Source organism: Cucumis melo, chromosome 12 (assembly GCF_025177605.1).
Source record: "Cucumis melo cultivar AY chromosome 12, USDA_Cmelo_AY_1.0, whole genome shotgun sequence".
Lineage (NCBI taxonomy): Eukaryota > Viridiplantae > Streptophyta > Magnoliopsida > Cucurbitales > Cucurbitaceae > Cucumis > Cucumis melo.
Genome location: NC_066868.1, coordinates 11,842,488 through 11,914,576, shown reverse-complemented (window position 1 = coordinate 11,914,576; position 72,089 = coordinate 11,842,488). Strand labels below are relative to the sequence as shown.

The 72,089-nt window shown below is 34.5% G+C and overlaps 2 protein-coding genes across 2 annotated transcripts; one reads left to right on the top strand and one right to left on the bottom strand.

Annotated features, from left to right (window-relative positions):
• Positions 1–25,049: 25,049 nt before the first annotated feature.
• Positions 25,050–39,143, bottom strand: LOC127144150 (uncharacterized). Its single transcript, XM_051079712.1, has 3 exons — positions 39,068–39,143; positions 35,188–37,917; positions 25,050–25,243 (listed from the first exon to the last, which is right to left on the bottom strand). Exons 2-3 carry the CDS (start codon positions 37,910–37,912, stop codon positions 25,050–25,052), a joined length of 2,919 nt encoding a protein of 972 aa, XP_050935669.1. The 5' UTR covers positions 37,913–37,917; positions 39,068–39,143.
• A 3,250-nt stretch (positions 39,144–42,393) lies between these two features.
• LOC103500193 (cytochrome P450 94C1) lies at positions 42,394–44,878 on the top strand. Its single transcript, XM_008463420.3, has 2 exons — positions 42,394–43,307; positions 44,201–44,878. The coding sequence occupies exons 1-2, from the start codon at positions 42,427–42,429 to the stop codon at positions 44,832–44,834; spliced, it is 1,515 nt and encodes a 504-aa protein (XP_008461642.1). The 5' UTR covers positions 42,394–42,426; the 3' UTR covers positions 44,835–44,878.
• The last annotated feature ends 27,211 nt before the right edge of the window (positions 44,879–72,089 follow it).

Here is a 72,089-nt window from a genome sequence, read left to right as displayed (position 1 = left end):
ACAACAATCTACTAGTCATTAACATAACATCAGTCATCAACATCAATCATCCATACAATGACAGTCATTATCAATAGCATCAAGTTATGCATTTTAGATACTATCAATGCATAATCATAAATACATGCAGTCTCTTAACTTCAGTTCGAAGGTATAGTAGGAGAATCTCTTACCTGGAGATTTTAGCCAAACAAGGTACTCCCTAGCTGAGAGTAAAAATTCTCCAATTAACTTGATCCTAATCATAAAAGAAAAACTCAGTATCTTAATTAATGAAATTAGCAATTGGCTAATTCTCCCAAATTAATTAACTTCTCAAACAAAAGGGATTGAAACCAATTCAACCTTGATTGGGAAAAAATCAAGATTTAAATCTTCAAAAATTAGCCAATTGAACCTTTAAAGAAACTTCAAAAAGGTATAAAATTAAATTAATAAATTATTAATTTAATTACCTTAGCTTACCAAGGTTACTCAGATGGAGGTTGAAAAATCCTCTTATCCTTAATGGAAAAATTCATCACTTTAAATCCTCAAACTTTCAAAGAGACCAATCTTAAATACAACTTCGTGAGGCGGCGATAAAGAATCTTTTTCCTTTTCCTTTACTTTCTAACTTAAGCATTCCAATGCTATTTATAGACCCAAATAATAACAATAATATTTATTATTATTATTATTTCCTTTTCCTTTTCCTTTTAGGATATACATATATAATAACAAAAAAATATACATATATCTTTATTCCCATTATCTTTCCTAAATAAATGCCTTAAATGCACAAAATCTTAGACATTTATAACCATTAATAATAATAATAATACTTTTTTTTATTATTATTATTTTTCTCTCACAAAAATCTACAATATACACATATTTATTTAAACCATTATAAATATATATTTTTTCTTGTCCAATCAAATCAACCATCTCTCTTCTCATGGATTATCTTCTTTTCCAAAAAATATAATTATATTCCATGATATAATTAACTTCACTTTTCCATATTATTAATTAAATATATATATCCACATATATATACTTAATTAAATCCAATTCCACCAAAACCAACTTTTCCCTCCAAAAACTCAAATTAACTTAAATCCTCAATTAATTTAATCAATCAAATCTTTTCCAATAAATCACTTATAACTTCCAACATGAATTATCTTAACTCAACCATAACAACTCCACTCCATAATAAAGATTTATCTTCCTGCAGAATAATTAATTATTTTCCATAATAATTAATTATTATTTATTTTTCTCCAAAATAATTAATTATCTTCCACAATAATTAATTATTATTTATCTTTATCTAAAATAATTAATTATCTTCCACAATAATTAATTATTTTTTATCTTTCTCCAAAATAATAATTAATTATCTTCCACAATAATTAATTATTTTTTTATCTTCATCTAAAATAATTAATTATCTTCCACAATAATTAATTATTTTTTCATCTTTCTCCAAAATAATTATCCTTTTACAAATAATTATATTTTCCCAAAATATAATTATTTTACTTTTTCTCCCTTACTAAATATCTTTTCTCCAAAATACAATTATCTTTTCCTTAAATAATTACATTTCAACAAATATAATTATCTTTTCCTTTAACATAATAATTTTATATATATATATATTCACATATACATATAATTATTAAATCTCCAACAAACTTTTAACCCACAAATTAATTAAATAACATCCATAATTATTTAATTAATTCAATCTCAATAACACTAAAAACCACAACTTTACTTAATCCTTTTAACCTACCATTTAATCAAAAACTCAACACCACATGACAAAACCTCTAATTAATTAAATATTCATCCAACAAATATTTAATTAATTTCAATTCCCACATAAATCAAATAATTCTCATTAAATGGATTCAAAATAACGCCCAATAAATTAAATCTAACTAAACAAAATTAAGATAATTAACTCCAAAATTATCTTAATTTTTGGGGCGTTACAACAACTCGAAATGGCAAGCAAGTGCCTAAAAGTAATAACCGTAGTGCCAAACATATCTAAGTAATGTTCAAAAGGTGCCTAAGGTAATATGATGCTTAAGTTTGAGTTGTTTCGAGTCATAACCTACCAAAAAGTGAGAAGAAAGAACTTAAGGACCCGATTTGCAAACCAAGTCCTTGAGTGCAACAAATCTATTGCTAAACCAAGTAAAGTCCAAGAGGTACCTAAGCTATAAAGACAACAATAAGAAGCTTAATTGTGACCTTTTCCAACTCATAAGCTACCAAAAAGTGATAAAAAAGAACTTAAAGACCTGAAATGGCAAGGAAAAGGTTTACAAATTACAAATACAAATTACACTTTACTTTGTACAAACTAAACCCTCTGGTCTTCTCGCATCCTTCTTTTTCCAGCAAGGTGCATCCTTTCGTGTCGTAATGGAAAAGACTTGGTGGAACTCTCTTGACACTAATACTTGATCTCCTCTTTAGTTACGACCCCTTCCTCTTCTTTGCCACTTTAATTATCTCTTCGAGGCATGTGCTTAGAGGTGTAAAGGTTCTCTTTCTCTTCTTTACCTTGTTTTCCTCACAACCTCGACCTAGATGACAATCGCCAGGGCTTTCTTACCCTCCTTAGCTATTTAAGATTCTCACGCCTCTCTTCCCTGAATAGTTGAGGTTTGGTTGATAAGAAGCGACACCCTTCCCAATCGACTCCTTGAGCACATGACGAGATGCCATGTCTAACATGCCAAGTAAGACTACGGAAAAACTCTGCCTTGCCTCCTTAGCTTGGCTACGCGACCTCAAAACTAACATTCGCATGACCTCAATGCCTAAAAATCTTAGGAAGGGAAACACTTAAAATGTAAGTTAAAAGTATTTAGTGAGCAATAAGCTTTAAGAAAACCTTTTTGGGGAAATCACAAGGAATCTAGAATAAATTAAGCAGTAAGTCATAACACATGAAGTTTGTCACAGCGAACAATTAATATATATCGCATAACCACCACAATTCAATAACCACACAACAAGTTATCAACTTTACAACGATCACAATCGCAAGGTCATTTTGAAACCTAAAAATCTCCCCTCGCTGACCTAGGATTCGCTCTTGCTAGTATCACGCGAGTTCCCTGTGATATCCAGTTGTGTCTCGCCACATTCACATTCTTAAACCTGGGAGTTACACTCCATCAGCGTCTAATGAGCATATTTCTCACAGCGAGTGCTACAATGCCATATGCAGTAATCATTTCACAACAAGCCCATCCTGAGACCTAGGAATCTCCCCTCAAGTTGGCCACTACCACTGAGTTCAGGCATGACAACTCATAAGCTACCAAAAAATGAGAAAAATGAACTTAACGAACCAAATGACAAGCAAGTGCTAAGTGCAACAATCGTACTGTCAAACCAACCTAAGTAGTATTGAAAAGGTGCCTAAGGTTCAAGGCAACAATAGGATGCTTAAGTATGAGTTATTCCAAGTCATGACCTACCAAAAAGTGAGTAGAAAGTACTTAACAATCTGAAATGGCAACCAAGTGCCTAAGTGCAAGTGCAACAACTCAAGTGTCAAACCAACGTAAGTAATGTCCAAGAGGTGCCTAAGCTGTAAAGACAATAATATAATGCTTAAGTGTTTGTTTTTCCAACTCATGACCTACCAAAAAGTGATTAGAAAGGACTTAACGACCCAAAATTGGCAACCAAGTGTCTAAGTAACCCTAGTAGCAAGCCAACCTAAGTAGTGTTCAAAATGTGCCAAAGGTGTCAAGACAACAATAGGATGTTATGTGTGAGCTTTTCCAACTCATAACCTACCAAAAAGTAAGTAAAAAGAACTTAACGACCCGAAATGGAAATCAAGTGCCTAAGTGCAACAACTCTAGTCCCAAACCAACTTATGTAGTGTCCAAGAGGTGCTTAAGCTGTAAAGAAAACAATAGGATGTTTAAGCGTGAGCTTTTCCAACTAATAACCTACAAAAAAAGTGAGTAAAAAGGATTTAACAACCCGTAATGGCAACTAAGTTCCTATGTACAATAACTCTAGTACCAAACCAATCTAAGTAGTGTTCAAGAGATGCCTAAGTTATAAAGACAACAATCGGATTCTTAAATGTGAGCTTTTCCAACTCATAGCCTACCAAAAGGTGAGTAAAAAGAACTTGACGACCTAAAATGGCAACCAAGTGTGTAAGTGCAACAATCCTAGCGCCAAACCAACATATATGCACTAAGTATCAATATATGCATGATTGACTGTGATTGCTGCAGGATAGCCACAGCATAGTGTAAGTGTGTAATATATGCATGATTTCAAAATGAGAAATGATATATACATACATCAACCATATTATATATTTTTTTCATTCCACTCAGTCGGCACAAGCTTCCAATATGCATGTGTAATTGGGATATTCAAAATTATGTAGCTCATACAACTTATAAATATTGTAGGAAACTGATATTTCTATAGAACTTAACAACTTTGACTAACGAAAATATCACCCATTCAACATATTGAACGATATTGGAATTTCTATAAAACTTAGTGCATTTGACCTAAATTTTTCTCAAAAGTATGTAAAAGTTGGTAATATTCGTCCAATATATTGCTGTCTAATTCCAATTCAAGATAAGAATAATCATCATGTCATTAAAGGAAAAGACAAAAATAAAATTGAAAGATAGGGCTTAACATGATTAATTAATTGGACATTTGAGCTTAGATTTCTAATTAAGACCTACCAAGTGAAATCTCCCAACGTTCTAAAATTTCTAATTAAGAGACCTCATGTGAAATCCCAAGTGAAATCTAACAACTTAACAAAATTTCTAATTAAGATTACCCAAGTAAAATCTCAAAATGTTTTTGAGAAGTAACTAAAAAGATAGAGAATGGGTAAGATTCCTATCTCCAAAATTGTTAGGGTTTGGCACCTAAAAGTTAAATAGATGTTCTTTGTAGTGAAATCAACTTTCGAGTCAGCAAAATCAAGCAGTAGAGGGACAAATGGAGTGGTCGGCATTGGAGATCTTCGTCAATATCAAATTTATGGACAACGTAACAAAGGAGATGCTGACGACCAGGGACCCAAACCCAAACGTAAACACAAACACAGATGACAAAAATTAACAAACGACAATGCAAAAGCCAATGGGGACGATTCAAATGTAGCTGTAAACATTGATGGGGGATGACTTAAAGGTCAATGGAGGACGACGCAGATGATTTAAAGATTCGAACGCAATGAAGGACGACGTAAACATGAATGCAAAGGTAGCCGTCAATCAGCAAAAAATAAACGAAGGTAAAGAGAGATTTCTAAAATAGAGGGTCTTTACGCAAATGTAAAGGTGAAGAGGGAAATTTTTTTAATATTTTTTTAAGTTTCCTTTGATGCTAAAAATAAAAATTATATATATAAAAAGTATATATTTTTATACTTGACATTTTAAAAGCGTCAAATAAAAATGTTAGCTATATTTGACTTTTTTTTCCATGTCAAGTAAATGTTAACTATACATGACGGAAAAAAAATGTCAAGTAAAAGCTAACGTAAAATAGTTCAATAAATTTTATGAATACTCCGCTTTTTTAAAACTATACTTGACATTTTTTTCTTTAAAATGGTAAATACTTGACATTTTTTAACAAAAACGTCAAGTATGTAAAAGTTGTAAGTATTAAGTAAAGCAGATTTTGCAGTAGTGTATACACATGCATATTGGAAAAATAGTTTATAAACATGTATAACATAAACTCATTTGTCAAACACATGCTTTGCAAATATCTTTCTAAATTGATTAGAACTATTACTTTGGGAATTTCAAAGCATGCTTATAAATCATTTCCATCTTACTCAAATATGTTCATTGTAATCTTAATTGAAAACATGTTTGTAAATGACTTTAATTAAATATTGGAAATCATTCAAATGCATTTAGTCACTCACAACTTGTGGCTCAATCCCTTGGTTTAGAAAATCCTTCAAACATCTCTTTAACCTGAAACAATCATATTTATCATTCAATAAGTTTGTTTAATTCAGATAACATCCAAACTCCAAACAAAAATGTCAAAATACTAGAAAAGACCAATAAATGGTATGTGGGGCTGGGTTGGTAGGCAGGCATGGGTGGAAAACTTAGTGTGCGCACAGTGCCCTAGGGCGTATGCTAACCTCGCAAGCGTGCCTTGCGCACGAATGGCTTGTAAACCTTGAACCCTAAGAAAACTTGGGTTTTCCAAAAGAGTTTGAAAGGTTAGTTTTTAGTGAAGATATGGTGAATGAGTAAGCTTAAGAAGTGTTATTGTAAGTGTGTCATGGTAGGTGAGAAGAAGGAAAGTTAAGAAAAAATGGTTAAAATTTAAGGAGGTGAAATGAAAAAGTGGAAAAATTGACTAAGTCCTTTGGCTACGCATTTTAGGCTTGGTCCACAACCAAAAGAGAAGAAAATAACCTCCCAAGAGGTTATCTAGGCGTCTAGACAAGGGTAGGCGTCTAAACAAGGTTTGCTAGGCGAGATGGGTGTGAATTTTGGGTTCAAAAAGGTTAGGATGGTGCAAATGGGCTTATGCTGGATGCGCAAGGCAAACCCTACACGTGAGGAAGGCAAGGCAAGCCACACACGAGGAAGGGCTATGCAAGACGTAAGGCATGCGGCCAAATGAGGCTCGTGCAACGTGCCCTTGTGAGGTTAGCACGCAGCAAGGATTGCCTAAGCCCTGCATGCGCATAGCAGCCTCTATTGCCCACCCCCTGCATGTCAGCCTATACCAACATGTGATTTTTGGCTGTTTTTGATGAATTTTGGAAATTTAAGTGAAGTTTTGATATTTTATGATAAAAGAGAATTAAATAGAATTATTTATCGTTATTTCTGATCAAGAAGACATAGGGCAAGTTTACAAGTCAAGGGTTTAATCACCCATCTGTGAGAGACAAAATTATTTCTAAGTAAAGTTTCTAAATAAGTTTTACATGCTATTATTTAAGAATGTTTTAGAATGATTATTGAACTATGCAAATTATTATATCTCAATTTACAAGCATGTTTCTGAAAAGTATCTAAGTACTAATCTTGAAAATGTTTTCAAAGAATGAGTTACAAATGTTTTAACAAAGCATTGATTTATTGACAAGTTTATTGATGAGATTTGCAAAGCAATGATTATTGTATGCTTTGAGTTTATAGAAATGTTACTGTTTTAGAAAGATACTTGAAATGCATGAATTTAATGGGAAAGGTTTTAAGTAAGAAAACCATGTTTTTTCTATATACCGAGTTTTTTACGGTCAATGTGCATAGAATTTTCAGGGCTATAGGTTATGGTGACCACTTAGCTGCTACCATCGAGTTCAGGCAGGATAATATGAACAACGCTCTGCTATCTTGATCGAGTACAGACATGACATTGTCATGATCAAGTTCAGGCATGATATCGTCATGATCAAGTTCAGGCATGACATCGTCATGACCGAGTTCAGTCATGATATAATCATGATCGAGTTCAAGCATGACATTGTCATGATCGAGTTTAGCCATGATATAATCATGATCGAGTTTTAGGCACGGTAGGTCGAGCTAGCTACTATCATGATCGAGTTTCCAGGGTAGATAACTAACAGAGACAAAATGTAAATATTTGATTTTAGAAAGCAAAGGAGTTTATAAATGATAGAAAGAGTTTAGCATAAAGAGTCTTAAGATTTTATGCTTATGTTTATGTTTTATAAAATCGTCACTCACTGGGCTATTTAGCTCACTCTTTCCAAATGTTTTGCCACTTTCCAGGAAGAGATCATGATTCGAGAACCTGATCGTAGTCTCCAGTCTGCTATAGTTGTTGATAGTTTTTGATGCTGTTGGTTAGTACTTATAACCACTCTTGTGTTGTACATGGCGTTTAGCCTTAACAGTTTTGAACTTTACGTAATAAAGTTTGTTTAATTGGTGTTTATCATGTTAAGTCACTGCAAAAGTTAATTTACACAAAGTCGTTTAGCATTCCAAAATATTTAGTAGTCAAGGTCAATTGGCGTTGTTCAGAAGAGGAGCGACATTGGTTGACATCACGTTGTCTCTCGAGTCGAGAGAAAGTAACTTGGAAGGGGTGTGACATGGCTGACCGTGCACCGGGGGTGTAGCACGCCTTGTGGTTGCACACTTTAAACGTGCAACGCTATGCACATATGGCATGTTAACTGTGTTTCTTGTCGAGCACATGACATTCCCCTTGAGCCCCCAACCTTGAAACAGCCTCCTCCTTAACCTTCTTGCAGCACCACTCCTGTGCTCGACCAACCTTGTTCAATGCCCAAAAACTAGGTTTCGTCCAAAATCTTACTTCCCACTTTGGAAGTTAATAACTAAACACCTAACTCAAATGAAAAAACCTACAAAGTTCTTCAGAATTGTCTGAAATATTTTACCTTCAAATTTCAACTTTAAATTCCATATGATATATTATTTAGCTCTTAAGAACCCAACACTGCTCAAATTTTCTTGAGAAATGACCTTTAGTGCTTTTTTTTAGAGGTTTAACTTCTTCCTTAATGTTTTTTAATTCAACAGCCCTATACTAGAAACTAGATTCATTTTAAGAGATCTTGTAATTGAAATTACCCAAATATAGCAAGAGTGGTTTGGAAGAACTTCTCCTCCAAACTTTCTTTTATATAGAGATCCTTGCATTGCTTCCAGTTGACACATCCTCCTTTCATGGCTGACCTCTTGACATCTCCTCCTTGCATGGCTAATCTATTGACACCTCCTACTTGCATTCTATTCATGTGTTTGCATGCTACAACATTTGGTTCCACTCCACTTCTTGGCATGACACTTAAGTTCCCTTCCCGCATGCTAAAAATATCTTGACTTTTGACTTCTCTTTTGCTACTAACATTAATACCTAGTCACCCTTCTTCCCATTTCTTTGCTCAAGACTACCATGACATCTTAATTATGATAACAAAACAATGACGCACCAACTATGTCGTTTTAAACCATGGAATTACCTAAAATGTCATTTATAACTAACACTCCTAATAAAATTTCTTTTTAACTAAGATAACTATGAGTACTTTTAAGAGACTTTTAGAGATCCTATGGTTTTGAGTTTACAGATAGTCTGATAGATCTATTAGTGGGAGATTCTTTTTGGTTTGACTAATTTTGTTTTATTATATTCTAAGGAGAAAATTTTATTTTGAACTTCGTCAGCTTTTGTGAAATTTTATGTTTTAACCAAGGTTTAAAATATCGATGTTGATGGATATATATTAATTTTAGGGGTCTTTTAAAAAATATAACAAAGCGGCAAAATATTTACACTGTATAGAACAATTCCAAAAATAGAAAAAGCCCACAGGCCCACCGTGAAAAATTATAAAAATGCCCCATCAACAACACGCATAATATATTTGGTACACGATCATTTAGATTTAACTATTATTTGGTACACGATCGTTTAGATTTGATCATTTAGATTTAGATATAATTTAGTTTTTAAATTCTATCGTTTAATTTTTTTACACGATCATTTAATTTGGTTACATTTAAATTTGGTACATGATCGTTTAGATTTGGCTAAACGATTTTTTTTAATTCTTTTGGTACATGATCTTTTAGATTTGTCTACACGATGATTTATTTTTTTTACACGAACGTTTACTTTTTTTACACGATCGTTTACATTTGGCTATTCCAATCTAAATTATTTTTTTCAAGGTTCTTTATACATGATCTTTTAAATTTTGTTATTTTTTTACATGGTCGTTTAGATTTCGTTACTCAAATTTAAACGACGTAAAAAATAAAAGAAAAGAAGATTCTTTATACACGATCTTTTAGATTTTGCAATTTTTTGTACACAGTCGTTTGGATTTGGTTACCCAAATTTAAACAACGTAAAAAAAAGAGGAAAAGAAGAAAGATATGGAAAGAATTCGCAGGGAAAAAAAAAAAGAACGACGATGAAAGAAATCGCAGCGAGGACGAGAAGAAAGATAAAAGAGAAAATCTGAAATATTTAAAAAATTGCTAACTTCATGGGCTTTGTTACACGGGCTGTAAATAGTTTTGATGTTTTGTTACATTTTGTAAAAATTATTCTTAATTTTACAAAAACTTCTATTTTGACGATTATTTATGAATTTTTTTAAATAAATTCAAAAAAATAAATTTAAATTATTAAACAAATTTGTTATTAAGGACATTTGCAAAAGTAGCAAAAAAATTATGATAATAGGGCACATGTCACTACATTTTCTAAATTGCATAAGTAGCAAATTTAAAAGTGGATAGCACTCTAATAGCCTTTTGATAGTTCTCTGATAGTCATTTGATAGCCTTATGATATATCTAATTACTTGTCATATTTGTCATATTTGCAATATGCAAAAAATATGTGTTATGCGGTGCTTTTTTCTAAATTTTTTTTTTTTTTTTTTTGTCATCTGATGCAATTTCCCTTGTTATTATTTTCAAATAAGCAAACATGTCTATTCTTTATATTATATTTATATTACTGTCATTTTGATGTTTATTTTTTTGTGATTCGTGGATTTTTTAAGATGTAGTGCAAATATTGATTAACCCTTTTTATTGACATCGAACCCATGAAAATGCAAAAAGTATTGATAGAAATATCGATATATCGATGAAAATTTAAAGCTTTAGTTTTAACTTGAAATTTTACTTTTTATTTTAGGTGTTAAGAAACTTGCGTAAAAATTGGATTAATGAGAGTTCTTTTTAAAAAAAATAATGGTTTTTTTTTTTTTTTTTTGAAGCTTTACCATAGTTAATAACTTTCACAGTTTTCCTAAAATACATGTAAACAATTTCTCTCAAATATGGGCAAAACAATGAGAAGCCCGAGACCCTGCGAAAAGAAAAAAGAAGCAGAGGTGGAGGGTAATAACAAGGGAGTGATGATGTCGGCAGACAAGGAAAGTGCTACAAGGCAAGACGACTGAAGTCACAATGGAACGCTGAAGAGCTATACACACATGCATGGTTTTAGGCTCAGCTTTCTAAGCTTTGAAAAGCAGCTTTTGTTTCTTTTATGTCAATTTGCCGCCGCAATATCTTTTTGGGTGAAGCAAATTGTTGTCTTTTTTTTCTTTCTTTTTTTTCAATATGGATCATTATTGATTTGAGGACCCGAATTTTGTTGTTGTTTCTTGTTTTTGTTCATCGAATCTGTTCCCGATTGCAACACAAACACTTCCCACAAAATTCCAAATTAATGTCTGCCCCAACTGTATATACATCATGGTGTGTCAAGGTTTCTCTCTCCTACTTGACCTTCATGATTAACTACATCCACTACTAACATTTTTGCCATGTTTTCGAATATCTCTATATAAATTAAAATATTTTTAAATACAACAAAATATTACTATTTATTTCTCATAAATGACCTTAGACTACTATTTGCATGTATTATCACATAGCTAAACATAGTTAGTAAGTGGTCTATCTCTGTCATTCACGTTCTCACAGATAAACTTTGATATTTTACTCTATTTATAAATATTATTTTTAGCAATTTTGTTATACCAAAATATAGCACATTGTTTTAGAATTTTGCAAATAAACTTTTAAAAATACTCTTCATTTTGAATTTGTTATTATTCCCAAACTACTTTTCAATAACTTATTTCTTCTTCCCTTTTTAATGTTCTAATCATCCCTTATTTCTTCTCTCACTTTTTAATGTCATAATCATTATTTCTTTTACCAAAAAAACAACATTTTGTTTCTCCAATAACATACGTATTTTTTCTTCCTCTTTTTAAAGCCTTAACCATTCTTTCCATATTGGAAAAACAATTTTTTTTGTCTTAATCTTTATTTTATGATATCAATGGTATATTAATTGCAATATGAAATATAATGGTTTTGATTAGGGTAATTTAACTTCCTTTGTGATTTTTATTACTTTTTTATGTGTATTTTGAGTTGAATCTGATTTCAAATAATTCTGTTTTATTTTTTTATGATGGTTTTGTTTTGATATTACTTTGAATCAATTTTGTATATGAGTGTTGTAATGTACTTATATTATATATATTAGTTGATTCATATACTTACTAAATGATTGATATTATTAAGTATATAAATGATATAACTCATTGTATCATTATCAAGTATATCAACAATATGTTATTAAAGTATATCAGCATATTAGTAAAGTGAATCATTATCAAGTATATCAATCAAGTTTACAAGCGTATATCAATAGTATATCAAGTGTATAAGTAGGACTTCAAGCATATATCAAGTGTATTTAATCAATTGAGTATATCACGTGTATCAATTTTATCAAATTTGTTGAGTTGTACTAGTGAAGCATAACAAGTTTATTAGCAGTGCATCAAAAGTATCAAACTCATTAGTGAAGCATTTAAGAATATCAAGGGTTAAAGGGTATCAAAGGTTGTATCAAGAAGAACCAAGTTTAACAAAGAGTATTATGTGTATTAATGTATATTAAGGTGTTTTAGGTGCAACAAAGTGTATCGAGTGTACCAAAAAGTATCGTGGTGCATCAAGTGTCTCAATGTCCAAAGGTTATCAAGTCGTATCAAATATATATCAAGTGTATCAAAGGATATTAGGTGTATTATGTGTGTATTAGGTATATCAAATGTGTAACAATAACAAGAGCATTTGTGAGATTTTACATCTTTTATACGTGGGTTGGGACTTTTTTATTTAATCACTTTGCAAACCATAAATATGTGTTATAGACTTAATTATTATAACTTGTTTTTCCCATTTTACAAGTGCTTCTTAAAGTAATTGATTGAAACTGGACTTTCTTCAACTTTTAATTAAGACAACTTAATAAATTATTGAATGTATGATTTTAAGTAAAACAACCAAAGAAATATCTATTAAGGGTAGGGGCACATGCCTCTTATATGGTGATACATGTTTTACGTATTTATATCTTCTTTTTAATTTAATGTAAAAGAAGCTTTTGATCGCGTAGTGCTCATTAACTATTTGAACTTGCGAGCATATAGAACTCGTAATGCTAAGCAAAAGTCCTAATGGTCTAGTTAGCCAACATGATTACATGAATTGATGCTAACTATTTGAACTAACCATATTAAGATTTAGAGATTATGCAAAGATTAATATCTAAATATTAATTTATGTTGAATTAGATATTAATTTTCTCTAAGGTTGATTAGTCAGTATTCATCGGTGGTCGACTCACAATTTACAGGTTATTCTAACATTTGCTTACTATTCAAAAACCTTTATTAATTTGTCAGACTATATCCTAAGGTAGTATGATCAGTAACATTCATTCAAGAAAAAAAGTCCAAAAACAATTATATGAATTTTCTTTGATGAAGCTAAAGTCTCATAAGTTCAACGTAAAACGGAAAAAATTCCTAAACCAAAGCTTGAATATTTACCTTAGTTTATGCTCTTCAAATTCATGAATACAATTTCTAATTGAATAAGAACTAAAAGAAACAGAAGACAAATAAAAATTATAAAGGACCAATTGGGAAAGTGGTGAGGCCCTAATCCGAAAAAAGGGAGCCATATTAAAAGAAAGTCTTGCTAAGAAGACATTTCAGATAAGTATAAGGTATGGGACATCCCGGGAGGAAGGATGTGAGAGGAGAAAAGGCGAAGCGAAGAGAAATGTTGGTTTTAAGTTCTATCACATAAGGTAAGCGTGCGACACGATAAGAATAGCTGGTAAGGAAGAGCATGCGTTGGATGCTAAGGACTAGGCGCTTAGTGAAGTAATACGCGAAGAAGTACTTACGTAATACGAGAAGAAGTACCTACGCCTAAGAATGTAGCGAAAAAGTAGGTGTCTTGTTGAAATGACTAGAATACATTTTTTTTAAACACTTTCTTTAAAAATGAATTTAAAATTTAAACACTTATATGTTTGGTTAGATATTTTTATAAGTGTTTACATACCTAAATTTGTTTGGTTTGTCATATAGCAGAAATGTTTATACTTAATTCAAATTATCCTAAAAAACTATTAAACTCTATGAATTAATTTCGTAAAAAAACACATCTATTTTGATTTTTTTAGAAAGAAATAGATTTTAAAATTCACCACACGTTATCTTGAAACTATTAATTTTTTTTCTTTTTGAAATTTGATATTATTAAAGTTAAAACATATATTATTTTTTTTGAAAAATAGGACAAAACGCGAAAGTTTTTACACTCTTGAAAAAGAAAAAAGTCCACAAGCCTACAACGTAAAATAATAAAATTACCCTTGTGATTAATTAGTCACACACTCATGAAAAAACAATTTGTACGTACCAAGTCAAAACGATCTTGTATCCTGTATATTTAGTCTAAACGATTTTGTATCCTTATACACTTAACCTAAACGATTTTGTACCCTTGTACCTAGTCAAAACGATCTTGTACCCAGTCTAAACGATTTTGTACCAAATCTAAGCAATCTATTACCAAAGCTAAATGATCTATTAGTGATAGTGGTATATCTCTGTCTATCTAAGATAGACAACTGATCATTTAGATGTTGGTACATAATCGTTTAGATCTTGTACCAAAATATCATTTAGATCTTAGGCCAAGATGAAATAAAGAAAATGAGAGATGAAGAAGAAAGAAGAAATTTTGGAAGAGGAAGTGAAGAAATTGCATACAAGAAGTGAAAATATGAAAACATAATCTAAATTTTTGTTGCTAATAGAGTGTGAAAACATAATCCAAATTTCACCTATATCTATGAATTCTTTCAAATTGTAATAAATCTTTTCATATATTTTGATTGTCATATTTACATCCGTCACATTTTATTTTTGTTTTGTATCTGTCATTATTTTGAGTCTAATTAATTTTTCTAATTCTCTCTCACTACAAGAAGTAGGAGTTTTACCAACGGATACATGTATTGTTAAAAATAAAAAATGCATCAGAAAAAGCTACGCCAACGTAGAAACGGACGTCGGGAAGCGTGTCATGAGTGTTGCGTCAGGAAAGTAAACGTCGATGAAGAAACAAGACGACGTCGGCAAAGAGGTAATGTTGACGCATGATTCTCCTACATGGCCAACACGTCGACAATGGGGTAATGCCAACGTCTGGTTAGAGTGTCGCAAGTAGAGTACTGCTGATGTCCGATCAACGCGTCGACATTATGGTAATTCAGATGTCATCATGTACATCGGCTCAATTGAACTACCAACGCTGCGTCGGCATACCTTGTGATGATGCTGCGTTGACAGAGTCACCCATTCTTGACGTATTTGTTTCGTCGGGAAAACCTTTTTATAATATTTTAAAAAAAATTAAATTAATTTTTTTTTATCGGAATCGAATTCAATTTAAATTCATTCAAATTCTAAAAACAATTAACGTAAATTAATAAACTACCAACTGAAATTTATATTAAAATTAATTCAAATATACCAAAAATACACGTTTTGTAGTTCATAAAGTACATGAATAATAAAAACTAAAAACATAATTTAAGCGGTACGAATGCAATTTTCCATGTCTTCAATGATACGAAATTAAGTTTAAATATATATCACCAATAAGAAATTAAAAAACATAAAAGTTGAAAATTATGTATCTCAATGAAATCAAGGTTCTCTCGATGCCCAAGTATGAGTTCTTCATCATTTTCTTCATTTCTTCCATCTGTCGAGCATTTTATTTGTGCTTCCGGTTAGTCTCTTCTTCTACTTTCTCTAAGATTATGATAGACTATGATAGACTAGTATCTTTGTCTATCTGTGTTATAATAACAAAAATAGCATTTCATTGTGATTAATTTATCGTAGGTAGATGGTGATATTTTAAAATATTTTAAAATATTTTAAATAATTTTGTCATTTAAAATAATTTGTTTTAAATAAATTAGTAAATTATTGTAAAACCTTTTTTAATAAAAAAAAGTTGAAAGGTTGGTTATTTATATATTATACTTACGTTAAGATGTTTTTGTTTATTTTTCTTAAAAGGATAAAATAAAAATATTTTTATTCATCGTTTATATCAATATCGAATTCATGAAAACGCATAAACATTGATACATGAAAATATAATATACCACGTTTGCTCCCATGCAATTCTCTGTCTGTTTCAACTTTACCTTTTTCTCTTTAACAATCCAACACCTTTTGTCATAATAATTTTGTAAGGATAGTGTTTTCTATTGTTTTTACTTTATTGGGGTAGAAGAATGGGTATTTACTTTTATTTTTTCTGAGTCACACTTGCACCACTTAATTAACCTTTTAGAATTTCGAGTTAATACTTGTATTCAATATTTACAAAGCTGACAAGAATACGTGTAAATGTAATGAAATATCTTATGTAATTAAGTGCACGTCTTTATAATTTCCTTCTTTGGAAAAATAAAAAAATTGCATGTGCTCACAGTCATTATTATAAATAGAATAAATGGATGTGGTTAGAAGTTGAACACAAGTATATGCTTTGAAAACAAACTTCCACGTATGTATAATTTACCGTCTTTCATACACACTTGTAGTACATCTAGGGTAGATCTTTGAAAAGGTTATTATTTTTCTTAATCGAGTACACTTAATTTGGTAAGCTCTTCCTCTAAATCTCTTCTCTATCACTGCAAAGATTCATCAAATGTTTATTATAGCTTTTATGTTACAATCATGCTCTGTCAATGTATGAATAGGCAGAATATATTTATAAAATTAAAAAAAAAAAAAAAACCAAACTAAGAAACACAAAAACTCTAAACTTAGTAAAAAAGAAAAACTTAGTCTTTGACCGGAAGAAATCTTCGACAGGAAAGTTTTGACGATTACACAAAATAATTTTCTCTTTACAAGGACACTTTCAAAAAACTTTTACACCACAACTCATTTTCCCTAATTTTGTACGATAATACCAAAAAACAATTGTTAAGGATATTTGAGATATTGTTTAGTTCACCAACATTATTTGAGTTTAGTTGGTATAATAAAATATTAACTCATTGTTTAGTCCACCAACTTTAAATGTTGGTGAATTTGAATTGGTAGATTTTACCAATTGAATGATTTAGAATATTATATCAACTAAACTAAACTCACTTCAAGTGTTACTTCTTCCAATGTTTTCAATGCCCTATTCATTGACCAACATCAACAAGTATCATTCCCACACTCCGGAACCACATCCATGAGCACTTTCACGCATCCAACTTTAGCTACTAACTCTAGGCTCTGACAACAACTCAGGTGACCAAATTGAGTGACCAATTCCTGGCTCTAACAATCACTCGAATGTTAACTCCGAAAACCAATTTCGACTACTAATTACTGGGCTCCAACAATCACTCCGATGACAACTTTGACGATCATCTTTGCTCAACCAACTCTATCAATCAGTTACCGGTGTTATTCATCTTCAACAACAATTCTGACAAACCAAATTTAAGGCTTAGACAACCACTTTCAAGTGACCAACTCTGACAACCAATTTTGGCCTTTATTTTTTTGTGCACACTCAACTCATAAGTTCTATGACTATTAAAATGTATTGTTGTAGGGTACTTGATTATATAAATAATTGTATTTTGTCTACTTTAAATGCAATAGTTACATGTAAAATGAATTCACACCTAAAATGAGTGTTAAAGAGTTCGGAAAAGTAGTAGAATGTGGAACAAAAATTAGTTAAGAAAAAAACAAACAAAAAGAAAAACTCAAAACAAAAACCATAAATAACAAAAAAAAAAAAAGTCATAAAATAAGACTTGTTTTCTAAATCATTTTCTAGCAAGAAATTATGAAAATGGAGATTTTTTCTTTGATAATTCATGAGATATGGATGAACTGAAAGTGAAAATATTAAAAAAAAAATAGTTATATTTCATATTGGTTGCTAAGATGGGGAGAGATTTCACTAAAAATAAGTAATGACGGAGGAAAAATACAAAGCAACAATAGAAAGAAGAAGAAAGAAAAATAGGAATATGACGAGGAAATTTATGAAGAAAATTTATGAATCAAAACTTTTGATTTCCCTTTAGATTCTCGTTTTATTTCACTAAATCCGTGTAGAAAAATGTGATTGGTTAATTTTTTGTTATTGTTCATTACTAAAAATTAAAAAAAAAATTGCAATCCATATTTTATTCAATTCCTGATTGGTATAATTATTGAAAATTTTGAAAAAAAAAAAACAACCACAGATTAGGAAGAGTTCATAACAACACATGAGATGCCCCTAACATATAAATTAATTCCCGCACCCAAAACACAAACATATGAACTCAGACAAAACAACTCTGTACCTCCAAACATAGACAGAACTCTACAGACATTAAATTTTGTAGACATGAATTACGGGCATGCTATATCAACTCAACGCCCCAAATGGACTCTTAAATTTCAATTGTTCTTCCACCACGACAAGTTAATAAACTTTGAGTGACACATCAACAATAACGAAAATAAATAGGAGAGAAAAAACAATCATTTAGGCTAATTTCACACATTTTTTTGTGGGAGGAATAGACTTTTCCGAATTTTTTCAAATTTAGAAAAGGAGTTGTCTCAAATAAAGGATGTGTGATGGCCTCTAAACTCTATAAAAGAAATATATGCTTTTGATTTCTAATCATCCCGATTTGAAAAACTTTAAGAATGATATACTAGCTCAGTTGTGTGAGTGGTATCACTACAATTGTAATGCCCTCATGCCCAAGATCAGTACCAAGATTCGAAATTTGGATTCCACAACCAATTGCCTTAATATTCCCTTGTGTCCCTTACAATACAGCTACATCATCCTTATTTTTCTTAAAGCCTTATTAGACTCTGTTAAGAAAATAGATTGTGATCCCATTACCTTTATTTGGGTTATTAATTATTGAAAAGGAATTAGTTTTGAAAAGGTTCTATTAGGATTTCCCAAATCTCCTTATTTTATGGTTAGTTTGGATTCAACCAATATTCTTCTTAGTTGTATTTAAGGAAATCAAGGATACGTTGTAATTAAGGTGCGCGAAATTCATCAAGAAAGAAATTGAATAAGTCTTGAGCAAAGGTAATAAGTTTCAACATGTTTTGATGAAGATCAAATATGTGAAATCTACATATTGAAAGTAGGAGATTAATTCACAGACTTGGAGAAAGTTAATATAGCCCGAAACCATTGATTCAGGGGGAGTATTTCCTTTCATCTTATGATGAATTATTTCCTGATATATTGTATCAATTTAAGTTTGACACAGGATAATGTGTTGAGTGCTACAACTTAAGTCATAACATTGTAATCATTAAGTTCTACAAGAGTAATATAGTTTCTTCTTATAGGTCTGAGACCCCCCAGACGTAGATGTAGTATCATCAAACTGGGCTCCAAAATTGAATGTGTTGTTCTTTGTGCATATTATGTCTCTATAGTTAGAACATTTGTTACTAACTCCCGAATCAACAATTTATACTCTTGAAACTGAACGTTCATTTTCTCAATTGGTATGAGAGCTGGTTCGAGATTCATTTGAACGGTGAATGGAAAATCTACAAGAAGGATGTTTAACCAACAGACCTCCACCTCTTGATGGAGCTAATTACAGATATTGGAAGGCTCGGATGATGGCCTTCCTGAAATCTCTTGATCTGAGTTGCTGGAGAGTCGTGATGGCAGGATAGGAGCAACCTATAGAAACCAGTGAAAATGGTGTGGTCACCCCAAAATCTGGATTAAAATGGTCAAAAGCTGAAGATGAAGCTACACTTGGAAATTGCCAAGCTCTAAATGCTCTATTCAATAGAGTATACCCGCATGTGTTTAAGTTGATTGACACATGTGCATCTACTAAGGAAGCTTGGGATATACAAGAAGTTTCGTATGAAGGAACATCCAAGGTTAAGATGTCTCGACTACATATTCTGACATCTTGATTCGAGGGAATGAAGATGGGAAAAGATTAATCACTCTCGGAATACAATGTGAAAATTTTGGACATTGCAAATGAATCATTTCTCTTAGGAGAAAAGATTCTTGAATCAAAGCTTGTAAGAAAAGTTCCACGCTCGTTACCTCAACGTTTCAACATGAAAGTGACGACAAATGAAGAAGCTAACGACTTCACCAAGATGAAACTCGCCGAACTGTTTGGGTCACTCAAAACCTTCGAATTAACCTTAGGTGACGGTGACTTAAGGTGAATGACTGGCGTAGCATTTTCAACAATTAGTGGAGAAAATATACAACCTCAAAAGGAAGCTATTAATGATGAGTCACTTATTGAGTCAATTACTCTCTTCACTAAGCAAGTGTCAAAACTCAGAAATCAATTCTATAAGCATGTTGAAACAAACAAGAGTCAGAACTCTCGTGTTAACTCCTCCTCGTTGTACTCAACTGCCAGCATTAGTTCCAGCCATAACAAACATAAGGAATATGATAGAATTGACTGAGAAGGATCCTTCTCAAGATCTGACAAGAGTAATCAAAGTGCATGATGTCATAAGTTTGAAGGATATTGTCATTTTTAGACAAATGCCCAACTTAATTGACGAGGAAAAAGAAAAGTCTGAAGGTAACATTTTCTAATGATGACTCATCATCAAAAAGTGACTTTGAGGAATTAGGTAGAGCTCTCATCAGCATAGCACCAGTACCAAAGATTATGACAAAAGATATGACAAGAAAGCAAGAAAATCAAGAATCATCTACTAGTAACAATGATGATGCCAATGATGTATTGAAGAAATGGGAGGATGACAAACTGGCTCTCGTGAGGTTAAATGCGAGAGTTCAAGTGTTGGTTGAGGAAAATCACAAATACCTATTATCCATAGCTACCCTGAAAGCTGAATTATAAGATGTCTAAGGGGAATTCGAAGCACTGTCAAAGAACGTAAAAATGTTGACTTCTGAAACACAATAACTTAAGAATATCCTCAAGGAAGGAAGACCACCAACAAATCGAATGGGATTGGGTTCTTAAAAGAGTGTCATGCTAGTACTTCAACCACCATATTTGTGAAAGTGTCAGATACCTCGGTCACTTTAACTGAAAATAAGAAAGATCAATTCAACCACCATACTTAGAGAAGACGCAGCGCAGCGCCCATTACACCTGCAACTCTCATCATATGAAATGGGTTGAATGTCCAATTATGAAACCCTTGGAAAAATAGGATGAATCGAAATATAGCTACTACACCAAAACTAGGCGGAAAGAACCAACCAGACTGACCTAGTGGATAAATCAAGAATACATAAACAAAAATAGCAATTAGGATTGTGTCATCTAGAAAGAAGGAATCGAGTGATTCTCTCTTTCTTTTTTTTTTTCTTTTTTTTTTTTTTTGCTTTGAAATGAAAGTATCAACCGATACGATCACGAAAGAGATAGCCTGAATGTCACTTCTATTGAAAACATGGTCATATTCGTCCCTTTTGCTTTTATCTATACGGATTCCCAGATCAATCCAGGACTAGCTTCAGGAATAAGACCAAGGCTGTATGGAGACAGAAACAGAGAAGTAAAAGTTGTAACGTGGCTCTCACCTCAGTTTATGATATGAAAAACTCTGACAGGTACTTTGATAGTGGGTGTTCTCCCCACATGACATGAAATGCAACATTCTTCACAGACTTTAAAGAATGTCAGGTCAGACATGTAATCTTCGGTGATGGTAGAAAAGGTAGAATCCTTGGAAAAGGGTCAATAAATCAAATTGATCTTTTGTGTTTTCAAGATGTCAGATTGGTAAAGGGACTTTTAGCAAACCTTATCAGCATTAGTCAACTGTGTGACCAAGGGTTTTCGATAAAGTTTGGTAAGGACAAATGTGAAGTATAAACCATAAGAATAATGTGATACTACGAGGTACAAGACTTTTAAATAACTGTTATCATTAGGACTCAGAAACTTCCATCTGCAATCTATCAAAGGTTAAAGAAACAACTTTGTGCCACCAATGACTAGGTCATCTTGGCATATCAATAATTTGTAAAGCTATCAAAACATATGCTATACTTGGTGTTCCTATACTGAAATCTTAGCAAAATTCATACGTTGATTGCCTAATAGGGAAAAAGACGAAAGCACCTCACTCGTTGATTGGAAAATGCACCACGTCCAAAGTACTGGAACTTCTACATTTGGACCTCATGGGTCCCATGCAAGTGGAAAGCCTAGGTGGAAAAAAATATGCTTGTATCTGTGTAGATGATTATTCAAGGTACACATGGATGAAATTTTTGCGTGAAAAATAAAAAACCTTTAAGGTATGTCATGCACTATTTATTCAACTTCATTGCGAATAGGATACTGGGATTATCCGAATTCAGAGTGATCACGGTCGTGAATTCAAAAACAATAGTTTCAGTGAGTTCTATGAGGAAGAATGGATCTTCCATGAATTTTCTGCACCCCTTACCCCGCAACAGAATGGAGTTTGTATGACACAAAAACAGAACCTTGTAGGAAATGGCTAGAGCTATGATGCATGCCAAGTCTATTCCTCTTTATTTCTGGGCAGAAGCACTGAACACAGCACGTCCCATACACAATCAGATTTCTCTATGGCCAGGCCATTCGAAGACAAATTATGAAATTTGGAAGGGTTGGAAACCTAATGTGAAATACTTCCACATATTTGAGAGTCAATGTCGTATCCTTGGAGATAAAGAAAATCATCGCAAATGGGATTCAAAATCTTATCTGGGGATCTTTCTCGGCTACTCCACAAATAGTTGGGCCTATTGTGTATTTAGTAAACAAACCAAAGTGGTTATGGAATCTATAAATATTATTGTTCACAACCTAGTTAAGGTCAAGGATGATGATGATGATGTTCTCCCTAAATGGTCAGTAAACCCTACAACACAATAATCGACCTACATGGTAAATACAAGTTTTCTAGATGATAATCAAGTTAGTGATACTAACCCCTGCAGTAATAATTCGTGTATGGAAACATCTGAAGCCTCCTCAAGCGATACCTCAACAGAAATCTCTCCAGTTGAAAGCTTTGCACTGACTTCCTCTGCAATCCCTTCAGGTGTATCCAGTGTCATTGACTCAAGCTTCTCTCCACCTCCAGTACCTCTTATCTCGTCCAAATATACAACACTTGCACCTTCTTCCCATGTATCCAAGAATCATCTAATTAGCCTGTGATTGGTGATGTGCATAATGGTATAACACCAGAACAAAAGAGAGAGAGGATTACACAATGATGATTGCTAACATTTGATACACTTCCCAAATTAGGCCTACGAGTGTTAAAGAAGCCTTGACAGATGAAAAGTGGATCTTGGCAATACAAGAAGAATTACTTCAGTTCAAACGAAATGTTGTGTGGAAATTGGTACCTAGACCTATAAATGCAAATATTATTGGGACGAAGTGGATCTTTAAGAACAAGACCGATGAACATGATGTTATAACTCGAAACAAGGCTCACCTGGTTGCTCAAGGGTATACTCAAATTGAAGGGGTGGATTTTGGTGAAACATTTGCTCCAGTAGCTCGATTGGAGGCCATTCGTCTTCTTCTTAGCTTTTCTTACCTTCATCAAATTAAACTATTCCAAATGGATGTAAAGAGTGCATTCTTAAACGGGTTTCTCTCTGAAGAAGTATATGTTGCCCAACCAAAGGGTTTCAAATGACCATATTTCCCTTGGCGTAAGTGGGAAAATCCAACATTTTGTTGGATTTTTCTACTAACACTTAGTGTGATAAGTGGCTGCATGAGATGTGGACACCTAACCCACTAAGCTCTACTAATGATTAGTAGAATGTTAGGTGTTGAGATTTGGTGTACTAATTAGTATTATATGCATTTTGTTTTTCATGTAATTAGGTTATTTAAAGGCTCTTTTTCAATTTTTTTTATAGACTTTTGAAAATCTTGTTAATTTTAAATTTTTATAAAATTATACCACAGTCATTTCACTCCCAAATCTCAAACTTAATTCTACCTCCAATTTTCATCTCCCTCTCTCTCATTTTCCTTCACATATCGGGTCCCACCATCCAATTCTAAGTCCGAAGAATAGTGAGTCAACTCTAGTGTGCATTGGCCTTGTTACTCACATGCTCCAAAGCTCATTAACCTATTTTTCCTATCTTACATGTCCAACTTGCCTCGTCTTCCTTATCACTAGGCCAACCTTTAACTTTACCCAAATTTTCTTTTTCCATCTAGAACCTAAACCCAACTTCGGAGGTCAGTAACTCTAAACTCATATCTAAAATGAGAAAACTTCCTTCTACAAAGGTATTTAGAATTTTCGTAAGTATCTTACGATTAAATTGCAACTTAATATTCCTAGTAATGCATTTTATAGCCCTTAAGAACTCAATACTGCTCAATCATGCCCGAAAAATGACCTTCAAGGCTTTCCTTAAATCGTTGAAAGTCTTTCTTGTGTCCTCTTTGTTTGGAAGCCTAACCCTTCAAACAAGACTAGTTTAAGAAGCTTTTGTAATTGGAATTGCCAAAAAATGCACGAGTGAAATGGACAAACTTCCCTTTCAAAATTCCCTTGAATACTGGCTCTTGCTTAGCTGCCTTAGGACACCTCCTGCTTGTTGTTTTTTATAAATATTTTCATGCCCAAACAATTGAGATCCACTCTACCTCTTGTCCAAAACACCTAAAGCCTTACCTTGTTTGCATGGACACAACCAAACTTTTCCCAAAGCTTAATGTGTCAAACCATGATCATCTTGCCCAGCAAAACATGCTCATACTTGGTTGCTTGCCTCACCTAAATACCTAGCATGGGGTCTTCTCACCTAACCAAACTTTCTAACCCTTGGTTGCATGCTTGGCCGCATAGCCTTACCTTAGAGGTTTTTGGCATGATTAGCCGTCTAGAAAATATTTTCCTTGCCTATGGTGTGTCTTTGACGTCTAAACTCTTGTTCTTAGAGGTTTTCTTGACATTATAGGCCGTCCAAACATACTCAATGCCTAACACTTATGGCTGCCTACTTCATGTTCTTGAAGGTTATTTTGATAACTTTGGTCGCCTAGCCTTAGCTCAGAACACCTAGTTAAACACACTACAAGAAAATCATGATATACTGATGCTTCTTTAGTATGTCGAGAGATAACGCATTAGGAGATAAGATCTCTTCAGACATCGTAACATGAGCATCGAAAGATCGTCTATCCTCCGATGCCGAGTGTAAAGCGTTGATAAATAAAGGAATAATCTTGACGCCATTAGTAATACATTGAGAATGCCCACACAACTCTTGAAGTGTATATGCAAGTGGTCAAAAAAAGAAATCATTTAAATAATGATTGGTTTATCCTGACCTCATGCTTGTACACGTCAGGCGTAGTGTGGGCATTCCTGACGTATTACTTGTCACACCCCATCCCACCAGCCACTTTATGCTACCAGAAGAGGCATGCCATCTAGATATCCAAGGTGTACCTCTCTGTGAGATAACGAGTTGAACGCCTAGTAAGCGAAACTTCTCAAACCATTCTCTAAATAAGAGTTCCAACTTTGAACTCGGGAGATCTTTATAACTCAATGCAACAGAAAAATACTTAGACGACCAACTTAGTTTAATCGCCTAGCCTTCAACACTTAAACTCTTTAGCTATTAATCAATAAAGCACAATAGAGATACACAAACCCCAACATGGCGAAAAATAAAAATACACAACTTTGTTTTTATTACTGTGAAATAACAGTGAGATAATCAATTAGGACTCCAGTTAATACTAAAGCTAATAACAGTTGTAATAGTTAGAGGGGCAGTAGAGAAGAATAACACACGAAACTTTGTTAACCCACTTCGGCTAATATTGCCTACGTCTAGGGAGCTGCGTATAGCCCTGATGAGTAATCTTTATTAATATTCACTTGAGTTAATATATATCGATACAACATATGGTACTCTACTCAATAATATAACTTTATAACATGCATCTTGACATCAGACTCCAGGCTCCCCCTGAGTTACTTATTTTAACGATGTCTAGCTTCAGGCTCCCCCTAAACACATGAGTGAATATCTTTGGCGACTTCTTTAGATCCCTCTAAAGGTCCTCGTGATCATACCAATCACTTGTTTTGTCTGTTACTCATCATTAATTGTTACTACGATCAACATGACGATCTCATTGACATAAGATCATTGTACCTTTTTACCTCTGTAGCTTCTGCAGACGACCTTGATGCAAAAGATCGTCTTCCACCTGTCTTTTTGGTTTTTCTCCGCACACCACCTCAACTGCGTAACGTCACATATATAATATATGTATAGATCTTCTTATCTTAACAAGATTCCTAGAATAGTGGGAAATCTTTTTATCTTTTAAATATCCCATCTTTTAATTCATTAATCAAAGATAATTAGTCAAAAATATTCCATAAAATCTTTTAGACAAAAACTCCAACATACTGGATCCAATACTTTACAATTACATTTCTTTTTTTGAAAGGCACAAAAATAAAACCCAAGCTCTAAGCTCCCCTCCTTCCTTCATCCAATGGGATGGTACTCTTCGCATAAAGGTATTCAACAATATAAGAATCTTTTTTTTATCCTTCTCCTTGATCACCTAGCAACCCATCTCAAAGACAAGATTCATCCCACGCATAGAACTAGGATGGAACCCTCTCTAAACATAATAACTTTAAATTCATCTAAAGATGGATAACTTGATCGGCTTTTACGTGTCACAACTCATTTTAACTTTCCTTACTTGGCCTCAACATCTGAACACTTGAGGAAGGAAAACTTAAACACCTAAGCCAAATACTTAGTGAGTGAAGATTTTAGAAAACCTTTTTGGGAATACAAGTCAAGCACAAATTCATTTTCATTTCTCAAACGCGTTTTCTGACACCCCATTTCATAAATCACATAGATCTCACAACAACGACAGTAATAATAACACAGAGAGATACAGAACGCGATATACATAACTTAGACTCAGAAAGAATGATTTTAAAACACATCTTTTCATTTATAAAATAATTCAAAAAATACTTCTCTTAAATCATGTCATTTTATGATCATCTCGTAGAATCATTCTGCATATTTAGTTACATGTTTGTATCCTTTCCTCAGCTCAAACATTTACCATGCTCTTTTGTCAAGTTGCAGCTATGCAGAGTAATCTCAACGCATTCAACAAGTTTCACGAATTCCATTATGCGTAATGCGTCTTCCAATGTTAGATCATACATTAAGTAAAGGACATTACATACCAAAACACACAGCAAGTATGAGGAATCCTATTCAAGATCACACACCATGAATAGGGCATTCTATTTTAAATCACACAGTAAGAACAGAGCATCTTATCCTAGATCACACAGAAAGGATAAGGCATCCCACGCTAGAACACACAACATTACATCGCATAGGGTACAAAGATTCTCTTATTTCAAACTTTATCAAGTCTCATGCATTCTTCAGAAATCATCATTTCAAGAAATATTAGTTCATAACTTTCTTTTCAATAAACAATATCAACATCAACAATAACACACAATGCGTTAAACATATAAATTCAACATAAGACTTGGAGAGAATGCTTTCAATACATTTCTTTCTTTTAGAAAATCACTTATGCAAATGTTTGATCCTCTTCTTCCCTATACGTCTGTCCTTGCCTAGTACTCCTTCAACAGCAACTCAACTCCTTACACTCTATTAACTAAACCTTCAAATAACAACACTTCTCTTAGGGTCTTCACCCCTGTTTATACTAATCCTTTGAACCAGCTGCTTTCTTTATCCGTTAGTTTTGAATTTCAACTTTACACGTATCGCTTTATTGTCTTGTCGCACCATGTAACCAAATCCATGCTTGACATGTAAGCCAACGGTCAACTTAAGATTAGACATTTCCTTGAGACGATAACCTTATCTTCTCGGAAAGCTAAACTCTTCTTCACCTTCTCCTTCTCGAGAAACTACTATTTTTTCCTTCTTCTTTATCGCCTTCTCTTTCTTGTGACAAACCGCAACCGTCCACTTCTTTTATGACATTGCTTCGCATTACTTCACTCGATCACCTAACTCTTCTTGCAATAAAACTCCTTCGTCGTGACAACTTTTCCTCCATCGCCTTCTCTAAAATACGACTTCCTTCCTTCCCTTTGAACTTTATCTTTAGAATAATCAATATTCTTTTTCATTTTAGAAGAATCATCTCACTCTTCGGTACCTCTCTTCCCACTCTTCGGTGCCTCTCTTCTTCAAAAGGACTCCCTTTTTCTGATCTAGGCCTCACATTACTAATGGCGTTGAGAATATTAGAGAATTCAGGATGCTTATCGTGGTACATTGATAGTTCTCTCCTTTAAAAACCCTCTTTTAGATCTACATTTACAGATATTGAAGATAAAGGAAACACAAGAGAGTGAAGAAGAGATTCAGTTGTGAGCCATTCATCCTCAACGAAGCACGCCTCCCGCCTCTTGCCGCCTGTTCCCTGATGCAAATTAACCGACGTTGGGACTATCTATCTCGACTTCGTACACATCGCATCGGGATTTCCTTATTTATGGTGTGATTTGCTCCGACATCGGGAGTTCTTTATTTTCGACGCTGCTTTATGTTTGCATCAGGGAATCGTCTCCCGTATTAAGCATTTCTCCCAACTATTTTCACGATGATGGCCTATATGTCAGAAGAACCTTTCCCGATGCATTTTAATATATATCCCTATGCATTGATGGATCAGAAGAGTCTCAATTACTTGTAGTGACACTTAGCCTTTTTCCACCTTGCTAACCTCTCTTTGGCTACCTAACACCAATACTTAGTCAAAATTCCTTTCTTAAGGTCATCTTGGCTATGATGACATACAAACCATGACACTTGGTTAACAACTAACTTTTAATAAGAAAATCCTTCCATCTTTTCTACTAAACTCAAAACAAACTTCAGCTTCCAACTCCTCCACTGTTGCTCGTGATAGACTTAAAGGTGCTTAAAGTCCGAAGTTTATATTTAAGTCATTCCTAACCTTACTTTCATGTCATTACGATTCCTCTTATTTTGATGTGTTGTCGGTTTATTTATGTTCCCTTCCTAAACTTGGGGTATTTATTTGAAAGTAGAAAGATATAAATTGAGATGGAGTCTCACACTTGACAAAATTACCATACTATGTGTACTACTTTTGGTGTGTTGGGCTACAAACAACCTAGTACATAGTTTTTATGTACCCTCTAACCTAGTGGTACCATTTTGCATTCTAAAATATTCTCTCTAATAATATCGTTCTTTCTTCGCTTCATCTATCCTGTGGATGTAACTAACACGTTGTTTGTGAACCATATATATGTATCTATGTGTCAATCTTTATATGTTTTTTGTATTGCTTTATTGTTGATTTAGTAACCATTTTGGTTTTTAGGTTTCTTTTTTAATCTTTAATGTTGATCCAATTGTTGTAAATGTGTGTAACAAATTGTGTGATGCTGTTAGATTTTTAATGCGTGGTTTGACATGATCAGTTAAAAGATTTTATTACAATTCTATTTCGTTAAATAGTTGATTGCATGATTCCCTGAGTTTAAACGTGTACTTCATTTTATTTTGGTTGCTAAATAAAGTTATTTGACTTCTTTTTTCTAACATCAAATTATGCGCATTTTTACTCGTTAACAGCCGTTAAAGTTCATTAATAAAGAAACCCTTAAACCCTATTTAAAATTGTGGGTCAAACTTTTATAAAAAGTAATATAATAAATCTACTCACTGTCGCTAATGGTGTGAAGTTGTCATCTATATATAAAAATACGACATAAAGAGTAAAAATATTATTTAAAGAAAAAAAAAAAAGAGTCAAATTAGAATGCACAGTGACTCGGTGAAGCTAAAGTTAGAATTGTAATACTCTCCAATTCCCAAAGCACATCAACCTCCACAAACAAACCGATAAAATAATAATACTATAATAATAAATAAATAAAAACAAGTAAAATAAACAAAATAATCTATTTTAGTCTATCATAAATAAAAACAAAATATTTTTAAAAAATTTTGTTATTTGAAATAATATTTAAAATAATAACAATAACTAATAATCAATAAAGTGACAGATCAGATGAGTTTAATGTGATTAAGAAGAGAGAGAGAAAAAAAAGAAAAAGAAAAAGAAAAAGAAAAAGGAAAAGAGCACGTGATGTAAAAGGGGAAATGAATCGGTGGAAATAGAACTCCCCATTTCCCATATTATTTTCCGCACGCTATTATTATGTGTTCAAACTTTTGTCCATAACGTCCCTATCAATCCCTCTGTCAAACCAGCGCCTTCCCAATAAAAACCAAATCCCACACAAAATAAATAAATAATTTCATATTTAAAAAAACACCAACTTTTTCTTTGTATAAATGTTATAGATTCAAATTATAACATGTATAAGAGTATCTTTACAAATTAATAAATATATCAAAATTGGTCCAATTCTCCGTAATAGAAGTTTATTGCGATAATGCCTACATTCACAATATACTTTATACTTTGCAAATATTAATTTATCATCGATAGATTTTATTATATTTACAACTTTTTTAAAGTTACTATATAATTAATTATTAATTTTAATATTGATGTCCATCATAATTACCCTGATTCTTATTGTATTTGACCATCAACCAAAAACAAAACAAAAGATTTAGAAAGATAGAGTTTGAAAATTAAGCAACTTTGAAACATCAAATTTAGGTCACGTTTATTATGGCAACGTAATCAATCAATCGTAATAGAAACGAGTGGGACCCATTAAGTATTAAGTATGTATGTTATTTGTTAGTAATATTCTACGATGATAGTAAAATGTGGGTTCCACATCCATATTTGTAATTTTGATCCTTAATCCAATTGCGTTTGTGAAAGTTTTCAACGAAATTACTCTTGAAATTTTTGTGGGACCCATTAGTTTTTTAAAGTGGACATTAATAAAATGGTCTACATTTTGCTTTCACATCCCATCAATTATACTGTTCCGCTAATTAACTTTAGTAACGACGATGGTTATGGTCTAAATGGTTGTATATTGTTTTCGATGAGATTATAGGTATCAATTTTGTAACGACCCAACTCCTTATGCTGAATCGAAGTCATTACTAAATATAGAACAAGTGGTTTAAGTCTAAAAATTTTATTAAAAGCATACGGTTCAAGAAATTCATTTATAAAAACATAAACAAGGTAGTCATGCAAAAATGTAAAAACGTTCTGAAATCCTACTCGGGCCCTATCTACATAAAAGATAGTGAAAAATAAAAAGTACTCAAACTCAAATGCTAAAATCTGAAATAAGAAATAAGCGGAAGCGGTAGTCCCTATGGCCCTCCTCGGTCTCACTTCGGGTCGCTCGCCAGCTTGCCCTTGCCTTTGCCTCGTCCTCTACCTGAAAACATAAAGTGGAGAGAATGAGTATAAAAATACTCAGTAAGGGACCCACTACTAGTCCCACTAGGTGCCTGTTAACTTCCTGTTAGAGTCCTGATAACTGGTACCCAATCTCTGGCACGTTCCCGAACACGTGCAATCATGCGCTCCCGTAGGAACGTAACTCTGGTCTTCGGTGCCCGGGGACACCTAGGACAGTCGGGATGCGAGGACCCCGTCGAGTCACTCGAGTCATGTCTATATCATGCTAGACTGGCGTCCCGTCGGACCACACAGTCCTCAATAGGTGGTGATCCCGAAGGACACCCATGCAGGTACGACTCTAACAGAATCAAGCTAACAGGTACCCTAATTTGCAGTATACATACACATGGCATCAGCATATAACATGTCACATAAATCATTTCTACACTCTCCGTCCCGACATTCGTCGTAACCATAATAAATCTTGCCACGCATAACAGGCTATAGCACAACTATATCGTCATTTGCATCATACTAACATTTATTTCAGGCATCATACCGTCAAATTCTCAATATGCAACATAGGGCATACGCAGTCTCATGCTTCAAACATGAAACTAGTAGTAGAATCTCTTACCTGGAGATCTACTTGTCGAGTCCTAACCGCGAGGCAGTACGCTTTCCAAGCGACGAAGTCCTAACTGTTTAATAAGTCAAAATTCATAAATAGGTCGCCAACGACCAACGGTTCGAGACTCAATTGAATTTAACTTACCCTAGAAGGAGGTTGCAGTGCTCGAGCCCCTACTGAAGAAATCCCGCGCTGCAGTAATTTCTTGGTCCAAGACGTCCCTTGAGGAAAATAATATAATTTAGATCCAAATTAATTTAACTAACGTCCGAGCATGGAGTCTTACCGGAAAAACCACAATAATTAATTAGCTTACCAAAATATAGGTGGATGGAGCCAATTTAGTCCTGGCGGCTCGGCTGGAAGAAGACAGGACCGGCTCGGCTTGGGCAGACGCGGCTCGGCTCGGTACAGGGATTTCGCGTGCGGCTCGGCTTGCAACAGGGGGAGACGCGGCTCGGCTTGCAACAGGGAGACGCGGCTCGGCTACACAAAAGCGCGCGGCGCGGCTTCACACGCGGGCGCGGCTTCACACGCGGGCGCGGCTCACGCACGGGTGCACGCGGGCGCGGGTCGGGTTTCCGGAAGGTGGCGCGCGTCGGTTCGGGTCGCGGGGCGGGTCTTCGGTCGGACCTTTGCGCGCGAGGCTTCGGCTTCCGGATCTCGGGTGGCGCGGCGGCTGCTGGTGGTCCGGCTACCGCGGCTTCGCTCGGCGACGGCTACGACTGGCGTTTCGGCTGCGCTTGCGTCGGATCGGAGCGGCGCGCCTCGGCTGGCTGACGGGTTGGCTGCGGACGCACGGAGGCGGTTTCGACTCGGCTTCGGCGTGTGGCGTGGGTAGGCGGCTAGGGTTTCGGCGGCGGCGGCGGCTTAAATGCTTTCTTTCTTCTTTTCTTTTTTTTTTTTTTTTTTTTTGATTTTCTTATGCGCGTCCCGAGGCTGCTTTAAAGAGAGAATTTATCTTTTTTTTCTTTTTCCAATTCCTTTAATTAATTAGAAATAACCACCTACCATATCTCCAAATCTTTTGGAATTTACCAATTAACCCCCAACTGGTCCCCACATTTCTCCCTTAACCAACCAACCTTAGTTTTATAAAACTTCCCCAATTATTTCCAAAAAAATACTTATTATCATAAACCAAATGAAGATTTTCAACCTTAATTACTCGAGAATTAAAAAGACAAGGTTCTTCCAAGAAGTTTAAAATTCCCATAACCACACTTAATATTAATATTATTAGTGGTCCAAAATAACAAAGGAAACCGAAAAATGTTGGGCGTTACAATCTTCCCTCCTAAAAAAAAACTTTCGTCCTCGAAAGTTCTAATCCTCGAACAGCTCGGGGTGCTGGGCTCTCATGTCCTCTTCTTTCTCCCACGTTGCCTCTTCCACTCCATGGTTTTGCCAAAGGATTTTGACCAGTGGGATTTCTCGACTGCGAAGCTTCTTGACCTCCCTTGCCAGGACCTCGACAGGCTGCTCCTCGTAGCTCAGATTCTCGCTAACCTGCAGTGGCTCGAAGTCCACCACATGTGTTGGGTCTGCGACATATTTCCTCAGCATGGAGATATGGAATACGTCGTGCACTGCAGCAAACGATGGGGGTAGCGCCAAGCGGTAAGCCACGGGGCCAATCCGCTCCAATATCTCGAACGGCCCTACGAAGCGTGGGCTCAGCTTCCCCTTCTTCGCGAACCTCAGAACACCCTTCATAGGCGCTACCTTCAGAAAGACCATATCTCCCACTTTAAACTCGAGGTCCTTACGTCGTACATCAGCGTAACTCTTCTGTCTGCTCTGGGCTGTCAGCATACGAGCTCGGATCTTCTGTATGGCTGCGTTGGTCGTCTGCACTAACTCGGGGCCTAGCATCCTCTGCTCTCCAACCTCGCCCCAGCAGACAGGGGATCTACAGCACTTGCCATACAGAGCCTCGAACGGTGCCATACCGATAGTAGCCTGGTAGCTGTTGTTATAGGCAAACTCCATCAGATGCAGATGGGAGTCCCAACTTCCTGAAAACTCTAGTACGCAGGCTCGCAGCATGTCTTCTAAAATCTGGTTCAATCTCTCTGTCTGACCATCAGTCTGAGGGTGGAATGCCGTGCTGAAGTCCAACCTTGTACCTAATGCAAGTTGAAGTCCTTTCCAGAACTTCGATGTGAAACGGGCGTCTCTGTCTGAAATGATGGATACGGGTACTCCATGTAGTCTCACAATCTCTGTCATATATAGCTGCCCCCACTTACTGGCAGTGTAAGTGGATTTCCCTGGCACGAAATGGGCCGACTTCGTGAGTCTGTCGACCACGACCCAGATCACCGTGTAGCCCCTTAGGGTCTTGGGCAGTCCCGTAATAAAATCCATCGACACACTCTCCCACTTCCACCCTGGCACACTCAAGGGTTGCAACAACCCTGCTGGATGCTGCCTAGGTGCCTTCACCTGCTGGCACACCAAGCATCTACTGACAAAGTCTGCCACATCCCTCTTCATGCCCCTCCACCAATAGACACTCCTTAAGTCCTGGTACATCTTCGTACTCCCAGGGTGCATGGTAAACGGGGAACTGTGAGCCTCAGTCAAAAGCTCCGTCTTAACTGCGCTGTCTTCCGGCACACACAGGCGTCCTTCAAACATAAGGCCATCGTCAGAGGATATGGAGAAGCCTTCACCTTGCTCTGTCCCTACCACGCGACGCTTCTCTGCCAAATAAGGATCATTCAGCTGAGCAGCAATGATCTTTTGCCTCAAGGTTGGCTGAACTGTCAACTGAGCCAACTGTGCGGTAACCTCACCTACTGAGACTGCAATCTCTGCCCTCTCAAAGTCCCTGAGTAAGGGGGTCTGCTTGGTGATTAGCGCTGCTGAATGTGCAACTTTCCTACTTAGCGCATCAGCCACTACATTTGCTTTACCTGGGTGGTATAGGATCTCGCAGTCGTAGTCTTTCACCAACTCAAGCCACCTCCTCTGCCTCATGTTCAACTCCTTCTGGGTGAAGAAGTACTTCAGGCTCTTATGATCGGTGTAAATCTGAATCTTCTCACCGTACAGATAGTGTCTCCATATCTTCAGTGCAAAGACTACAGCTGCCAACTCCAAGTCATGGGTAGGGTAGTTCTGCTCATGGATCTTCAACTGGCGGGAGGCATAAGCAACTACCTTACCCTGCTGCATCAGAACACAGCCCAGTCCCTTCTTGGAGGCGTCACTATAGATTACAAAGTTTCCCGAACCATCGGGCACTGTCAGGACCGGTGCCGTCACTAGCTTCTGTTTGAGCTCCTGAAAGCTCCTCTCGCATGCTGGACTCCAGACAAAAGGGGTTCCCTTCCTGGTCAACTGGGTCAACGGGCTGGCTATACGTGAGAAGTCTTCCACGAACCTCCTGTAGTAACCTGCCAAGCCCAGAAAACTTCGAATTTCACTAACCGTGGACGGTCGGGTCCAGTTGGTCACCGCTTCAATCTTTGCGGGATCTACTGAAACTCCCTCACTGGAAACCACGTGGCCAAGAAACGTCACCTTCCTTAACCAGAATTCACACTTGGAGAACTTGGCATACAACTTGTTGGCTCGAAGGGTCTCCAAAACTTGGTGTAAGTGCTCCTCGTGCTCAGCCTCAGTTTTTGAGTAAATGAGGATGTCGTCAATGAAGACTATGACGAACGAGTCTAGAAACTCCTTAAACACCCTGTTCATCAGATCCATGAATACTGCAGGAGCGTTAGTCAAGCCGAAAGACATCACAACGAATTCGTAATGTCCGTACCTCGATCGAAAGGCCGTCTTGGGGATGTCACCGTCCCTAATCCTCAACTGGTGATAGCCTGATCGCAGGTCGATCTTGGAGAAGACGGTGGCTCCCTGCAACTGATCGAACAGGTCATCAATCCTGGGCAAGGGGTAGCGGTTTTTGACTGTCACCTTGTTCAGCTCTCGGTAGTCAATACAAAGGCGCATTGACCCATCCTTCTTCTTCACGAACAATACTGGGGCTCCCCAAGGCGACACACTGGGCCGGATGAAGCCTTTGTCCAGCAACTCCTGTAACTGGACCTTCAACTCCTTTAGTTCGGCTGGAGCCATTCTGTAAGGGGCCCTCGAGATTGGGGCAGTGCCCGGCTCTAACTCGATAGCGAAGTCTACTTCTCTGGGAGGCGGAAGTCCTGGAAGTTCGTCTGGAAAAACGTCGGGGTACTCTCTTACCACTGGTTCGGAAGATAGGGAAACTTCCGGCTCTCTCACATCCACTACGCTTGCCAAAATACCCCAAGTACCCTGGCTGAGTAGTTTACTAGCCTTCATGGCTGAGATGACCTTGGGTATACATACCATGCCTGCCCCCCTGAATTTGAAACTAGCCTCGGAGGGAGGGTTGAAGACAACTTCCTTGCCATAACAGTCTATATTTGCATGGTTGGCTGATAGCCAATCCATGCCTAGTATCACATCAAAATCCTGCATGTCTAACACTAGCAAGGTCACGTCTAACATACGATTCGCTATCTCTACCCGACATGCCTTTATTTGTTCTTTGGATAACAGGACCTCCCCAGATGGAGTAGAAACCGACAAAACACTACCCAAAGGCTCTACCTCTAAACCCACATGCTGCACGAAAACGGAGGATATAAACGAGTGGGATGACCCAGAGTCAAATAGCACAAAAGCATAGTGCCCCAAAATTGGGAGCGTACCTGTCACCACAGTGCCAGCTCGCTCGGCCTCCTGCCGGGTAGTGGCGAAAACTCTCCCCTGCTGGGCCGCAGAAGGCTGGGGCGGTGTCGCCTCAAAGGGTTTCCGAGGACACATATCAGCAGTGTGCCCCGGCTGTCTGCACCTAAAGCAGACTCCACTTCCAGCCAAGCAACGACCTCCGTGGACTCTCCCGCAGGTAGTACAAGCGGGTAGCTCTCTCAGAGTCCTCCCGGCTGCTGCAAGCTCCCGTCGGTGTCTCTGGAAGACACCTCCTGACCTCAGTGTTCGCTGCGGTGCTACGTCAGGCTGCGTCTCAACCTTTCTCTTCTGTCCCAAGGCTGACCCTCTGCCGGCAGCCTTAGACGCATCGGCTCTCTCAGGCAGGCTCAAATCCAGTGCTATACGTAGTGCATCAGCATGCGTGGCTGGGCGGAGGGCTCTGACAATGCCCTGAAGGTCTAGCCTGAGTCCTCTAACAAATTTCTCCGTCCTGGCAGCCTCATCTCTTACCATATCGGGAGCAAAGCGGGACAGCATATCGAACTCGGCGTCGTACTGCTCCACCGTCATGTCGCCTTGCTCCAAGTTTAGGAACTCTTGCAGCTTGGCGTGCTTCACATTGGCGGAGAAAAACTTAGCATAGAAGTTCTCCTTGAACTGCTCCCATGTTATTTTGCTTACATCGCCCCCTAGCATTCTCTCCGCGGTCTCCCACCAGGCGGTGCCCCTGTCCTCCAAGAAGAAGACTGCACACTGCACCTTCTGGTCTTCTGGGCACTTCATGTACCGGAAAATGGTCTCTATGGACGTCAACCACATTTGGGCCTTTGTGGGGTTGTCCATGGATCCGTCAAAGGTCTTGGGATTATACTTCCTGAAATCCCGTAAGTGTTTCGCCTCGGCCGACAGTTGAACTGGTACTGGTTGAGCTTCCTCAGGGGCTGGAGGAGCGACGGCCTGAGCCTGAACAGGGGCGGCCTGGGCCTGAGCAGGGGCGGCCTCGGCCTGAACAGGGGCGGCCTGGTTCTGCTGGGCGGCAAGGAAAGGCGCCAAAGCAGCTTGCAGCATGTCCTGATAACGCTGCTCCATCGCGGCGAGATCCGCCTGGGTGACCGGTGCGTTTGGGTCGACTGCCGGTGCAACAGGTGGCGCCTCCGGCTGGCCACGACCGGCTCCTCTGCCTCCCCTACCACCTCCTCGGCGTGTACCTCTACGTGGCGGCATTCTCCCTAAAATTCACCAACGAACTTTTCACCACAAGAACTTAACACCCTATATCTAGGTCTTAGACTATTCAGGCAAAATTGTAATCTTAACATTAGCAAGGCTTTAGACATACCTGGCGAGTGCCGAAGGACCGTATAGCCATAGGGTGAAGTAAAACCAAACAAAAATGACTTACATCGTAGGTCAGTCTACAGAACCTAAAACACTGTGCTCTGATACCAACTGTAACGACCCAACTCCTTATGCTGAATCGAAGTCATTACTAAATATAGAACAAGTGGTTTAAGTCTAAAAATTTTATTAAAAGCATACGGTTCAAGAAATTCATTTATAAAAACATAAACAAGGTAGTCATGCAAAAATGTAAAAACGTTCTGAAATCCTACTCGGGCCCTATCTACATAAAAGATAGTGAAAAATAAAAAGTACTCAAACTCAAATGCTAAAATCTGAAATAAGAAATAAGCGGAAGCGGTAGTCCCTATGGCCCTCCTCGGTCTCACTTCGGGTCGCTCGCCAGCTTGCCCTTGCCTTTGCCTCGTCCTCTACCTGAAAACATAAAGTGGAGAGAATGAGTATAAAAATACTCAGTAAGGGACCCACTACTAGTCCCACTAGGTGCCTGTTAACTTCCTGTTAGAGTCCTGATAACTGGTACCCAATCTCTGGCACGTTCCCGAACACGTGCAATCATGCGCTCCCGTAGGAACGTAACTCTGGTCTTCGGTGCCCGGGGACACCTAGGACAGTCGGGATGCGAGGACCCCGTCGAGTCACTCGAGTCATGTCTATATCATGCTAGACTGGCGTCCCGTCGGACCACACAGTCCTCAATAGGTGGTGATCCCGAAGGACACCCATGCAGGTACGACTCTAACAGAATCAAGCTAACAGGTACCCTAATTTGCAGTATACATACACATGGCATCAGCATATAACATGTCACATAAATCATTTCTACACTCTCCGTCCCGACATTCGTCGTAACCATAATAAATCTTGCCACGCATAACAGGCTATAGCACAACTATATCGTCATTTGCATCATACTAACATTTATTTCAGGCATCATACCGTCAAATTCTCAATATGCAACATAGGGCATACGCAGTCTCATGCTTCAAACATGAAACTAGTAGTAGAATCTCTTACCTGGAGATCTACTTGTCGAGTCCTAACCGCGAGGCAGTACGCTTTCCAAGCGACGAAGTCCTAACTGTTTAATAAGTCAAAATTCATAAATAGGTCGCCAACGACCAACGGTTCGAGACTCAATTGAATTTAACTTACCCTAGAAGGAGGTTGCAGTGCTCGAGCCCCTACTGAAGAAATCCCGCGCTGCAGTAATTTCTTGGTCCAAGACGTCCCTTGAGGAAAATAATATAATTTAGATCCAAATTAATTTAACTAACGTCCGAGCATGGAGTCTTACCGGAAAAACCACAATAATTAATTAGCTTACCAAAATATAGGTGGATGGAGCCAATTTAGTCCTGGCGGCTCGGCTGGAAGAAGACAGGACCGGCTCGGCTTGGGCAGACGCGGCTCGGCTCGGTACAGGGATTTCGCGTGCGGCTCGGCTTGCAACAGGGGGAGACGCGGCTCGGCTTGCAACAGGGAGACGCGGCTCGGCTACATAAAAGCGCGCGGCGCGGCTTCACACGCGGGCGCGGCTTCACACGCGGGCGCGGCTCACGCACGGGTGCACGCGGGCGCGGGTCGGGTTTCCGGAAGGTGGCGCGCGTCGGTTCGGGTCGCGGGGCGGGTCTTCGGTCGGACCTTTGCGCGCGAGGCTTCGGCTTCCGGATCTCGGGTGGCGCGGCGGCTGCTGGTGGTCCGGCTACCGCGGCTTCGCTCGGCGACGGCTACGACTGGCGTTTCGGCTGCGCTTGCGTCGGATCGGAGCGGCGCGCCTCGGCTGGCTGACGGGTTGGCTGCGGACGCACGGAGGCGGTTTCGACTCGGCTTCGGCGTGTGGCGTGGGTAGGCGGCTAGGGTTTCGGCGGCGGCGGCGGCTTAAATGCTTTCTTTCTTCTTTTCTTTTTTTTTTTTTTTTTTTGATTTTCTTATGCGCGTCCCGAGGCTGCTTTAAAGAGAGAATTTATCTTTTTTTTCTTTTTCCAATTCCTTTAATTAATTAGAAATAACCACCTACCATATCTCCAAATCTTTTGGAATTTACCAATTAACCCCCAACTGGTCCCCACATTTCTCCCTTAACCAACCAACCTTAGTTTTATAAAACTTCCCCAATTATTTCCAAAAAATACTTATTATCATAAACCAAATGAAGATTTTCAACCTTAATTACTCGAGAATTAAAAAGACAAGGTTCTTCCAAGAAGTTTAAAATTCCCATAACCACACTTAATATTAATATTATTAGTGGTCCAAAATAACAAAGGAAACCGAAAAATGTTGGGCGTTACAGTTTAGTCCAAGGGATTAACGACGAGGATAATGATATGGGTCCCTTACCTTATGATTTCGTTTTTTGTTTTTTTTCTCCTTTCTATGTTTGCATACCAATATTGGTAGAATTTGTTTGAAAGTTGTTATAGTTTAATACAAGTTTTTTTTTCTCTAAAAAAATGTGATAGTCTTTTTTCAAAAGAAATTTATTTAAAGTATTTACAAATATGAAGATTAAGATCAATAGAGTATTAAATTTTGTTTTTGTAAATATTTTGTTTTATTATTACTAAATTGAAAACCACCCTTTCTAATTTGAAATTTGAATTATTGTTTTTTTTTTTAACTGATTCATTTTTTTTTTAATTTTTCTAATTTTTTTTAATTTTAGTATTATTTTCTAAAAAAAGAATTTGTATAAGGAAAAATGAAAACTGTGTTTAACTTTTAGGCCGAATTTTCATGCCTATTTAATAACATTTTAGATCTTAAAATAAGGGTTATAAAATTTATAAATTCATAAATCTACCTGACAACAAAAAAAATTGAAAACTTAAGAGTTACATCATACACAAAATTTAAACTTATATTTAATAGGTTAGGATCGATTTTTGAAATGTTTAGACTTTATAACACTTGTATTAATACAAAATTCAAATTAGGTAGTACACTTTTGATAAAGTTCAACAACTAAATACATGCACTTTAAAAAGTAGAAAATAATCTTGTAATTTAACCTTGTTCCACAAGAATTGAATGATTTGATGTATATAGAAACTTCAATAAATCATCGTCCAAGCCCAAAATTAGTTCATACACATGTTATGTTGCATGTGAAATTTATAATTTATTTTACTCCATATTGAAAAAGGTTTAAAATGATATATAAAATTTTCGTTTTTAACAACTAGATATATATAATTCTATTTAAAATACTAAAAAATAGAAATTTACACAAGTTTTAAAAGCTAATAGATGTGATCGGACATTCAAACATATATCCACGATTAGATATTGATGCTTTATATATATGATTTAAATTACATCCATACACAAAATATACAACTTCAACTTAAATATTTACAATATGTGACAAAAGACAACATAATTGTCTAATTCAAATTCATCTCCACAATAATAAATAGTCGTCTTAATTCCTATATACATGGTATAAATTACACCCAAACAAAAAAAAAAAAAACATACTTCTTTAACTCAAATAATACAATACGAAAGCAACTTGATTGTTCATTCAAATCTATATATAAAATAATGATATACTACTTTTTAAGTTTAGTACACTTGATTTAAAATGGTGGAGAACAACCCATAGAAATTAGAAAAATGTTACAAGGACACTTTTTGTTATTTCTTGTATATATAAAATTAGGATTATTTCTAAATACAACCATTGTATTGTGTTAGAGTTAAAAATATTTATAATTACTGTATAAAAAAACTAATTTTATGTATAAAATTTTTAAAGTATGTAAAAACCATAGCTTTACATGTTGGAATCCAATCACTCTCACATGTTATTGAACCCGAAAAGAGAAAAAGAGAAAAAGTTAAAAATAAAACCCAAAGAAAAAAAACATAATGAAAATAACATATGATTCCACGAAGTACGGTATTTTTTAGGGTAATTATAATAGGTAGCAATATTTAGAATAATTATTAAGTATGTAGCAATATTTTAAAAAAATTGCAAATATAGCAAAGTCTATCAATGATAGACTCTATCGTTGATAGACTCTTATGGTTTATCAGTGATAGACCACTTTATCATCGATAGATTTTGACAGATTTTACTATATTTGCAATTTTTTTAAAATGTTGTTATATACTTAATTATTTTGAATATAATTGCTACATTGGCAACATCCCTATTTTTTATTCACATCAAACAATTAAATTAATAAAAAAAAGAAATAAATATTTTTCTCCAATAAGACAAAAAAAAAAAAAAAAAAAAAAAGGAACAAGGAAAAAAAGGAAAACGGAAAACACACGTTTCCATGACACTTGCTATCGTAAAAAACAATATAAAACCCGGGTGTCAGCATGATTCTCCCATATCCGCACCCCCCTAAATTCAAATGGCTACCATTCCAACAATTTCCTTAGACTTGCTCTCTTCTCTCCCCACAACAATTTCCCTTCTATTTTTCTCCTTTACGGTTGCCTTCTCTATTTTCTCCTTCTCTCTTTTCCTCCTCCGCCTTAACCCTTGTTGTAACTGCTCCTTGTGTCGCGCCTATCTTTCTTCTTCCTGGTCTTCCTCTTTCCCAAACTTATCCGATTGGTACACTCACCTTCTTTCCCACTCCCCCACCGCCACGCTCCACCTTCACGTCATCTCCAATATCGTAACCGCCAACCCCGACAACGTCCAACACATCCTTAAATCCAACTTCCATAACTACCCCAAAGGAAAACCCTTCTCTTCCATCCTTGGTGACCTTCTTGGTCATGGAATTTTCAATGTGGATGGTCATTCTTGGCGGTATCAACGCAAGATGGCGAGTTTGGAACTAGGGAGTTTGTCACTTCGGTCTCACGCGTTCGAGATTTTAACGACGGAGATTCGGAGTAGGTTGGTACCTACGGTGAATGGAATTGGGAGGACGATGGAGGTGGTGGATTTGCAAGATGTGTTTAGGAGGTTTTCGTTTGATAATATTTGTAGGTTTTCATTTGGGTTGGATCCGGGGTGTTTGAGGTTGTGGTTGCCGATGTCGGAATTCGCAGTGGCATTTGATTTGGCGTCGAGGTTGTCAGCGGAAAGAGCGATGGCACCATCGCCGATTATGTGGAGGATTAAGAAGATGCTGAGAGTGGGATCGGAGAGGAAGCTTAGGGAAGCGATTAAAATGGTAGATGGATTAGCGATGGAAGTTATAAGGCAAAGGAGGGAGATGGGGTTTTCTAATAGAAATGATCTTCTCTCTAGATTCATGGCTTCTACCAATGATGATAGGTATGTAATCTATTTTTTAACCTTTCTTTTATTGTCCGAATTGGTTGGATCATACAAACATAATGCTTGTGTTTAGTTGGTTTGGTTATATTGAAAAAATGTTTTAAAACAAAAAAAAAAACGTTTTTACTTCAAATTTTACTCCTACTGTGTATTTAGTACTTTTAATTTAATTCTAATCTTAGATGGTGAAAAAAATAACTCCCTATTCAAAACTTTATTGCGTTAAAAAAATGTTTGCATGTTTTGGAATATTAGGGACAAAACCAAAACTACCTATGTAAATTTGAAGTAAAGTGAAATACAGAGATTATCTATTAAATATATTATCAAACTTTAATAATTTTTAGCAGTGAGGTTTCCATACTTATTCAAAAATTACATTTTTTTTTCTTTTTTCTCCAATATTTTCTAACTCGCCATCCTAAATTACTCTATATCGTAAAATACTTTTTAATCTTATCATAAATTTCATAATTGAATTCATCGTTTGAAACAATTTCTCAATTGCATCTTAGTCTACAGACGTCCGCTCTACCCACAAACAAAACTGGTTTTTTTAAAGAGAGAGAAAAATTTGTCCATTAGTACTTGATGGCTGATTACAAAAAAGATGAGTTAGCCAAATGCATCGACGACTTCTCCAAATTTTACCTATATTGTACTTTCATAACAGAAAAAGTACTTTTTTTAAAAAAGCAAGATTAACGTGCTATTAATATGGTAAAAGCGGTCAAAACCACCCCCACATATAAACAAGTCTTTTTTTCTTTCTTTCTTTCGTTTTTTGAATACAACAAGTCGCTTGTATAAGTCGGTAACTCTCCGTTGAGAAAACCAATAATATTTCATTTTAGAACATTTCTCACTAATAAACATTTTTCCTCACACAGATATCTTAGAGACATTGTCGTCAGCTTCCTCCTTGCCGGTCGGGACACGGTGGCGTCGGCGTTAACTAGCTTATTCTGGCTACTTTCCCAAAACCCGGAAGTCGAGACCGAAATTATCTCCGAGTCAGACCGGATCATGGGGCCGGATCGAGACAGGTTCCCCAGTTTCGACAATCTTAAAGAAATGCACTATCTCCAAGCAGTGGTCTACGAGAACATGCGCCTCTTTCCACCGGTTCAGTTCGACTCCAAGTTTGCCGAGGAAGACGACATCTTGCCCGATGGTACATTCGTCCAGAAGGGCACAAGAGTAACATACCACCCTTACGCCATGGGCCGAATGGACCGGATTTGGGGACTCGATTGTCTCCAGTTCAAACCGGAGAGGTGGCTTAAGAACGGTTACTTCACGCCTGAAAACCCCTTTAAGTTTCCGGTTTTTCAAGCCGGCTTAAGGGTCTGTCTAGGGAAGGAGCTAGCAGTGATGGATGTGAAATGTGTGGCGGTGGTATTGATTCGAAAGTTTAAGATCCGGTTAGCAGGAACCGATCGGATTGCTCGGTTTGCTCCCGGTCTAACGGCTAGCTGGAGAGGGGGATTACCGGTTCGAATTGAGGAAAGAGCCAATTGTTAACCTGAAATTGGTTTTGGGAAATTATAACTTTTGTGATGTACAAATTAATTAATGTTAACATACCTTATTATATATTATGATTCCAAATGAGATATTAACATTATTTTTGTGGCTCTTGGAAATCGAATGGTTCCATACCGATCTAGATGGAACCTTAAAGCCTGTGGAAGAAGAAAAGTAGAGTGGAAATCATATCATATAATATTCCATGTATTGAAAACATTTATTTTCGAGATCAACAAATTTTGACTAACTAACTTATTCCAAATGAAAAGATTAACATATATGTTGACCGCAGCGATTCACATCGATGACACAATTATATTTGTAGGCACAACCACAAGACAAATGATACAAAAATTTTCAAGGTGGAAAACTTTTCAAGGTGGAAAACTCTAAGGATATTAATTCTAAACTAGCAAGTACTACAACAAGAAATAACAAAAGACATAAAAATAAACACTATAAATTTTTTAAGAAAAAAATATATATTATGTACAATCAATCATTCTTAAGTTATCATTTTGTCTAGCTATAACAACGTTTATTCGTACATCCTAAAGAACAATTCAAAGTATGTATAAGAAGATAAATGTGTCCGAAAACAATTGCACAAAATCATTTGAAAGATATTGCAAACACAAACTCTAGCAAATATTACCGGGGTGTGTGAGTGATTTTATGTAATCCCATTTTGCTTTTTTATATACATGTATAGTTACCATTTGAATGTTTTATGGAATTAAGATGTGCTATTAGTCTACGTAAGTTTAATTAAGCTCAAGTAAAATATTTCAGTTCATTTTTATTAGGAAAATTCAATACAAATATTTACTTATATGTATGCATTACAAAAGAAAAAAAAAAAACACATTTAACATAGGTCGATAACCATCTAGATCTTCATTGTTTTTAAATAAGAATATAAATATTGTTTTCATCTCTAAATTTCTTGTTTTTGCTAATTATAAGTAAAAAATCAAACCAAAATTTAGTTTTAAAATTTAATTTTTCATTTTTGGAATATTACCAAGAATTCAACCATTTAAAAAATAATGAAATTAATATGTTTTGTTTTTGTTTTTCGGGTGCGGAATATGACTAACAATGAAATCATTAAAGGATAATGAAAAAAGGTTTAAGTTTCAAAAAATTAAAAAAAAAAAAGAAAAAAAAAAAGAAAGAAAAGAAAAACGTCACCAAACAAGCCTAAATAAATCTAAATCTAAATCTAAATGTAAATGTAATTTAATTTATGGTGATGTTATCCATTGGCTTTTAATTAAAGAAAGGATATTTTTGTTAAAGATAATTAAGAAAGTATGAAGCTAAGGAATACCACTTTAATTAATTTAATATTGTCTTTGTCAAACAAGGTACATAGGGAATAGGAAGAGGTTTGAACTTTTCCCTTAGCCTTACTCCAAGAATACTATAGTTCCCTTAATATTTGAAGCTTTCACCGATTAATGTTACTTTTATAAAATCATAAATAATTTGTGTAACCTACCTGTTTTCAAATACATTTGAAAATGTGATATTTGAATCTATCGCTCTCCATTGAAAGTGAGAGTCAAATTTTATATTCAAAACAAATTCTTTCCTATTTATTATTATTTTTAATTACAATGATAAATCATAAATCATAAAATTGTTAAAATATCTCACGTGCACACAATGAAAACTTATATGACTTTACACATAGGAATCCAAACTAATAAATAATATAAATTTGAAAGTAATAAACGTAATAATAATCCAGCTTAATTTTCATCGATATAATAAAACTTTCATTATATTTTTATAAATTGTAGGTTTGCCTTTAAATATACGGATAATTTTTTACTTCTTTTTTTTCTTTACGATTTTACTCATCTTTTTTTCATATTATTAATTTTTTCGTATTATTACTTCTTCTTCATTTTCCATTTGTGTTCTTGTTCGTGATTTTTTCATTTTCACATAAAGAATTTTTTCCTTCTTTGATTGTTCACTTCTTCAAATTCCAACTTGGTAAACGATCTTCGTTACCTCTCATATATTTCCTCTTCCAGATCTAAATAATCATGTACCGAAAGCTAAATGATCTTAGTTTAAGATCGTGTACGTAGCAAATATAAAAGATCTTGGGACACAATCTTGAACAAAATTTGTTTAGATCTTGGTACACGATCATCGAAACGATGTCGTGTACAAAATCTAAACGATATTAGTATAGAATCTTGTACTAAATCTAAATGATCTTGGTACACGATCATTAACTAACTCTGGATATGCAATTGTCTACCAATATCTAAACGATCTTGGTTCACGATCGTTTAGAACAAGAATTACACATGCTCGTGTGGCTGGTGTTGATACTACCTACACGATTGTGTGTCATTTTCTACATAATCGAGTATCATGATCACATGTTGACTGGGGCACTTTTGGTATTTCTTAATGTGGGCATGTGAGCTTTCTCCGTTTTTGAAATTATTCTATATAGTATAAATATTTTATCGGTTTGTTATATTTTTTAAAAACCTCTGATAATCGAGGCGATAGAAAGTATAAATAAAAATATCAAAATGAAAGTTATAAATTAGTATCGAGTGGACTTGCACTCAAGATTTTTTTATGTTAATTTTCATAAATGTAACAAAACCCAAAAATATTTACGGCACGTGTAACAAAAAGCAAAAGCTTATGAAGCTGGTGCAATATTTTCATAACTTTCAGATTTAGTCTTGAATATTGTAGTAGATTCTTCACTTCTCTTTTCTTTTTCTTATTCTTCTTTGCGATTTATTCATCTTCGCTTCCCAAATTTCGTCATCTCGATCTTCTAGATTTTCTTTCTTCTATTTTTAAACGATCTATTCTTCTATTTAAATCTCATATTTCATCTTCACTGTTTTCGGCAAGATTTTATGAAGCTACTTCATCTTCCTCAAATCGAAAAATATCAAGATCGTTTAAGTATCATTTTGACATGATCTAAATGATTACTTACCATTGAAAATATGATTGTTTACCACGATCAATACGATTGTTAAAATTTGAAGTCATTTTTCTATTGTTTAAAATGATTTAAACGATCGTGTCGACATGATCTAAACGATTGCTTACCATAATTAATGTGATTATTTAGTATGCATGGTCAACACAATCATTTAGATTTGAAGCCCGTTTCTCATCGTTTAAAAAGAACTACAGGTCGTGTTGATATGATCTAAACGATCGTGTTGATTTTGATAAGTGATCGTTTAGCATGGTCAACACGATCTTTTAGATTTTAAGCATTTTCTCATCGTTAAAAGAAACTACATGATCTTGTTGATACTGCCTACACGATCGCATATCATGATCGTTTAGAATAAGAACTATGCACACGTGTGTGGTCGATTAATCGCGTATTAACTGGGACATTTTTTGTATTTTTCATTGTGGGCCAATAGACTTTTTCCTTTTTTTCAAATTCTTTTATATGTTAATGTTTTACCAGTTTGTTCCACTGCTTTTAAAAAATCCATTTTTTGTTAAATACTTTTAGTTCTGGAAATTTTTGAATAACTTGTTATTCTTGAAATTGTCATTTATAGCAATTTAATAATTAAAATTTATAATTTATAAGAATATTTGACAAAATATTTACATTATATAAAAAATCAAATATAATTAATTTCACCTTGATTATAAATGGTCGGTCAACTTTTTCATTTGTAAATTTTTTTATGTATTTTACTATTTCTAACAATTTAGTCTCAACTAATAGTAAAAAAAAAAAAGTATAAATAATACATTAAAAATGATAAACTGACCTAGAGTTAAGTCCATTTATAAATTCTAAAGATAGAGGGTTTGTTATATGATGAAAATTAACAATTAAGTCATAATATTTTTTAAGTGGCGTTGATTGAAAAGAAACGAATAAATGCTGTTGTTTTGTCGCGTTGTTATTATTATTATTATTATTATTATTTTCCGTCTAAAGTCCTCAATCATGGCAACTACTTCTTCCATGTGCCTAATTTAATTTCATAATCATCAACCATTAACCCATATATATATATATATATATATATATATGTATATGTAGAATTATATTGAAAAGTCTCTGCATTAAAAGATTTCTACTATTCTGTTATACTTACCTTCCCCTCTCTTTTATTAGATTTTTGCTTTAATTTTTACACATTTCTGGTGGGGACCAAATATCTAATCACCATATTATGGTTATCTGATAAATTTCTTTATATTAAGACTTTAAATATTCTCTTTACTCCATCTGTCATATATATCTTTGAGATAAGATTTATCCTAAAACACATCAGGGTGATTTGGGATTAACAAATAAATAAATAAAGTTAAAAAGATAAAAAAAAAAAAAAAAAAGTTAACAAAAGTAAGGGTATGTTTTAATTTAAAGTAGATTTAGAAACATAAAAGCGTATGGTTTATAAAAATTAAAAATACCTCACCCCTTTTAAAACTATGAAATTAAAAGAATTATTAATAGACCCTGACAAAAAGAAATAAATTATTCTCTACATAATCAATCATACCCAAACTTATCATTGCACTTGCTTTTAAATTTTTATCCACCTATTTCTATTTCATTTGACATTTTCATATTCCTATACATTTGACATGTGAATTTATATATATATATATATATATATATATATATATATATATATATATATATTATATACTAAAAAATTTTAAATTTCTCTTATGCACCTATAATAATGTACATATGCTAACTTCATTATAGATCACATTTATTTATTTATTTATTTATTTTGGAGCATTTTTATCTATAGCTATAATTCAAGAAGCTATTTACAAAATTTAGAATTTTTCTTCCTACATTTAAATTTTCTTTTTTATACTTTGAAGATTTAATTTTTTTTCTTTTTTCTATCCATAAGATTTTTCTTTAATTTTTTGAATTTAAAATTTTAAAGATTTTTTGAGAAATATCTATTGACATTTACATTTAATTTTAAGCTTTATTTCCATGAACTAAATACTACTATGATATTTGTATTTCAAGCTTTAGTTAATTTTAGTCCCACATCAAAATAAAATATTTTTAAAAGAAGGAAGAATAATTTATCTTCTAATAAATTATGATCAAACAATTTACCAATGATATATGTACAAAGATAAGTGTTGCTTGAAATGCACAAAGATTGGACCTTGTATTTTTCTTTTTGTTTAATTTTGGTTTATTTTACTCCATTTACTTTAATAGTGTTCATTTTTCCTATAATTTCAACTTGATTCATTTTAGTCCTCCTATTTTCAAAAGAACAATATTTGATTATATATATATACCACAAAAAAGAAAGAAATAATCATTTGTAATATAGTCATTTATGATTGGACAATTTGGTAAGATGCACAAACTTATGTGTTCCTTAAGATGCACTTAAGTGTTTTTCTTTCAAAATGCTTATTTTAGTGTCCTATCTTTAACGATTGTTCTTTTATTCCTTAAACTTTTATAAAGTGACCACTTCTATTCCTTAAAATGAAACACAGATAAAAATAAAAGCACGGAAGGAATATTTTCAAATATATCAAAAACATTTAAACTATTTTCTAAAAGGTAGTAAATTCTATGAAATTTTCTACATCCATTTAAATTATTTTTACACCATGTGAAAATAGTTTTAATTTTATTTTTATTCTAACAACTCTCCCATTACAAAATCAAAATAAATATTTTTAAAACATAGAAATCAAAATAAATCAAATTAAAAATGATTAATTTACATGAATATAATAAAACACTAAAAGGGTTAATCTTCCTTGAATATTTTTCTGGATTTATGAGTTTGGTTTTTGCACCTTCCATTTTTAATTTTGCTGGTTTGTTATATTTTTTTAAAAAATCTCAAGCAAAAATCATATTCAAAGCTAAAATGTTATAAAATTGAATTGATTAAAAAAAAAATTTATGCAGGAAGTTATAAAATTGAATTGATTAAAAAATTACAAATGATTAAACTTTAAATATATATATATATATAATGGGCGGCTTAGATTGGTAGTCTAGAAGTTGGGAACTCTCACATGTTTCCCATCATTTGAGTGGGAGGAAAACTAGGGGAGATTATATCAGCCATGAGCGATATAATATAGTATAGTACTATAGTATATATATCAAATATGTGATATGATATATATATATTAATTAATTACTATCATATCAAAGTATTTAAGCGAAAATTAAAGTTTCCAATGCCTTAGTTTATTCGTTAGGCATATGGCATAGAGATGGATAATGTGGGCATGGGCGGTGCCCCATGTTTCATAAATAATTGTTTAATTTTATATTAGTTTATTTCTCTCAATGTCCGTATTACATAAAATAATCTATGAGTTATATATTAATTCTTTAATTATAAACTTAGGTCAATTCTTTGGACATATATATAAGTTTATACATGTATCGTTTGTTTATATTAGAGTTTTCTCTGTACCAACAGTCATCCTCCATTATTTTAAACGGTATAGACATTAGGTCTATATATCTAGTAGGATTTATAACAACTTACATTATTATGAACCAAGACTCGAGTTTTATTGTACTTTTTTTTTTTGTTTTAATTTCACAAATTAAAATATAAATGTAAATAACTGTTTCTAGAGTAATTACAGCCATTATGTATTTCCTTATTTATCTGTATAGGTTAGTGTATTTAACCTCCTTTTTGTCATGTAAAATATAAATATTAATTCAATTAAATAAAATATTAACCACATGGTATCAGAGCCTAAGTTTTGATGTAGCCGTGACTCCTCCATCTTCTCCAAGTCCGACCATCTAGATATCACCAACCACCCTCTACCAACACTTATTCGTACTAGACCACACTGGCGACTCAATCCCTTTCAATCTCTTGAGAATTCCAATAGCTCGGCTTCCTCAATTAGATCTAATGAATCTGACAACACTATGCAACTTAGCCTCGCTCCACTCTGGCTTCACTTTGCTTAGATTCACTTCGCTTTGTTACTCTGCTTCGACCCATATTCGCTCTACTTCTTTCTAGTTCCCTTTTCTTTTAATTAGTTCACGATCCGACACTTTTTGATCCGACCTAGATCTGCTCCAAATCTGGTCCTCTCTGCCCTGTGGTTTATTCGCATAAACATTCAATCGTGGATATGTCATGTTAGGCTCTAAGTGAGTGACTAAGTTAGGTGAGGATGGTGCGATAAAAGATGCATGTCCTACCTATGCGTTGCCAATTTCATAATGATATGCATGTAGTTCATGTTTTCCTCTCTATCGTGCAAGCGTAAGCGAAGAGAGGTTTCTTGGTAAGTCCAGGGTCGAACTCAAGGAATTGTTATTCTAATTGAATCTATCGTGCAACAAATCCTATGTGGTAGATTCTATGTAGTGTAAGTATGTACAATATGTTTGTCCTAACTATATATACTAAGGTGCGATCGATTGACAGTGCAAGATGTGATGGATAGCATACGAAGGTAATGAAATAATGATCGAAAAATTACTCTATATGCAATTAAACGCTTTCGCGATTAACATGCTAAAAACTCCTAATTAGAGTTAAGGGAAAACACTTACCTTTGAAGCTTTTCCCGACTTCTCTAAATCTCTTCAAGATCATGAATTGGGACCAGCATTAATGCTTACCCGCTATTCTTCGAACTTAGAATCGGGTTGTGAGACCTGTTAATTGAAGGAATATTGAGAGAGGATGGAAAATGGAGGAGGAGATTAGGTTGAGATTTTAGAGAGAAAAAAAGGTTCATTTTGTAATTCAAAATTACAAAAATGACAAAAAAATAATCTTCATTTGAAAATTGCCCCTTAAATAAACCAATTACATGCAAAAATTGCATGTAATTAGTTTATTAAATCTTAACACCTAATAATCCACTAACCTTTAGTGGAACTTAGTGGACTAGGTGTTTACATCTCATGTAGCCACCTATCCCACTAAGTGTTAGTGGGATTATCCAACAAAATGTTGGATTTTTTCACTAATTTAGTCCAATGGCATTTTGGTCATTTGACCATTAAAGTCAAAGTCAAACTTTGATTTTTCAAGCCAAAAGTCATTATTTTGACTTTTTACTGTTTTTTCCATCTTGACTAATTCCGACCTTTCGAGCATGAATCTGTATTTAATTTTCCAAAATTCAAATCACATTTGAATATAAAGCCGGTCAAAGTTTAACTTTTCAAAGTCAAAAGTCAACATTTTGACTTTTTACAACTTTGACCATTTTCATCAATTCCGAGCTTCCTAATATGAATTTGTATTCACATTTTTGATATTTAAGTCATATTTAAACATAAAGCTCTATAACAAACTGATAACCGACATTTATATCACATATATTTGTTAGTTTCTCTCTCTTTACCTAATTTGAACAATTCAAATTTCCATCATATTATTCTAAGTTAATTCCATATGAGCTAGCAGGAGAACCTAATGGACCTATAGATCATAGGCTCAAAGAATCCAAGATGAACTGGCTAAACCCTTTTAGACCGAGTTAATCAACATTCCTTAACTTACGGGTTATTCCACTAAAGTCCCATAGTTGCACTCCCATCACTATAGATATATTTGTGTCCATCTGATATAACCATGATAAGTGGGTTAATCCTTCACAGGTTGTTCATAAGCACGACTAGGTCAAAATACCGTTTTACCCCCGAGACTACATATTGTTCTTTACGTCCCACTGATTTACTATTGAATATTTGGTTTAAGGTCCAACCTATAAACCGAATCCCTCTTGGCCAATGAGAGGACGGGATCCCTTGTTCAAGACTTGGATTTAGTCCTTAAGGGAACAACCTATCTACTAACCCTAAAACAGGTACGAGTAAATTCCGTCTTGTACCCTACGTCCCTAGCCATCCACCCGATCTTACCTGTGAAATGGGGGGCTTATTGGGTCAGCGCCATTGAGTTGCCCTCACTTATGCAAATCTAAGGATAATACAGTTTGAAGTTTATAGTTAGCTCAAGATTAAGATTAAGTTACCTAGATCATTATAATCGAAATAGTCAGTTTATATAGTCAACGGTGTTATAACTTATAAATGACTATTTTATGGTTCTAGTCTTATGTAAACTCTTTACATAGGATACCCCCACTCCCATGTCTCTACATGAATGATTCAGTATCACATCGTTTCTACTGACTACTGAGCGGACCGCATCTATAATGTTCCCGAAATAAGGCGCCCAATCTTATTCATATATTATAGACCGTGTGGGCTATAAACTTGAACTTGATCCACATTTATGTCTCTATATAAAGTTCAAGTCTACATTAGATAGCCTATTTATTTAATATAATACAATTTAAACTACAAACTATGAGTTTTAGGACATAGATTCCAATAGGATAAACATGGTGATGGAGTGTAATGAATTGTGAACTTATGTAACAGACATGAAAGAATATTTAACTAATTAATCACAAGGTAATGTTTAATCATGTCCTTGCTACTTACCCTCTTGAGCAGTTGGTGACAAGCGCTAGCCAAGCGATGGAGTGAGCTTAGCTAAATGCAACAAACCTTGTAAGTTAATTCTCTTATAAAAAACTTACCACAATCCTAAACTACTTATAACACTTTAACAGATGAACAGTAAAGAAGTGACATATTGAGAGGAAATACAATTGTATTGTCTTGATAAATGTAGATCTTACGACCATGTACACTATGAATGTCAACATTACAACGAAAATACAAAATGGAAAGTAAGAAAGGGGAGCCGAGCTGCAGAATACCTAAGCATTCCTTGGCTTTTTTTTTTTTATAAGTTAGGTGGAAGAAGATGATGACTTCTCTCTCTAATGTCTCTCTAAGCTTTCACTTACAGTTTGACCGGAGAAGAGGTAGAAGGTCTTTTACAAAAGGTGGAAAGGCTAGTTTTTTCCACCAGCTCTCATGGAGCTCTCTAGGTTCTGGTCCATTCAGACCCCCCTCTTTAGATGGTAGAGATGGATGCTTTTATAGACTAATTTGGGTGGGGAGTTTCTATTTCTTCTACACTTGTCAACACTGAACACTACATTGTCAAGTCATATCACTCAAACAACCATTCTTATCTTCTCGTGAATCTCCTTACGTGATGATGTGGCATTCCGCCTAGCAATGTTAATCACCAGAAAACTTCTTATAGTGAAAGTCCTTGCACGTGTTCTTCTTGTGATTCACCGTATTTCTTCTTTCTTTATAATCCTGCGATAAACACTAAAGAATAGGGTAAAATAGGCATGATGACTTATGCAAGTTGTATTCTTTTATGTTTTTGAATTTGTGATTGAAGCTACAATTTTTGACACATTATCCTACATTTTGGCTCCACTATTCTACCTAAAAGGCCATAATAACTTGACTTCTACAAGTTTTCACACTTAGAAATTTAGAACAATGCTTGACCTCAAGCATTACTTCGTATTAATGCTTGTCCTTAAGCACCATTCCATCTCAAAGACTTACCTTCCTCTTTGCATCCCTAAACTTCTCATTGCACAAGCTAGTCTTATTTTACTGTTAGTGTTTACTCTCATCGTGTACTGCCCACTACGAAAATATTTTGCTTCATGTTTTGGAGTGGATCATTAACTGCCTTCTCCAAAATCATTTTGCTAGGTGACACCAAATGAGTCAGTGCCACACTATTTGGATGTTTAAATGCATCATCAAATGAAAGCTAGTGGATCACAGAAAGGCTTTTGGACTTGATCTTGGAGCAGCTTATCCCCTTGGTCAATTAGGGGATCATCAAGATTGGACATTTCAGATGGAACTTCTCAAGAAAGGTTATGGCAAGAGTTTGAGAAGTATTCTTTTGCCACGAAGAGGAAGTGTGGGTTGTTTAGGTGTTGCGGGAAGGGCTAGAAGTTTGGCTTTTGGTGAAGTAGTGGTGATTTTGAGGAGTTGGATTTTGGAATGAAAGGGGAGGTGGTGGCGTGTTAGGTGGAGTAGTGGTGATTTTGGCCTTTGTGGCATTGATTGTTTTGGATTGAGAGGGTGAAATAGTTTTTTTGGGCGCTTTGTACTTGGGTAATTCGATTGCCATAAGAGATAGAGGGTCCCTAGAGTCATTGCTTCATTCTTGATTTTCTTCTTTGATCCTGAGGCCTATTATTCCTCGCCTCATCTCTTTCGCTTAAGTGGGGTTTCCTTTTCCTCCCTTTCTTCTTCTTCTTCAATTTCATCTTCAACCTTCATTTCATTGCCTTCAGAACCTTTTTACTTATTATTCGTTTTGAGGCACTTTTCTTCTGATTTATTTTTATGGAGGTTAATCGTGTTCTTTAAGCCAATCATTTTACAAATTTTATCCTTAACCGCAGTTCTTGAGTATTTTTACAACACGAGAATTGCTTGCAAACACAACTCTTCTATGAGATATGGAAAAGGGTCTTGTGCCGCGTGGATGTATTTGCAAATGACTTAACCAACATTTATTTGGATCTCTTGCATTACATAATATAATAAAATTGCTTTATCTAAAGAGATCTTACTATTGTAATGCGTTGGCATCAACTTCTTCTTTACGAAAAATAACCAAACGCTGGCCTTCGCGTTCAGCTGGTGAGGGAAGAGTTGATATTTCTCAGTTGACATCTTGTCCCATGTAGCCCCTTTCCAAGCTATTGTTTCCGACTTGTCTTTCATGTCATCCCGCGTTAGATTCTTAAAAATTGTATGCCCAACCGCATTATCATCTAGTCCAAAGAACACATTGATGTGCTTTGCCCAAAAATAAACTCTTTCCCCTTTTTACCACCGCATAGTCTTCTTCATCATTTATAAAACCTTTGTAAAATAGCTTGACTACATCTATCCTTATTTTAAATACCCCTTCGAAGAATTTCTCCCACTTGAATGCTCGAATGGGGGCTCCTAGAAACGATGACAATCTGTCTTTGAAAGGGAAGAGACCCTTTTCAACCTTAAAATTCTTACTCACATATTCGACGGAGAAAGTTGTATTCTCGTCGCCTAGTCCAATATTCTCATCTTCTTCCTCTTTTTGTGTCCTTTCGCCCACAAAAGCTTTATTATTTTTTTTCTTCTCTCCTGTTGGCGAATTTCTCCTTTAACACCTTCTTCTTGATTGTAACCTTTCATTTCTTCCTTAATATTTTTGCCACCTCATCCTCCACACGGCGGTCACCTCATCCTCCACACGGCTCAATTCCTTCAACTCTTTTACTAGTTCTTCACAGAACTCCTCGCTTTGAGTTCTTTTTGTCTTGCCCTTCTCTGCAGAAAGGGTTAATTTTTTAGCTTTGTTGAGGAGCTCTTCCCAAGGCTAATTTTTTAGCTTTGTTGAGGAGCTCTTCCCACTCCCTTAACTTTGTCTCCTTTTCTTCCGCACGGGCTTTAATGCCCTGCACAATGACTTTTAGTTTAAGGAGGCCAACTGCCACCTTTTCCTTCGTCGCCTAGATCTTTGATGCGAGCCTCTCAAATTCTTTTGGGGCTGTAGGCGGGGAGGTTTTTTCTTGATCATGCTCGCCTTGTTCCTTTATTTCCTCTTGCCCTTGTCTCTTCTTCCTCTTCATCTTTTGTCTCTTTTTCTTTTCTCTTCTCCTCATTCTTCTCCTTCAGTTCTATTTCTTTCTTTTCCTTCTCTTCTCTTTCCCTTTGTTCTTTTTTGGTCGTCTCTATTTCTTCTTTTTGTTCCTTCTTCTCCCGCTCTTTCTAAGTTTTCCTTGTGTCTTGAACTATTGCTAACAAAACAGTTAGTTCGGATGCATGCAGTTTTACCTCTACTCCATTAATTATCAATGGCTTCAATACCTCTTTATCTTGTTCTTCACTCCCAACCCTTTGTGCTGAAATGTGGCTGGTATCACTTATTCCTTCAACATCTTGGATCATGGGGTTGAGTTGGACTTGCTCCGACCAGGACCATTAAAATGAACTCGTTCAATCTCCTCGTGAAATTTGCTTGGTTTGACAGACATTAACTTCTTAAGGGCTTGGGTTAGGGCTCTCTTTTCAGCCATTGAGGTAGGAAACAGATGAAATGAGTGGAATGTGAAAGATTAAGGAAGGAACAATACTTGAAATTCATTGGAAGGAATGATCTAAGGGAAGCTTAGAGTTCTTCACAGATTGCAAGTGGCGAAAGAGTGTATGTTAGAGTTTAAGAAAGTTTTTAAAGATGAGCTCAACAATGGTTAGGGTATAGTTACTGCATTAGTCATCGATATGTGCTTTAAATATTATGGGATACTCTAACACGTTTTTTGTGTTTCTTAGATGGCAGTTAATCATTGCGTTTATTTGAATTTTTGAACTTGACGTTTCAAATTATGCGAAACCCTAATTACCCTAGATCTTTTCTTTTACCCAAGAAGCTTATCGAGATAACTATAACACATGACACGTTTTGACCTTGATCCTAGCTTGCACCGTGGTCTTATTGTGTAGCACCATCTTTGCCAAACTTTCACACGATTGAACTTACTTCTTTCCTAACTTGTCAAAATTTCTAAGCTAGAAAGCAATAAAAGACCTAATTAGAAGAGAGCAATGAAAAAAGGTGATAAATACAAAAATGATGCAATTGCAAGAGTGATAAAGAAAGGGTGACAAGAGTAAAGAATATGTGTGACAAAAATGTATTGGTAAGATCACTATAATGATATTAGAAAATGAAATGAAGGTTGCTATTGTAAAGAATAAGAATAAGGGTAGATAGTTTACCAAGTTTTACCTTGTCAAAAAGTAATTTATAAAACCCTTACTTATTAATATGGTAGAATACTGGCAAATCAGGATATCAAACCTAAGGGAATGGAAAAGAATAACTAATCTTGAATTTCACTTGAAAGAAATTGTTAGAAACGTTTAAGAAGCCATTAAAGGAATTTGTAAAAAATTTAATCAATTGTATTAAAGAAAGAAAGAGGAAAAGGAATTTGTATTTGTTTACAACTTAAAGTAATGAATGTGTAAAGGATTACTCAAATGATTAAAGAGATGTAGGAGAGATTGGAAACTTAGGGATTTCTTCATCATTGTGAAAAAATTTGCAAAGGAAAAATCGAGGGGATTTAAGTGTTCTTGGTCCATTTAATTTTGAGATTTAAATTGCTTGAATCAACAAAATTAAATTGATCAATATTCATACCTCTTTACATACCAAGAATAAAAAAAAATGCATAGGAGAAATTGCTTCAATAATGCATTAATTGTTCAACAAAAAATTAGGGTATAACTTTTATCCAAGAATTTGGCAAAATAAAAGATTGCCTAATTATGATGCCAAAAAATTGATGCTAGAATTAGAAAAAAAGATTAATCTACTAAATTAATTTACAAAAAAGAGGGGCATATTGCATGCTTATATTTCAAATCACAAATTGAATTCAAGAAAATTGATTTGGCCAAGAAAGAAAGTATTATTGAACACAATTTGTAGAGGTGTCGCAGGGGATTCTAAAGCTAATGCGAGTCAAGGGGCTTTGGGACATTTACCAAAATGCCCTTGATCTTCAAATTGCCTAACTTTTTTGTTCGGACTCTGTCTTAGGTGATTTCATTACGTTGGGTTTGTAACCGAGTCTACTTTCATATTCTACACAAAAATATCAAAATAATGAATACATATATGTTACGGGTTGAGAATAGAACTATTATAAAAGAGTCAAGATTTGTGCCAACAAAATACCCCTCATTTAAGCTTTGTTCATCTCGAGCAAATTAAATCCTAAAATCAAAAAGTCAAGCAGCATTCACTGGAAGCAAACATCAATTTAAGAGAAAAATAAATGATCATGCAAGTATATAGGTGATACATTTTTAACGAGTCAACCTAGCGACGTTACTCAATGCCTTCACAGTCTATCCAAACCTATATTTAAACTTAGTTCAAACCATCAAAGAGATTACAAGTTATTAATTGATGGTGGGGTTGAACTAAGTTCATTTGAAACAAGCACGTTTAGATAGTTACTTAAGTTTTGCTACTCGGATGTCACTTAAGTTTTGCTACTCGGATGTCAGACATTCTTCGAAAAGATGAAAGACACTTTAGACTTGTTTTCCTCTACTGTGGATCAGGAAGGATTCCTCCTCTTTTCAAAGCCCTCAATCAAACTTGATGTAATGTTTAGAACGCTAAGAGAAAGTTGTTTGGTTTTGCTTAAGTCAAAAATGATATTTCCCCCCAAAAGTTTTGATAGTTTGGAAACTCAACACATTTTACTTGACCTAGCTGACTTCTCACTATTTTTATGAGCTTTTTTTTAATGCATACTGTATTTTTTTATGTGGTTTTTTAGCTCTTGATTTCCTCAATTTTTTTGTTTTGCATTTTGCAAGCCTCTCTTTTATTTCTTGTTGTGTAGATGCAACTTGGTTCATGGTTATGTCCTGTTAAGTTCTAAGTGAATGACTAGTGAGCGATTATGATAGGAATATGCGATAAAAGGAGCAAAACTTATCTATGCGTTGCTAATTTTCACAAGATAAACATGTAGTATAAGTTTTCCTCTTTCATGCCCAAGTGTAAGCGAAACAAGAGATTTCCTGGATAAGCCAAGGTTGGACACAGGGAAATTCTATCAAACCTTAGTGATAAACCTTACTTCTTATCTAGGTAGTATACAATGTCTATACAGTAAAGTAAGTGTCTATGTGTATATTAGACCTACTATCTACACTAGAGATTCTTTAAAAGGTGACAAGAAGTGGTGGAAAGATGGAGAGTGGACTAACTTGTTTTAAAGAAAGTGTGAAGGAAAGTCACCGCGTTATAGGCAATTAAGCCATGCTATAGTCCTTAATGTGATAGCGATACTCAATCATCTTCTAATTAAGGCAAACACTTCTCAATGTCTTAAACGCCACACTTGCTCGTCTCTCAAGATGCAAATGATAAAAATTAATGAAGTATTAGCTATCTAGAGATATTTACTTGTAATGGTCACATTACCTGTCTTTTAAGAGTGATAACCTCTCGGTGCTAAATTATCACACTTGTTCTCCTTTCGGGACACAAATGATGGAGGTTTAAGCACCAGGATTGAGTTTGTTTCCCGATTCCTTCCTGCACATGTTTAGCCATATCCTTGCTACTTACCCTCTTGAGCAGTTGGCGACAGGCGCTGGTCAAGGGATGAAGTGAGCTAAGCTAAACGCGATGAACCTTATAAGTTAGTTCTCTTATCAAGAACTTACCACAAACTTAAACTACTATTAACACTTTAACAGATGAATAGTAAAGAAGTGATGATTGAGAGAAATAAAGTTGCATTATCTTGATAAATTTAGGCCTTATGACCATGTACAATATGAATGTCAACATTACAATGAAAATACAAAATGTAAAGTAAGAAAGAGAGACGAGCCACATAATGCATAAGCATTCCTTGGATTTCTTTTACAAGTTAGGGGGAATAAGATAATGACTTCTCTCTATAATCTCTCTCTAAGTTTTCTCTTACAGTTTGACCGAAGAAGACGTAAAAGGTGTCACCCCTTGCCCCAACTGTCATTCCATGCAACTAGATGGGGCTATGTCATCTAGACATCCTTCGCGTACCTCTTCCTGAGATGATGCGTCGAACGCCTAGTGAGAGAACAACTCCTTCTCACTTGTCTCTTCGCAACGTTCTTTACTTGAACCTTGGAGATCTCAACCCTTTGCAGCTGAAAACAAATCTTAAACTTAGCTTTATCACCTAGTACTTAATCATTAGTTATAAAAAACTTTTAACATCTAGGCGATAAGCTCAAAAAACAATGCAGAGTTCATACATTACAAGTACAATCCTTTTTCTTGCAAGTATGTAAATAAAACCAAGTTCTACACATCTTTCTTCTTCCACCATGGTGCTTTTCTTCACGTCAAGGTAAGACAACCTTCAAGGCTTCCTATCCCTACCTCAATTCTTTGACTATTTTGCTCTCTGGGCTTGGCCTCACCAACCTAGGTGTGCACTCGCTTTTCTGCTGAATTGAGTTTTGGGCGTTAAGTTTGCGAAATACCTTTTGGGGAATACAACAACTTCAGATATAACAACAACAAGGTTAGATCATGATCATAAAACATAAGGATCTCATCACATCAAAACATAATCAATAAAACCTCAATTGCAACACGCTTGATAAGTTCTATGCGCTTAAGCCATGATGCATCCAAAATCCTCATTGTGACTTAGGATTATCCCATCGTTTGGACTTGGGATTCACATTTAACAAGCGTCACGTGAGTTACCTCAGATTTTCACTAGCGTCTTGCCATAATCATTTCTCAGACCTAGGATTCACATTCAACCAACGTCTTATTCAACATTTCTTGCTTAGATCTGGGATTCACATTCAACTAGCCACTACTAGAAAAAAGACCTTTCTTGACTGTTGTAGTTTTTATTTCTTGACGTTTTTTGAAAAAACCGTCAAGAAATGGGTGATTGGAAGGAGAAATCATCAAGAATATTTATGGAAGATCAATTTTCAGCTTTCTTGACGTTTTTTAAACGTCAAGTAATATGTATTTTTTCTTGACATTTTAAAAACGTCAAGGATTATCTATTAAATTCTTGACGTTTTATAAAACGTTAAAATTATTTATAATTTCAACATTCTTGACGTTTTGTAAACGTCAAGTAATATGTATTTTTTCTTGACGTTTTAAAAACTTTAAGTTATATCAATTAAATTCTTGATGGTTTAAAACGTCAAGAATTTTTAAAAAAGGCGGAGGGAGTTATTTTCGAAATTTCTTGACGTTTTAAAAACATAAAGAGTTACTTTTTATTAAATTTTTCATTAATTAAAAAATTAAAAGCCCTAAATTTTCTTTTTGCCTCCCCCATCGTACGCGCCTCCTATACCTAAATTTTCTTTTATTTCGTGCCTCACTCGTCTGCTAAGTTTCAGTTGTCTTGCCGAATGTCGCTCCGTCGCTCCGTTGCTCCGTCTTGAGTTCCATCTTCAGTCGAACGTTGTTGTGGTTATGGTTGTGGCTGAACAATGTAATTAGTGGTTGTTGCTGAACGTTGTCTTCCATCTTCGGTTGTATTGAGTTCGCTGAACATCGTCTTCTATCTTCGACCGTCGTCTTCCATCTTCGGTCATCATCCACTCTAAAAGCTTAAGAAGGTGACACTGATTCTTATTCCATCAAATTCACTTGGTTTTCGTTTTTCCAACGATCTCTGTTTTCTTTTATGCATTTTCGAGGATTTTGTTGTCTGGTTCAATTATTTAATGCTACATTTTGGGGCTTCTCTGTTCTGTAGTTTCTTTAGCATTTCATGAATTTGGGTTTCTTTTTAATGTACATATAATCACTATGTTGCACCAAAATTGAAAAGAGAAAAATTAGAGGAAAGTACTGGAGGTAGAAACTGAATGCATAGACTAGAGGTTATGGAAAGTTTTAACTTTTGTTAATTTATATTAGTGGCAGTCTCGTGCTTATGGTATTGGGACTTGATTTTCTTGTTACTTAAGTAGTTCTATGTGAAGTTGTGAATTTGGGTTCTACATCATTTTAATGAGGTGAATATAATGCTCAAATTATTGTAGTATGAACATTTTGTTGTATAGAGAATGATATTCATGAATGCCTCTTTAAGATTTTTTTTTTTTTATGATGATTGTCTGGTGTGTGGTGTGGGGTTTTAACTTTTAACAAGAAAATGAGTTAAATTAATAAGAAGAATAATAATAGGTCGTAATTGAAGAAGCTAAAGGATATGGGTTCAAATGTTTGTGGAGAAAAGCATATGGGTCTTCAATGGTTGTGGCTCTCATAAAATATTTGTTTTAATGTCTCAATGAAAATGAACCTTATTTTCTTTATTTGTTTCGTTGTGGGAAAATTTGTGATGGGGGTTTGAAGAAACCTAATGTTGTGTAGGAATTTATTTTGTTTATTTGGTTAGTTGGGGGAAATTTAGTCCTATTAAGTGAATATTTGTTCAATCTCCATATTTGTTTTTTTTTTTAATAATCTCAACAACACTTTTTCAACTAATTTAATTTACATTATTTATCACTAGATTTACAATTATGGATAGATCATAGATGCAAAAAGTAGATTATCCAAAAAAATATGAGTTGGGTGTGGAAATTTTCATCAAATTTGGATTTTCGAATACAACTACCTCCTACATTCGTTGTCCTTGTTTGAAATGTGGGAATTGTAAAAAGCATAGTAGAAAGGGTATTAGAGATCATTTATATGTTAATGGTATTGATGAAAGTTATAAAATTTGATTTTGATATGGTGAAGAATTTCCTAACTTATCTTTCTATGGAGAATCTTCAAAGTTTGACTGTAACGACCCAACTCTTTGTACTAAACTGAGGTCATTACTAAAAAGAAGCAATAACAAGAGACACTTTCTTGAAAGGAGGGAAACTAAATTTTCATTAAAAACAGAATGCTAAAACACTGATACATAAACGCGGAAGAAAAACTGAGTCCCCATATGGCATGTCACGGATCCTTCTCTGTCGCTCGCCAGCTTTCCTCTACCCTTTCCTTCGCTTGAAATATTAAACATAGAAAGAGTGAGTATAAACAAATACTCAGTAAGGGACCTACTACTTGTCCCGCTAGGTGTCTGTTAACTTCCTATTAGGGTCCTGAAAAGTGGTATCCAAGAACTGGCATGTTCCCGAACACGTGCAAAATGTGATCCCAGAGGAACATAACTGGTCTTCGGTGATCCCAAAGGAACACCTAGGACAAACTGGTCTGTAGTGTACCCAAAGGAAACACTAAGACAATCGGGCTGCGAGCGATCCCGTCGAATCACTTGAATCATGTCTATATCAATGCCAGACTGGCGGTCCCGTCGGATTACGCAGTCCTAAAAAGGTGGTGACCCGAAAGACACCCATGCAGGTACGACTCTAATAGACAAAGTTAACAGAACACCCTATCCATAGCATGTATCATAATATAACATCATAACATGGCATGATTATTAATCTTAACGTCCTTAATCATGTGATTAATATATCATGCATCAACATAAACATCAACAATCATCAACATAATAATCTCAGTCATTATCATCAACATACTACCAGTCATAACATGACATCAGTCATCAACATAATATCAGTCATCATCATCAATCATCCATATAATGACAGCCATTATCAATAGCATCAAGTTATGCATTTTAGCTACCATCAATGCATAATCATAATTACATGCGGTCTCTTAAATTCAATTCGAAAGTCTAGTAGGAGAATCTCTTACCGTGAGATTTTAGCCAAACAAAGGCACTCCCTAGCTGAGAGTAAAAAGATCTCCAATTAACTTGATCGTAATCATAAAAGGAAAACTTCAACATTTTAATTAATGAAATTAGCAATTGGCTATCATCCAAAAATTCTCCTAAATTAATTAACTTTCTAAAAGTTGGGGTTGAAACCAATTCAACCTTGATTGGGAAAAATCCAAGATTTAAATCTTAAAAAATTAGCCAATTAAACCTTTAAAGAAACCTAAATAAATCCAAAATTAAATTAATAAAATATTAATTTAATTTTATTGGCTTACCAAGGTTACTTAGATGGAGGTTGAAAAATGCTCTTATCCTTGATGGAAAAATTCATCACTTTAAATCCTCAAGCTTCCAAAGAGACCAATCTTAATTGCAACTGGTAGGCGGCGACAGTAGAGGGTTATCTTGGAGAAGAAGATAAAAAACATTTTTCTTTTTCTTTTACTTTCTAACTTAAGCATTTCAATGGTATTTATAGACCCAAATAATAGCAATAATATTTATTATTATTATTATTTCCTTTTCCTTTTCCTTTTAGGATATATATATATATATATATATATAATACAAAAAAATATACATATATATTTATTCCCATTATCTTTCCTCAATAAATGCTTAAATGCACAAAATCTTAGGCATTTATAACTAATAATAATAATAATAATAATAATAATAATAATAATACTTCTTTATTATTATTATTTTTCTCTCACCAAAATCTACGATAAACATATATATTTATTTAAACCATTATTCTCTCTTTTAAATAAATATATATATCTTTTTCGTCCAATCAAATCAACAATCTCTCTCCTCATGGATTATTTTCTTTTCCAAACAAATATAATTATATTCTATCATATAAATAACTTCACTTTTCCAAATTATTAATTAATATATATATATATATATATATATATATATATATATATATATATATATACTTAATTAAATCCAATTCCACAAAAACTAACTTTTCCCTCCAAAATCTCAAATTAACTTAAATCCTCAATTTCTTTAATCAATCAAATCTTTTCCAATAAATCACTTATAACCTCCAACATGAATTATCTTAACCCAACCATAACAACTTCACTCCAGAATCAATTTTTATCTTTCTGCAGAATAGTTAATTATCTTCCACAATAATTAATTATTATTTATCTTTCTCCAAAATAATTAATTATCTTCCACAATAATTAATTATTATTTATCTTTCTCCAAAATAGTTAATTATCTTCCACAATAATTAATTATTATTTATCTTTCTCCAAAATAATTAATTATCTTCCATAATAATTAATTATTATTTATCTTTATCCAAAATAATTAATTATCTTGCATAATAATTAATTATTATTTATCTTTCTCCAAAATAATTAATTATCTTCCACAATAATTAATTATTATTTATCTTTCGCTAAAATAATTAATTATCTTTCACAATAATTAATTATTATTTATCTTACAAATAATTATATTTTTTCAAAATATAATTATTTTAAAATATAATTATTTTACTTTTTCTCCCTTACTAAATATTCTTTCTCCAAAATACAATTATCTTTTCCTTAAATAATTATATTTCAACAAATATAATTATCTTTTCCACATATACATATAATTATTAAATCTCCAACAAACTTTCCATCCCACAATTTAATTAAATAACATCCATAATTATTTAATTAAATTCAACTCCAACAACACTAAAAAAATCCACAACTTTACTTAATTCTCTTAACCTACCATTTAATCAAAAACTCAACAAACACCACATGCCAAAACCTCTAATTAATTAAATTTTCATCCAAGAAATATTTAATTAATTTCAGTTCACACATAAATCAAATAATTCTCATTAAATGAATTCAAAAGAATGCCCAATAAATTATCTTAATTTTTGGGGCGTTACATTGACACACATACATGTGAAGAGAATGATGTTGGAAATGTAAAGAAATGATTGAAGTTGCTCACGAGGAGTATTCAAAAGACCCAAATAAATTTGAGAAGTTATTTATTATTGCTGAAAAACCATTGTACGAAGGATGCAAAAAGTACACCAAGTTGTCTACTCTAGTTAAATTGTATAATTTAAAAGTTAAGTATGGATGGAGTGATACTAGTCTTTCAGAATTACTTAAAACTTTGAAGGAAACTCTGCCAACTACCAATGAACTCTCAAATTCATTGTATGAAGCAAAGAAACATTAGGTGAATTAGAAATGGAATATGAAAAGATTCATGCATGCTCTAATAATTGTTGTCTCTATAGGAAAGAATTTGCTAATGCAACTTAATGTCCTAAATGTGGTCAATTGAGGTGGAAAAATGTTAAGGATAGAAATGAAGGGAGAAAGCAAATTCCCTCAAAAGTGATATGGTACTTCCCACCCATTCCACGATTCAAAAGGCTATTTAGAAGTATTGAATGTGCTGAAAACCTGACTTGGCATACTAGTGAAAGAATTGAGGATTGTAAGTTACGACATCCAACAGACTCTCCAGCAAGTTACGACATCCAATAGACTCTCCAGCATGGAAGTTAGTAAACTTTAAATGACCAGACTTTGGTTCTGAACCTAGAAATCTTTGTTTAGCGTTGTCAGCTGATGGAGTAAATCCTCATGGTGACATGAGTTCTAAATACAGTTGTTGGCCGGTAGTGATGGTTATTTATAATCTTCCACCATGGTTGTGTATCAAAAGAAAGTACATGATTCTATCAATGCTAATTTCAGGGCCAAAACAATCGGGGGGGGGGGGGGGGGTGATATAGGCACATACTTAGCACCACTAATTGAAGACTTAAAACTTTTATGGGAAAATGGTGTTGAATGTTATGATGGTTATCGAGAAGAAGTATTCAACTTAAGGTCAGTTTTGTTGTGGACAGTCAATGATTTTCCTGCATATGGTAACTTCAGTGGATATTGTGTTAAAGGGCATAAGGCATGCCCAATTTATGGAGATAATACAAATTCTATAAGGTTATGACATGGGAAGAAAATAACATACCTAGGACATCAAAGATTTCTAGCATGCAATCATCCGTACCAACGACAAAAACAAGTCATTCAATGGTAAAAAAAAACTTGGTACAATTTCAGAACCACTTTTTGGGGAGGTTGTGTACTTAAAATTGGATGATCTTGAATTTTCTAGAAGAAAGAAGATCCATAAGAAGCTATCGATGAACAAAAGTGAAAAGATTTGTTGGAATAGGTTATCTTCCTTTTTTGAGTTGACATACTGGAAAGATCTTCATATTAGACATTGTTTAGTTATGATGCACATCGAAAAAAATGTTTACATGAATATATTATGGACGCTTCTTGATATTCCTGGTAAAAGTAAGGATAGGTTGAATGCTAGACGTAATTTAGTTGATCTAAAACTTCGACTGGAGCTTGCCTCTATTAGTAGTGAGAAGAAAATATTCATTCCTCTTGATATTCCCGAAGGTTGCTCTTCCAATATTAGAAACCTTGTGTCAAGGACAGATTTAAAACTTAATAGTTTAAAATCTCATGATTGTCATGTGCTCATACAACAGTTGTTTTCCATTGCGATAAGATCAATCCTACCGAAACATGTTCATTATGCTATAAGTAGGTTGTGCATCTTTTTCCATTATGTATGCAATAAGGTGTTAGATGCGCAACAATTAGACAAATTGGAAGAAGATATTGTGGTAACATTGTGTTTATTTGCAAAGTATTTTTCCCCTTCATTCTTCACAATCATGATTCATCTTATAGTATACATAGTTAAGAAAGTCAAACCTTGTGACCCTATATATCTTCGATGGATGTATCCCTTTGAAAGATTCATGAAAGTCATCAAAAACTCTGTGAGGAATAGATATCGTCCAGATGGTTGTATTGCTGAAAGTTATTTAATAGAAGAAGCTATTGAATTATGTTTTGATTTCTTATCTAGAGTAGATTCCATTGGGCTTGGGACTTGCAAGTCACAAGACCATTCAGACACTTCAAACATTAGTAGGCCATTGTTCATAGGAGTTCCATTCAAACTTGAACAAGAACTTCTACATCAAGCTCATCGATATGTCTTGGAAAATACAATTGATGTCCAACCATATATGGAGTAAGTTTATTCATTGCTTTCTTCATTGTTTCATTGACTTTTATATAATGAATCTAACTATATTACAATGTTTGAATGATGACTACAAAGAAAACATATGAAGGATTTACAACTACAATATCAGAATAAGTCTAAAAATCATAAATGGCTTCAAAAGGAACATAATTGAACTTTTATACATTGGCTACGAGAAGAGGTATAGTGTTGAACCTAGTAATTTAGTTGTATTTCTTATGTGTTGAACTTGAAATAAGATATGGTAGGTATTAATTGAGCTTGAAATTGGAAATATTGGAGTTTCAGATAACTTAAGGTGGATTGCTTATGGCCCTCATCCGTTTGTTATTACATATAGTGGTTATCCAATAAACGGATGTCGCTATCACACAAAATCTTGTGAGAAGGATAGAAGTGTACAAAACAGTAGAGTTAGCTTAGTTGCAAAAACAATGCAAGTGTCTAGTTCTAATGATAAAAATCCCGTCATTGGAGATATGTCATTCTATGAAGTGATACAAGAGATATGGAAACTCAATTATAATACGTTTAATGTTCTTGTGTTTAAATGCGATTGGGTTCAAAATAGTGGTGGTGTTCGGATCGATGAACTTGGTTATGTTTTAGTTGATTTAAATAGAGTAGGACACAAGTTAGACTCCTTTATACTAGCAAGCCAAGCAAAGCAAGTGTTTTATGTTGAGGATCCAAGTGATGTTAGATGGTCAGTTGTACTCACTTCACCACAAAGAGTCTTTGATAATAGATATAATGATGACAAACTTGGTGATACAATACTATAGTTGTGAAGGAATACCCAATGATATGCCAGATGTGGATTTAAATAATGACTTGGATGAAAATATCTCAACGTACGTAAGATCAGATTGTGAAGGCACATGGATACCTACATAATATTATAATGGTGTGTTTTTAAAATCTTAGACAACTAGACCATAAGTTTGTCATGTTCATTTATCTCATTTCATTATTTATTGTTTAAAACTTGTATATCATGCTAATTGTTACTTCATTTTGATTGATAGCCTTCGCATAATATTATATGAACGATTTTAATGAAGAACTTGGTGTTGGTGAGTTGAATGCAATAGTTGAAGAGATTGGTACTAGAAATGAAACCTCAAAAGAGTTGAAGCGACGACGATGACCTATTATTATGTTTGATGTAACTCGCAGTAGAAGTTTGGGAGAGAATAAGGTGGTGAGGTACAATGAAGATGGAGCACCTATTGGTGAGAATGGAGCCAAGTTAAAGTCTTTCATAGGGTCTACAACACATTATCATGTCCCTATCACATATACGTATTAGAAAAGTATGCCTATATAACTGAAAGATAAGATATTCACTACAGTTGAGGTATATATAATTTTAATGTGCTTATATTGATAATGTTCTTGTATGGACACTTAACTAAGTACTTTTAGTTATTTACGCTACATTCGTCATTGATCCAAGATCTAGAAAAAACATTCTCCAAACTGCAGGTATTTCGTTTCGTCAGTTTAACAACTGGTTAACAATGAAATACATCATGCTGCATAAAGATGAACCACAATTGTTGTGCTGAAAATATTTAGATATTTATGTTCATGAAGTTGATATGAGTTATGCACTTATATGGTTCATGTAGTGTTGTTGTGCTGAAAATGTTTAGAGAATTTTTGTACTTTTTGTATATGAGTTATGCACTTTTATGGTTCATGTGGTAGTGTTTGAATCGCTTTAAGGATTAGTTGAGGAATTATGATATGTTATAAGTTGTCAAATGGAGAAATTCTAATTTAATCAAGAGTTGAAGAGATGAAATATAAAGCATTGATTGATAAGAGTTACAAAACAAACCAACACAAACTTCTCCTTCTAAACAAATGTTTAGATATTTATATTTATGAAGTTGATACAAGTTCTGCACTTTTACGGTTCATATGGTAGTGTTGTTGTGCTGAAAATTGTTTAGAGAAATTTTGCACTTTATGTATATGAGTTCTGCACTTTTATGGTTCATGTGGTAGTGTTTGAATCGTTTTAAGGATTAGTTGAGGAATTCTGATATGTTATAAATTGTCAAATGGAGAAATTTTGATTTAATCAAGAGTTGGAGAGATGAAATATAAAGTATTGATTGATAGGAGTTACAAAACAGACCAACACAAACTTCTCCTTTTAAACAAATATATACATATAAAAGAAAAAAGGGCTACTTCAGTTGTTCTTTAGAACTGAGCAATTGGAGTGCGTGGTTGTAGCTAAAATTCAAACCAAACAAAGCAGCTCCAAGAATTCAAAACCTAACATCCAAAATCCTTAAAAGAAAGTAGTAAAACGATGAACTTAAATCCTAGTATAAAGCAGTGTTTTAATAAATCCATATTCCAAAAGCTCCTGAACATACCATGTCTCTATTGAAGGGCTGTTGTTTAGTAAGTTGTTCAAGATTTTATTTGACTTCTCAATACCACCTTCACAAATGCCTCCCTCCCTCACCCTCAATTTTTCAAACATGAAGCTTTCATGATTCAGTGTATATGAATAATACCTCCACACCAAGAGTATTAATCACTATTGAATTTGTCTTTTGAAGTAGATAAAACACACTTTTTAGATGTTCTACTGTAACGCCCCGAAGATCGAGGTAAAATTTTAGTATTTTATGTGAATTTTTCGGGAATTTAGGATTTTTTTTGTAAAGCGATAAAATAATAATATAATATTTATTTATATTATTATCATTAGGTAATTTATCATTTTATTTTAATATTAATAATTTTTTTTTATTATTTAATTTATATATATATATATATATATATTTTAAAAAGAAAAAGAGAGGAAACCCTCGCGCGCCG

Bases quoted from the DNA above. Each gene is read 5' to 3' on its own strand.
- LOC127144150 (XM_051079712.1), bottom strand. From the start codon at position 37,912: ATGCCGCCACGTAGAGGTACACGCCGAGGAGGTGGTAGGGGAGGCAGA. The intron at 25,244-35,187 runs AGAAGGGACTGG...ATACACTTCAAG, and splicing joins AATCTATAGTGACGCCTCCA to AGTTGTGTGGGCATTCTCAA.
- LOC103500193 (XM_008463420.3), top strand. From the start codon at position 42,427: ATGGCTACCATTCCAACAATTTCCTTAGACTTGCTCTCTTCTCTCCCC. The intron at 43,308-44,200 runs GTATGTAATCTA...TTCCTCACACAG, and splicing joins GCTTCTACCAATGATGATAG to ATATCTTAGAGACATTGTCG.